Source organism: Carassius carassius, chromosome 42, assembly GCF_963082965.1.
Source record: "Carassius carassius chromosome 42, fCarCar2.1, whole genome shotgun sequence".
Taxonomy (NCBI): Eukaryota; Metazoa; Chordata; class Actinopteri; order Cypriniformes; family Cyprinidae; genus Carassius; species Carassius carassius.
The window spans coordinates 24,834,762-24,906,850 of NC_081796.1; the positions used below are offsets into that span (position 1 = coordinate 24,834,762).

The 72,089-nt window shown below is 37.4% G+C and overlaps 5 protein-coding genes across 11 annotated transcripts in view; 4 read left to right on the forward strand and 1 right to left on the reverse strand.

Moving 5' to 3' along the window:
* The first annotated feature begins 4,852 nt into the window (after nt 1-4,852).
* On the forward strand, nt 4,853-20,930 carry si:ch211-183d21.1 (uncharacterized). The gene is made up of 12 exons (XM_059535330.1): nt 4,853-5,088; nt 10,590-11,453; nt 12,174-12,354; nt 12,437-12,576; nt 12,976-13,223; nt 13,802-14,104; nt 15,097-15,373; nt 16,214-16,654; nt 18,372-18,446; nt 18,534-18,680; nt 18,774-18,870; nt 20,008-20,930. Exons 2-12 carry the CDS (start codon nt 10,640-10,642, stop codon nt 20,069-20,071), a joined length of 2,787 nt encoding a protein of 928 aa, XP_059391313.1. The 5' UTR covers nt 4,853-5,088; nt 10,590-10,639; the 3' UTR covers nt 20,072-20,930.
* A 1,087-nt stretch (nt 20,931-22,017) lies between these two features.
* On the forward strand, nt 22,018-34,056 carry LOC132124335 (NLR family CARD domain-containing protein 3-like). 4 transcript variants are annotated; one of them, XM_059535331.1, is made up of 20 exons: nt 22,018-22,355; nt 24,925-25,002; nt 25,237-25,429; nt 26,114-26,374; nt 26,460-28,248; nt 28,457-28,543; nt 28,813-28,896; nt 29,075-29,158; nt 29,524-29,607; nt 29,703-29,786; nt 29,870-29,953; nt 30,042-30,125; nt 30,219-30,302; nt 31,024-31,107; nt 31,344-31,427; nt 32,208-32,291; nt 32,370-32,453; nt 33,007-33,090; nt 33,525-33,608; nt 33,868-34,056. In XM_059535331.1, the coding sequence occupies exons 3-20, from the start codon at nt 25,327-25,329 to the stop codon at nt 33,956-33,958; spliced, it is 3,423 nt and encodes a 1,140-aa protein (XP_059391314.1). In that variant the 5' UTR covers nt 22,018-22,355; nt 24,925-25,002; nt 25,237-25,326; the 3' UTR covers nt 33,959-34,056. The 4 variants fall into 4 exon arrangements, with proteins under 4 accessions (XP_059391314.1, XP_059391316.1, XP_059391315.1 ...); XM_059535333.1 differs by having other exon boundaries at nt 24,925-24,978; XM_059535332.1 differs by lacking the exon at nt 24,925-25,002.
* Nucleotides 34,057-50,348: 16,292 nt separating this feature from the next.
* On the forward strand, nt 50,349-62,792 carry LOC132124337 (mitochondrial Rho GTPase 2). 4 transcript variants are annotated; one of them, XM_059535335.1, is made up of 19 exons: nt 50,349-50,499; nt 51,962-52,020; nt 52,103-52,184; nt 52,264-52,307; nt 52,805-52,858; nt 52,936-52,988; nt 53,073-53,181; nt 53,444-53,545; nt 53,648-53,746; nt 54,876-54,984; nt 55,088-55,208; nt 55,282-55,366; nt 55,450-55,595; nt 57,557-57,657; nt 58,492-58,622; nt 60,914-60,994; nt 61,069-61,191; nt 61,789-61,988; nt 62,631-62,792. In XM_059535335.1, the coding sequence occupies exons 1-19, from the start codon at nt 50,463-50,465 to the stop codon at nt 62,746-62,748; spliced, it is 1,854 nt and encodes a 617-aa protein (XP_059391318.1). In that variant the 5' UTR covers nt 50,349-50,462; the 3' UTR covers nt 62,749-62,792. The 4 variants fall into 4 exon arrangements, with proteins under 4 accessions (XP_059391318.1, XP_059391319.1, XP_059391321.1 ...); XM_059535336.1 differs by having other exon boundaries at nt 61,792-61,988; XM_059535338.1 differs by having other exon boundaries at nt 55,456-55,595.
* A 2,544-nt stretch (nt 62,793-65,336) lies between these two features.
* On the reverse strand, nt 65,337-66,636 carry LOC132124338 (histone H1.0-like). The gene has a single exon (XM_059535340.1). The coding sequence runs from the start codon at nt 66,441-66,443 to the stop codon at nt 65,841-65,843; it is 603 nt and encodes a 200-aa protein (XP_059391323.1). The 5' UTR covers nt 66,444-66,636; the 3' UTR covers nt 65,337-65,840.
* Nucleotides 66,637-68,689: 2,053 nt separating this feature from the next.
* LOC132123854 (rhomboid-related protein 1-like) overlaps nt 68,690-72,089 on the forward strand; it is an 18,643-nt gene continuing 15,243 nt past the window's right edge. The window contains exons 1-2 of the mRNA XM_059534546.1: nt 68,690-68,764; nt 71,113-71,741. Of these exons, the coding sequence (XP_059390529.1) occupies nt 71,703-71,741 (39 nt within the window). The 5' untranslated portion in view covers nt 68,690-68,764; nt 71,113-71,702. The remainder of the gene's footprint in view (nt 68,765-71,112; nt 71,742-72,089) is intronic.

Below are 72,089 nucleotides of genomic sequence, written 5' to 3' on the forward strand. Positions count from 1 at the left end.
TTTTAAATAGTAATGTTTCCAAACTTTTGGTCTGTACTGTATGTGTGTTTGACACAGTCTTGCATTCTTAGTTCTGACTAAAAATAGACCCATTAAATTTCAAACACATTAAATTTAGCTGTCTGCCCAGACATGTGCCAATTCTGGCACAAAAGCACAGCTTCATGTGTTTTACACAAAGAATGCAACTGTTCGGTTTTATTATATTACCAACACATCTCAAAAAGTATCTCGAGTTTTATTTACAAAGTCTTTTAGTCTGTTATACAAGTTAGCTTTTGTAATATATTATATTATAATTATTAATACATTAATAATTTCCTATTCATATAATTTTTTTAATTTTTATTTAATATGATAATTAATATTCTATAGGTTAGGTTTTTATAATAATGTATTTTAGCTTAGCCTTTCCTATTTAAAATGTAAAATATTTTTAATACTGAAATGACATATTTAAATTATATCATTTATTATTAAAATCATTTTATGATAGATTTATCATAAACAGATAGATTTTATCTATAATTTATTTTTTGTGTAATATGAATATACTTTTAAGTTTGCTTATTTATATATTCTACATTTATTTTAATATTACTATATTTTAATTTAATAATTAAATACAAAATTATATATTACAATTATATTTTTAATATTTGTATAATTAATATATAATGCTAACTTTATAAAATCTATCATTTAAATTTTTTTGTTTAATATTAATATATTTTATTTTAGCTTATATATATATATGTGTGTGTGTGTGTGTGTGTGTGTGTGTGTGTTTATGCTAGCTTTTTATTATTTTTAAGTTAAATAAGATTTGTTATATTTTTGTTTACATTGTCATGAATCTTAATAATTTAAATATTATTGCATTTTATGTTCTCACATCCTCCTTTTCTCTTGAATTCATTTTATGTTTTATTGTCATTCATTTGTCATTTCATTTTTTTTTCTGATCAGAAGCTGCAGAATTAGCATGAAAGGTCTTTTACAAATAAAGTAATATATAGTAAATAAAGTATATATATATATAAAGCAGGTTTTTTCTATTATTTTATGTGCATGCATGTGTAACTAGCAGAGCGTTGCGTGCTCATGTATCACTGCATGAGTCTGTTATGTGTTACAAGTCGATGATTCAAACATCCTGTCAGCCAGAGTGAGTCAACGTCTCATTCACAAATAAATGAACAGATGTTTGCATACGCATACGCTGAGGAATGAGCCAAACACATCCTGAAATACCCTGCTGATGCCTCAAAGCCTCTCCATTCAACATGACAACACTTTCTTATAATCAGCCTGTCAAACACTCCCCAGGTGATCCGAGCTTACCTGCAGAAACCTTATGGAGAAACACTGGAGAAGAGAGAGAGAGAGAGAGAGAGAGAGAGAGAGAGAGAGAGAGAGAGATTCCTCAAACATGGATCAACAGCTCAGAAGAGTCCAGATGCCCTGCAATCAGCTCTCAAACTGCCATCAAAACCTGTGTTAGAGGTAAAGAGAGAGCAAATAAGAGTTAAATGGAGCTCAAACCCATTCCGATAGGATCTGCAATCCGGCAAGGATGACAGGACAGCATGATGATTTAACACAGCAGGATGAATGAAGAGGAAAAATGTATTTATTTATATATTTATTTAGTAATAATTGAATAATAATTAATAGTTAATATAGTAATTAATTCTTCAAATTTTTTTTGAATATTAATATAATTGAATGCTGTGAGTTGTTTTTATAATCAATAAACTATAGCTTTCTAAGTTAAGTTTAGGTTAGCTTTTTCTCTTTAATTGTCAAATATAATTAATGCTAAAATGACATTTACTATGCAGTCATATATATTCAAATATATTATTTAATATTAAAAAAAATTTATGCTAGGGTTAGCTTTTTGTAATTTAGCTTTAAATGTATTATTAGTAATATTTATATATAATTATAGTTCTTTGGCTTTCATATCTGCAAAATGGAAATGCTATAGAAATGCAACTAAGAATAACAATAAATTATATATATATATAGTTGATACTAAAATGCATCCAGAACAAATAAAGATCAGATTTAATGATGGATTTGTCTGGATTTGTTTCTCACAAACACACAGCTTTGGGCTATACAAGATATTAATTGAAGGACTGGAGTGGTGTGGATTATTGTGGTATTTTTATCAGCTGTTTGGACTCTCATTCTGACGGCACCCATTCACTGTAGAGCATCCATTGTTGAGCACGTGATGCAGTGCTACATTTCTCCAAATCTGTTCCAATGAAGAAACAAACTCCTCTGCATCTTGGATGACCTGAGTATGAGCAAATGTTTTCACTTCAATGATTATTCCTTTAATTTGGTCAACAAGATATAAACATATTCAACAGCTCTACTCCACTTCACAATAACAGTTCCAGCGGCAGTGATAATTACAGCTCACGTGTCATGCAAGACCTTAAAAAACCTCTGTGCAATTCACTGTACCACAAAAAACATGTGCAGTATTTACTTGTGGCTATGTGTAGGCTTTTTTGGGTGTGATGTGTCTGGCAAAAACATCTTTGAGGACATGAGGAACTGGCAAGAGTGCAGGAATTATACATAGAACAAGGAAGTGATACAGATACAGAGAGATGCAGACCGAGTCCAGCACACATGAGTCAACTCATCAGCTCATTAGCAGACACTTCAATTTACTGAAAAGGAAGCGTAAGACACCAAAACTGTAGTTTCTAAACTACTAGCAGCTATAACTTATACAATATAAAGTACAGGAAAACCTGGTTGACTGTTATATTTGCTACTATATCCACTGTGCTGATTACTGCAATGCATCCAAGATGATCTTTTATAAAAATGAAAAGAAAACTCCTGTTTTTCATTTTCAGTGTGATGAATGCACCAGAAGTAATATCCAGATATGATTTTTAAACACAATTAGACATACAAAATAACACAACATGAGTCATATGACGACAATTTATCATATAACCTACTGTCTGCAGGTTTGGTTGCATATGTACTGCATACGTCCTGGAAAATTCACAATCTTTGGAGAATATACATATCATATACAGCAATAAATGTATGGTCTATGCTATTTTCAATACAACGTTATCTAATCTTGTGAAGACAGCGACCTCTGGTGTTGCAAGTGAGAATTTATGGATGTAGATTTGACTGTATGAACCCTTGGAGATTTCACTGAAAGAAAATATTTGGGATTTAAATATTTCACCACGAACTGCTGAATGAATGCTGGATCAGTTGTGAAAGACGAACAGGGATTTCTAGCCTGATATCAGTATTCATACAGCGGATTATAATCTCCATACAACACACACAGGTTATAGTTTGAAGTGATACACACTTATTAATAAATCAGAAAACTTCAGGGAACACTTAGCATACAGCAGTTGTGTGGACTCGAGTCTCACGTTTGATGACTTGAGACTAGATTGGACTTGAATATACCTTTTTCTTTCTTTGGTTTTCTTCACACATGACGTTTCTTTTTTCACCTCTTCACTTATGTTTGGTCCTTATTAGAAAGATATACTTTTTATCAAATGTAATAGTGAAAAAACAGTTGTAGGACTCATTAAATGGTTTAATTTTCTCATTTTCTCATAACACGTATTGAATTTATTTGCTCAAAACTGGCCACAAAACTGATGGACACTTCAGCCCCCCATGATCCTTTGCACATTATGCACAGGGTAGTTGTTTGGCGTCACAGAGTTCAACTTCACCGATAAATGTATGCATTGTATTTTTCTGTACTACTGTAATATTTAATCAAGTTAAATTTGGTACATCATTATGGTCAAAACAACATTGTACTTCAACAAAAATACTTTACAGCTACCTTTAATTTGCATTTGCGAGCAAACTCTCACTCAATACAACACTGACCCACTTTTTTTAACTTAAAAGAGATTGGGGGTCGTTAAGGTCACGCAGAAATGCATTCCAAAAATTATTTGTATTTTTGACCCCTACAACATTCATCTCTTCGAAGCTCTCACTCTGGAGGGTGGACCCTTTGAAGTGATTGGGGCAAAAAATTGAAGTGTCTGCTAATGTGCTGATGACTCAATGAATCGCTCAATAATGCAGTGACTTGCTGCCACCTACTGGCAGTTTATAAATAGCTCGCATTTTTTTCCCAACATTTTGTTTTTGCATATTAACAAAAATGATTTACAAAACATAACATTATTTATGCAGTTGTAATTTTGCAGTGTAAATGCATTCATGCTAAAATTCAATCAATGATTGAAATGGTGGTAAAACTAAGGACATTATTAACTGTCTTTACATTTATTTTGAAAGAAGAAGCTAGCGATTATGGAAAGGGGCGTTACATTTCCAACGAGTGCTTGTGGTATTCGGCCAATCACAGTGCAGTGGGTCAGCTGGCCAATCAGAGCAGACTGCGTTTGTCAGAAGGAGGGACTTTGTATAGAGGACCTACTGTAGTGTACAATATTTTGAAAAATAATGTTTTTTGAACATTAAAGCCTGTCAGGATATTCTGTTAGACCAAATACACAAAATAATTATCTTTACAAAAGCATCATATTTCATCAATATAATCTCCAAATGAGGCAAAAGGTCACCAAAATTAAGTATTGATCCTCAGAAAAAAAAAGAAAAAAAAAAGATGAACATGGTCAGAGTTTTCAAAACAGTTTTTAATGTGATATTTATATAATTCAAATATGCATTCTGTTTTAATCAGATGAGTAAACACTCCTTTGTTATTTTGTACCTAAGCAATTACATTCATTTTTAAGTGTAACTGAAATGTCAAAATAGATTTGGGGACTTAATATATGATATGACGCATCTGTGAAGCAATAAGTGTAGGAAAAGTTCGCAGCGTAGCAGTGCACACAAAGGACGGAGGCATCTTTCTGGGAAGCACTGTTTATGTATCCGGGAATGTGCGTGAATTCATCCAGATTCACCGCCCACGCGCGCGTGGAAGAGACTGACTGGAGCAGATCGGTTCCTCCACACACCAAAAGTTACTGAAACTTCACAGAACACTTAAACCCGTTCAACCGGGCGTCGGGCGTCACGGTAAGCAACGCTTCTCCATTAAACCGCACAATGCGAAGATCTCGCTGCGATTCTTCTTCTCGCTCTCTCTCGTCTTCTTTCTCGTTTTCTCACCGACTTGTTTGTAAAGAGACCGAGTCTGCTGGAGTTTTAACTTCTTACTGTTGCGAAATCCACTGTGCATTCTAAGTAGGTTAAATGCAATGCTTTTTCTCAGTAATAAACTATGATTTCTGTAGATCTTATGAGGTTAGATGCATAGAACTGCATAAAGATGTCCAAAAAAACCTCTAAAAAATAACTTAAATACGTGTTGTGACGTCACGACGAGACTGTTGTTTGTATATATTACTACATACTGTGCAGTTTACATTGGCTTAAAAACAATATGCAGTGTGCAAATATGAAGATGTAGTATGTATTGTTATATGACCTGAGTAACATTCTTCATTGTCATAGCAACAAGAAGGGTCTAGTCTGTTATTTGCCAATTTAGACTATAAAGTGTGACATTCAGCTTCTGGAAGTAGAAATCCCATTAATTTTCTCCATTTGGGAATTTATTTTTAACAGTAACTTATGAACTATTAAAGACCGATCTGCTGTATGTTGCGAGGTTGTTAATCGATGGAATATGCTGTTTTTAAAGCCATCTGCCAGCATTATTTCAACTTATTTTTTTAAATAATCATGTTTAATAGTGGAATTCCTGGTGGAAAAACTACTAATTGACGAAAATGCTTTGTGGATTTACCTCTGACCTACTTTCAATACGATCTCGAATTCGATCTCATATTGAATGTTAGAATATTAAACTTGATGTTCCAAATTTCCTCTTCATCTTGAAAACTTTGAAGCTGTATTTTTCAAAACTGGATATTTGCAGTCTTAAAATTTGCTGTTTGAAAATACATGTCTTTAAAACTTTAAAAACTTTATTTGTTTAATATTCAGACGATATTCCACAATAGAGGAATATCAGTAATAATAATTCAAATTTACACACTACAAATTCAATAAGTTTTGTCATATTATAAGCTCCATACACATTTTCTGATTAATGGAGTATGTTGTCAGCTGATGATGCCTCATAGCTATTGTTGCGTAAGTGCTTGTGTGTTTTTGGGTGCCATAGTTCACACTTTACTGATGCTGAAGAACCACACTTCCTCATAGCTGCTAAGAATATGGTATATTTAATAGTTTACACCACAAAAGTATATATTTTCTGTATGACTGAAATCTTATGCCAGCTAGTGATAATTGGATACTTACACTTGCAGACTCATTCAAGGAAACTATTGCAAACTAGTTTTATTTTAGTATTATTTATATAGCATTATAGTATTTAGTAATGTTTTGAATAAGCTTTTTTTATATTATCTTTTAATTTTTTGTTCAAGTTTTAGTCATGTTTAGGCTAGTTATGTATGGAAGTCCTAAGCCTTTAACTATCATTTTGCATTATTGACACACTGTTTTCCTAATGAATGTTGTTCAGTTGCTTTGACGCAATGTATTTTGTTTAAAGCGCTATATAAATAAAGTTGACTTGACTAAGAGGTCATGGATTAATACATTTTTTTCTTCCTTGTTTTGTCGTGATAATGACTTAATTATCTCGCGATCTCGACATAAAAAGTTGTTTTCTCTTGATCACAACTTAATTATCTCATTATCTCATTATATTAAAATTCTGTTTGCACCTATATCTCCATTTGTGCATCTTTTAAGTAGGCCTATGTGATTGTTAGTTAATAAGCAGGGTGTTGTGTTTATCTACAACCCGAATTCCGGAAAAGTTGGGACGTTTTTTAAATTTTAATAAAATGAAAACTAAAGGAATTTCAAATCACATGAGCCAATATTTTATTCACAATAGAACATAGATAACGTAGCAAATGTTTAAACTGAGAAATTTTACACTTTTATCCACGTAATTAGCTCATTTAAAATTTAATGCCTGCTACAGGTCTCAAAGAAGTTGGCACGGGGGCAACAAATGGCTAAAAAAGCAAGCAGTTTTGAAAAGATTCAGCTGGGAGAACATCTAGTGATTAATTAAGTTAATTGATATCAGGTCTGTAACATGAGTAGCTATAAAAGCTTTGTCTTAGAGAAGCAGAGTCTCTCAGAAGTAAAGATGGGCAGAGGCTCTCCAATCTGTGAAAGACTGCGTAAAAAAATTGTGGAAAACTTTAAAAACAATGTTCCTCAACGTCAAATTGTAAAGGCTTTGCAAATCTCATCATCTACAGTGCATAACTTCATCAAAAGATTCAGAGAAACTGGAGAAATCTCTGTGCGTAAGGGACAAGGCCGGAGACCTTTATTGGATGCCCGTGGTCTTCGGGCTCTCAGACGACACTGCATCACTCATCGGCATGATTGTGTCAATGACATTACTAAATGGGCCCAGGAATACTTTCAGAAACCACTGTCGGTAAACACAATCCGCCGTGCCATCAGCAGATGCCAACTAAAGCTCTATCATGCAAAAAGGAAGCCATATGTGAACATGGTCTAGAAGCGCCGTCGTGTCCTGTGGGCCAAGGCTCATTTAAAATGGACTATTTCAAAGTGGAATAGTGTTTTATGGTCAGACGAGTCCAAATTTGACATTCTTGTTGGAAATCACGGACGCCGTGTCCTCCGGGCTAAAGAGGAGGGAGACCTTCCAGCATGTTATCAGCGTTCAGTTCAAAAGCCAGCATCTCTGATGGTATGGGGTGCATAAGTGCATACGGTATGGGCAGCTTGCATGTTTTGGAAGGCTCTGTGAATGCTGAAAGGTATATAAAGTTTTTAGAGCAACATATGCTTCCCTCCAAACAACGTCTATTTCAGGGAAGGCCTTGTTTATTTCAGCAGGACAATGCAAAACCACATACTGCAGCTATAACAACAGCATGGCTTCGTCGTAGAAGAGTCCGGGTGCTAACCTGACCTGCCTGCAGTCCAGATCTTTCACCTATAGAGAACATTTGGCGCATCATTAAACGAAAAATACGTCAAAGACGACCACGAACTCTTCATCAGCCGGAAATCTATATAAGGCAAGAATGGGACCAAATTCCAACAGCAAAACTCCAGCAACTCATAGCCTCAATGCCCAGACGTCGTCAAACTGTTTTGAAAAGAAAAGGAGATGCTACACCATGGTAAACATGCCCCGTCCCAACTATTTTGAGACCTGTAGCAGAAATCAAAATTGAAATGAGCTCATTTTGTGCATAAAATTGTAAACTTTCTCAGTTTAAACATTTGCTATGTTATCTATGTTCTATTGTGAATAAAATATTGGCTCATGTGATTTGAAAGTCTTTTAGTTTTCATTTTATTAAAATTTAAAAAACGTCCCAACTTTTCCGGAATTCGGGTTGTAGGACGTGCTCCAACAATGTATTTGTAATGTGCATCTTTTCCTTATTTTATCTTTACTGTTAATCATTAAATGTATATCGGTAAGAAATTTGATCTATATATGTAAAGTGTAGCCTTTAGGCTAATTTATTCAAGTAATGTTCTATTGTGTTGTAATCTTTTATATTTCCTACACACCCACAATTTTTTGCCCATACACACACACACACACACACACACACACACGCACACTTTTCAAACAGCATTCCAAGCTTGTAACACACATGATATCAGTCACAGCATGTCCTTTATGACTACTAAAAATGACATATATATATTATTTCAAATAAAAGGAAAATAAAGTGAGTTGAATCCAAGCAGCTATAAAAGATTTTAGAATAGTTCTCTGCATCCTTCTGAAGGCGCTACGCCTGTGTTTTGTGGTGTTGCTTTATGAATTAATTAATTGTGATTAATAATACTGCAAAAAAATTATAGCAATCAGGAAGAAGGTCCTGATTCTGTCCCAATTGTGTACAGTAAAGTGGATATACAGTATACAACACCCCATCAGTTATATTCAGGTCTATAGTGCCACCTGCTGGTGTTGTTGTGTAACTTTTGTTATGTTGAGATAGGGCTGGGCAAAAAATCGAATGCGTTTTTCATGCGCATCTCATCAGTAAAGCCTGTAACAACTATCCTGAAACAACTATCGTTATGTCGCGATAATGAGAAAACAACTTGCGTTATGTCGAGAGCATTAGAAAATTACTTTGCAATAACGAGAAAACAACTTTCATTACGTCAAGATCATGAGAAAGTTAAGTTGCGATAACAAGAAAACAACTATCGTTATGTCGCGATAATGAGAAAACAACTTTTCGTTGTGTGGAGGTCATGAGAAAATTAAGTTGTGATAACGAGAAAACAACTTTCGTTATGTCGAAATCATGAGAAAATTAAGTCGCGATAATGAGAAAGCAACTTTCATTATATCGCGATCATGAGAAAATTAAGTTGCAATAACAAGAAAACAACTATCGTTATGTCGAGATCATGAAAAAATTAAGTTGCGATAACGAGAAAACAACTTTCATTATATAGCGATAACGAGAAAACAACTTTCATTCTATCGCGATAACAAGAAAACAACTATCGTTATGTCGAGATCATGAGAAAATTAAGTCGCGATAATGAAAAAACAACTATCGTTATGTCGAGAGCATTAGAAAATTAAGTCGCATTAATGAGAAAACAACTTTCGTTATGTCGAGAGCATTAGAAAATTACTTTGCAATAACGAAAAAACAACTTTCATCGAAATCATGAGAAAGTTAAGTTGCGATAAGAAAACAACTATCGTTATGTGGAGATCATGAGAAAATAAAGTCGCGATAACGAGAAAACAACTTTCATTATGTCAAGATCATGAGATAATTAAGTTGTTATCACGACAAAACAAGAAAAAGAAAAATGTATAATCCATTGCCTCTAAGGACTTACGTAGTTATGTGCTTTTGTCTTTATATTAGTTTATTTTTATTAATTTTTTTTTATTAAGTTAATGGGTGCCATAAAGAAAAACCGAGGCGAGGGGGAAATTTTAATTGAAACAAGGGAACGAATCCAGTCGGAGTTATATTGAAAATATATAATTGTATAAATATATGTATATATGTATATAAAAATATACATTTATCAGACCAAAAGAAGTTAAATAAAAAGCACCCATCCATAAAAAGCACGGCTCCGGGGGCTGAACAAAGGCGTCCTGTGGGGAATCAATGCTTTTCTGTAAGAAAAATATCCATATTCAAAACATAATAATCACTTTAATCTAGCTTGCGCTCCCTGTTGTAAACAGAAGCAGTTCCGGGCAGATGACATATGAGTTCAGTTTTGGCTATTTTCCTAGTGCTTGCCCTGGTTTTGAGTGGAATGTACTTTGTTATGATTCCTAGCGTAGTGTCAAATGAATGTGAAGAGTGAAATATCTTGGAATTGTTTTGATACCTTCCAGCTCATAGATAGTCCTTGAGATTCCCAACATCTCAACTGCTAGAGAAGCAATGTCTAGATTTTGTGGAAATGAAACTTAGTATGTTTTGAAAGTGATTGCATTCATGTGGAATGAACCTTCTATTTTCCTTCCACAGGTCCTTTTCCCATCAGTCCTTGGTTATTATTGTATGCACAGTTTTTAGCCATGCGTGTGGAGCTGAGCTTATTGTGTGTGGTGTTAATGTGCGTTTTCAAACAGACAAGCTCCTGTTTAATGATCAGCGAGGTCAACTGTGACAATCCCAAACTTGACACTCAGGAATTTGTGGAGCTGTACTATGAAGGTACGAATCCTACATCTCTTGATGGATACAGACTTGTGTTCTATAATGGCAAAGTAGACACCGCCTACCGGGTCATTGATCTGAGTGGACACCACACGGATCAGCGAGGTTTTTTCGTGGTTGGCTCTTCCGAACTGAATCCCCGTCCCGCCATCTCTCTTCCACCCAACTCCGTTCAGAACGGGCCCGACGCCATCGCGCTGTACGGCTCAAACTGGGCACCAGTTGTCGAAGGGGGACCTGTATCAGCAGTGGGGTTGCTGGACGCCGTTGTGTACACTTCACGTAAATCTGTAGATGGCGCAGACGGCCTCGCATCTGTTCTGACTCCCGGGTCGGTCCCGTACGTGGAGGATGAGGCGGCTCTTGAGGGGGACGAGTCCATTCAGCGCTGCTGGCAGTCAGAAAACCTGTGGACGTTCTACACTGGCCCACCGACCCCTGCGTGGGTCAATCACTGCCCGCCACCGACCCCTGCAGGGGTTTGGATCAATGAAGTCGACCTAAGTGGGCCGGACCAACGGGGCAATGTGGAACTCAGTGTTGGGATGGCGACCGGAACATATTCTTTGGTGCTTTATGATGTTACTACGGATCTGATTAGCACGAGTGTGGAGTTCATTGCAAAAGAGCCTGGAATATTCGCTGTACCTGTGAACACTGTGACTTTGTCAGGTAGAGTTGATTGGATACTTGTTGATAAACTCATTTAAGCAGACAATTCCAATTTTTTTATTTTTTTATTTAGTATAGTATTTTTTTTATATTTTGAATTTATATTTATATTTAGTTTTAATTGTAATTTTAGTTAAATTTGAGTAAATGTGTTTTAGTCATTTTGTCATATTAGTTATTTTAAACTTTTCTAATTAAGGTTAATTTATTTAATTTAGCTTCAATTCTGTATTAGTTTTAGTAATTTAACATTTCTAAATTTTTCTAAGTTTTTAGGGTAATAATATATATATATATATATATATATATATATATATATATATATACATATTCATCTAAAATTGATATTGTATTTTATTTTATTTCAGCTTTATTACAATTAATAACTTTTTTTTATAGTTTTAGTTTTGATAAACAATAGATACACTGTTCCATAACTATTTCGTTTTTTTTCCCCTCAGATGTTGTTGAATTAAATCTTAGAAATGTCCAGGTCATGTATCACTTCCAAATCAAAGGAAAAAAAATATATAAATTATATTTTGCATAAAGTGAATGAAGCTCATTTTAATACCATGCTTTTTTTCTCTAATGTCATAATATAAGTGGTCTTAAATATGTTTTTCTTAAAATAGAATTTACTTTTTATCTTTTGCTTTAGTGGTGAAATACGAATTGTACTTGTACAACAGTTTTTCTATGTAATATTTGATCTCTCAGTGCAACTAAGTGCAGCATTGGCGTTGTATAAAGGCCTGGCATCAGACTTCCCTAAGGACGGCCCCCTCAGCCACGAACAGCCAATCGATGCCTTTGTTTACGGTGACTCTGTGCACATGCCAAGTGACAACCTAACAGAGACACTCATACCCGGGAGGAAATCCTTCATCCTCACACACAGGTGCGATACAGTGCAGAATGCTTTATTGTGGCCTTTGTGTCTTATAGTATTTGCTGTAATAATCCATGTCTGCATGCTGCAGTCTTCTCACAGCAGGTCTTCATGCCAGCCGCTGTGGTGTTGCTGAATGGACGAGAGATCCAGGACTGTTTGTAGCAAGGCCCCAGAGTCCCGGAAAACCCAATGACTGCGTTTGGTTTCAGTCCTGCCCGCTTAACATGAGTAGGTTTATCGATTCATGTAACAGATACTACTTTTTCTACTAAGTTACAGCGAGAATTCATGCCTAAATTTAAATTCTATCATCTTTTGCTCATTCTAATGTTGTTTCAATCCTGTATGAGTTTCCTGCAGCTGTTGAACACAAAAGATGATGTTGTAAAGAATGTAAGTAACCAAATTGTTGACGGCACCCATTGACTTCCATAATATTTTTTCCGATACATGGAAGTCAGTGGCTACTAGCAAGTGTTTGGTTACCAACATTCTTCAAACAGGTTGGGAACAACTCGAGGGTGAGTAAATAATGACAGAATTTTCATTTTTGGGTGAACTATACCTTTAAAGACACGTTTTAGATGGCCTTTCATGCTTTTAATTTAATCTGGCTTGTCGTTTCAGCCTCTTTCACAGAGTCAGGACGGATCCAGCCCCCGATTCATAGAGATGTTGATTTCCTGCTTAATGAGATCAACACTGACTCGCCAGGAGCAGCCGAGGACGAGGAGTTCATAGAGTTGTGGCATCCGTCTGGCTTCCGTATGTCGCTGGATTTCATCTGGCTGGTGATGATCAATGGACAGACTGGAATAGTGTACTATGAGTTGGAGCTAAACGGATATTACACAGATGATGAGGGATACTTCCTGGTGAGCTTATGCGTATTTGGACACTTGTGGCACAGATGAGTCATACGATTGATTTCCGATTAGAAGTATGTGTCAGCTGTAAAAGAAAAGGCTGTAAGCACTTTATGTACTGTACACTAGTGTTTAAAAGTTTGGGGTTGGGATGATTTTTGAAAGTAGTCTTTTATGCTTACTAAGGTTGTATTTATTTTATTAAAAATACAGTAAAAACAGGAATATTATGAAATATTATTCCCATTTCAAATATTAGTTTTCTATTTGAATATTTTTTGAAATGGAATTTATTCCTGTGATCAAAGCTGTATTTTTTACTCCAGTCTTCAGTGTCACATGATTCCTCCGAAATCATTCTAATACGCTGATCTGCTTCTAAGAAGCGTTTGTTATTATTTTCAATGCTGTGTAATGATTCTTTGATAAATAGAAAGTTTAAAAAACAGCGAAATAGATATATTTTGCAACATTATAAATGCGCTTTTTTTTTTTTTTTGTAATGCATCATTGCTTAATCAGACTGAAAGGTTGAATTAATAAACTTAATGTTAGATCTGTTCATCTTTCTGAATCTGTTCTTCCAGATTGGTAGTTCAAAGGTCGGCCCTGACATTAGAATCCCATCGAACACTATTCAGAACGGACCGGACGCCATAGTGCTATATCGCAGCAAGTCTCCACCCTCTGAAGAGGGTCCGAATATCCCCAGAAAGGGTTGGCTGGATGCAGTGGTTTATCGCTCTCGTGGGTCTGATAAAAAGGTTTCCGCGTTAACGGAAGTGCTGACTCCAGGACAGCTTCCTCTGCTGGAGGACATAAACGCGTTACCCGTCGACGAGACCCTCAGTCGCTGTGGAACTGAAAGACTCAACCTCAACGCTTTCAGGGTGAGATCTAGAGTTTCTGCTCATGGGAGCTTCAGACAGAATCCTCACTGAAACCTACTTCATCTCATTGTGCCACTGCTTTAAGGAGACTTCAGGCAACATTTTAACTTCAAGTGTAAAATGTTTAGGAGAATTCATAATTCCTTTGAGATCTTATTTTATTATGGAGATATTTATTTTATTTTGTTTTGTTTTGTTTTGTTTTATTTTAGTAGAATTCGTGAATTCATAATTGCTCTGTGGTCTTTTGCTGTTTTTATTTATTTATTTATCTGTGTGTGTGTGTGTGTGTGTGTGTGTGTGTAATTTTATTTTATATTATTTATTTATAATGACTACGGTTTTATTTAAAATAATTTTTATTATTTTTTTAAACTGTATACAGAATACATTTATCTAGCATTATTGCAGCAAATTATTATTAAACATTATTAATTTTTTTTATTATTTTTCTAAAAATTTTAAATTAAGTTTTATGAAAGAAAGTAAGAAGAAACAAAAATGACAGTACTTTACAGAATGATTGTAAACATATAGTCAAAATCAAGAGCAAAACAATTGCCAGGAATTAATTTTTTTATTATAATGTAATTGAGAAAAAAAAATTGGCAGTCTAATTTTATAAGAAATATAAAAAAAATGTATTCCAGTTTAGTAAAAAAAGAAATAAATTTTTGGCAGTCTAATTATGTAATAATCAAGTTAAAGATGTTCAAAATCAGCAGTAACAGAGGTAGAGCAAATTGCATCGTGTACAATCCTCCACCCACTGTGCGCTGGTTACAAACCACACATTTGACCAAGGAATTGGGTCGTCTGTGTAATTAATGTATGCGTAACATTAACTTCCTGTGCAGATTACACGTACTGCAAAAATAGTACATGACATTTCAAACATGGTAAGAAGCCAGTCACAGGGTTTATTTTGCAATCCTACTTTCTTAGAATTGAATGTCCATCACATGTCACATTAACCCTCCATGTGTCCACAGGTCACTTCTCCCACACCAAGGAAGAAGAATAACTGTCCCCCAAAACCCACTCTACCCTCGCCTCCTGAGGGTCTCATCATCAATGAATGGGGCGAGATGTCCGGGGTAAACCAATCACAGAAGAGTATATTTATGGAGCTGACTGGCCCGCCGTCGACTCCACTGAATGGACTTGTTTTGGTGTTTTTTGGGGAAGATGCTACAGAATTGAGCGTCCCGATCACTGGAAGAACAGGAAGTGACGGGTTTTTTCTGATCTCCAACGATTCTCGCGCAGGTTCGTGTATTTGATCTGGAAATGTCTTCTTTGTAAGGCACAGCTTGATTTGTTCGGATAGAAAGAGGATGATGAGTCTTGATATACAGATCATCTTTAGACACTTTTTGAAAATTCTTCAGTGAAGTCCAACCGGCTTTGAGACAAATCACAATTTAAATTGATACATTGATTTAAAGCAAAATGAAATTTTATTAGTGAATAAACTACTTCTCACATGAAATATAATTAATGTCATATGAAATCATGTTGATTGCTGGTCTTAAATATAAAAACTATATATATATATATATATATATATATATATATATATATACTATTTTAATATATTGTTAAATATTCAATTAGATAAAAAATAGTAGTTTGGGAATATAAAAGTGTTTCTTTGTCTTTAGGATTGTTGAAACTCTATCAAGGTTGACATTTTATTTTTATTTTTATTAAAATTAAAATAAATTTTAAGAGTTTTTATTATTTTAATTGTTTTATGTATTTATTTTTATTATTTTTGTTGATTTAATTTTTTATTATTTGTGAGTATTTTTATTACTTATTGTATTTGATAAATTATAGATTTTTAATTACTTATTGTATTTGATAAATTATAGATTTTTAATTTTTTTTTTTTTACTGCTCAAAATTTGACTGATAACCATGATTTTTCTAAAATTAAATGAACGCATAAACTGTCAAACTCAAATAAAATAAAATGCATATATGCAACATTTCTCTATGACTTGGATTATTCCTTTGGACTGTTGTTCTCTAAGGCAATCAATGATTTCAGTTAAATAGCAGAGAACTGAATTAGTTTGCTCTTTCATCTTTGTGTTTGTGCAGATCAGGGTTTGCCAGCTCTGGGTCATTTGGGTGCAATGCTGTTGTGTTTTGAGCCGTCAGGATCAGGATTGTGTGGAATCGATTCGCTTCATTTGGACTGGCTAGTTATTTCCAATGACCCGAAGTTAAAGAGAGTTCTCCAGCACAACATGACGCGCTCCGTGTACAAACTCTTCAGGTTTGTTGGGGAGCTTTTTGAATGTGAATCCAGTGTGTTGTTGCTGGTGTCAGCAGTTTTGTACACCATGCATGTAACTGTCTTGTGTTTTTCTGTGATTAGTGGGGATTCTATATCTCGATGTGCATCAGATGGGCCTGTTCTCTGGATCTCATCCCCACCGACTCCACGAATGCCGAACCACTGCCCGAACCCCGCCTTTTCCAGCTCCGCGGATCTATGTCTGCAGCCGGAAAACAATAACTGGCAGAGCGGATCAGGAAGTAAGTGTTTTTTAAAGGGATGGTTGATGAATATTGGCATTTACTCACACTCATGTCCAAGTGCTGCAGTTGCTGCAGTTTTTTCCATCTAACACAAATTATTTTGGAAAATCCTTGCACAGCGGAAAATAACACAGTCCTACTTGTTAGGAAAAAATGATGCTGGTTTCCAAACAAGGTCTATTACTTAATTTGATGATGCTGATTTCAAAAATGTCAATGAAAATTTTCCAACATGTACAATTTATAAAAAAGTTTCTTTACAAAGTAAGATTGAAGATTATTAAAAATTATCTCTCTCTCTTCATTGAAATCATCATTGACCAACACACACACACCTATATATATATATATATATATATATATATATATATATATATATATATATATATATATATATATATATATTATTAAGTAAAGATCATGTTCCATTAAGATATTTAGTAAATTTCTTACCGTAATTATATCAAAACTTAATTCACTTAAGACTGGTTTTGTGGTCCAGGGTCACAAATATGAGTCAGATTTAAGAACATGAATTAAAGAATTAAGAATTCATCTATATTTAATCTAGAATTTAGTGTTTGATTTCTGTATATTCCCTACTTGCTGACAATATGACATTTTTATAATGAGTTTGTGAATTTGTTGATTTTTTTTTAAGTCAAATAGATATTAAAATTAATAGCCCTCAAGTATACTGTAATGCGGAATGACTATAGTCAGTGGTTAAATACAAGTCATATAATAATGTCATGCACGCATATTATTAAGTGTGCTTATTAATACCTAAATTACATATTAGTAACTTTTGAAAGGTTACTTCCCGAGCGACTGCTTTTTTCTTCAAGTGTAATTAGATCATAGATCATAACCTAGAAAATATAGTATCTACAAAAACCCAGTTCATGAAGAACACTTAAAGAATTCTGTTTATGGAAACCCATGATGCATGCACAAACATGAGGAACACACCCGGAGAATGAAATCTGCTGGAATGACAGATGACTCATGGTAGAGCTTAGATGATTCATGTTTTTAACACTTTTCACTGGGTGTGAGATGACAGGGTTCCCACAGTCCTGAATGTTGATTTTTATGCCATTACAGTAATCAAAATTTTTTATAAAGTCAGAAAAGAATCCCGTATAAGTGGAAATATATGCTTGAATTCAAAGGTTTTGGGTCAGTATGATTTTTCTTTTATTTCTTAAATCAAGGATACATTAAATTGCGACTCTAAAGACATTTATGATGTAACAAAAAATTTAAATTTCAAATAAATCCTGCTCTTTTGAACATTCCGTTCATCCAAGAATCATGAAAAAAAAAATGTAACATGGTCACACACAAAAATATGAAGCAGCACAACAGTTTTCAACATTGATAATAATCAGAAATGTTTCTTGAGCAGTATATTAAAATGATTTCTGAAAAATCATGTGACACTGAGGACTGGAGTAATGATGCTGAAAATACAGCTGCACATCGCAGAAATAAATTACTTTTAAAAACATATAGAATAGAATTTAGTTATTTGAAAATATAATAATGCTTCACAATATTACTATTTCTATTGCATAGAAGCTCTTAGTTTTGAAGTCATGTAACCTGCTTTAACATGATCTCACGTTCTGCCTTTTTCTCTTTTTAAAAAGCACTGATGTAAGATGCATCCAAAATTCAAATCAACAATAAGAGAATTTCTCACCCTCAGATTGCACCCAGGAGGAGTTTGCTGTTTTATTAGAGCAGTTGTGTAACTGTGGGATCTCAAGCTTGCATGTTAAAGGTAAGACAGCTTAAAACACACATTAATGGTGATAAAATGAAATTGTCGGGTAATGACAGTTTTTTTCTGGTCTTTTCCCCCTGTGAGGTGTGAAAGTGTCCTGCGAGGCGGGTCGGTTGTACACGCAGGGGTCTGTTCTTGCTGTTTCTGACCAACAGAGGGAGCGAATCACTGAGATACTGAACCACAACAAGCTCTCATGTCCAGCTGAACACGGCCAACAGGTTCATGGAGGTACAGCACACACGTTTATGTAATGCTATGCTCTTATGGAAGCTCAGGGTATATTTTGTTCTGAAAGAAGTAAGCGTGTGTTTGTATGTGCAGCGGGGTCATCGGTCGCGCTGCAGGTCGGGCTTGTGTTCGCAGCGCTCCTGCTGTTTGCACTGGGTGCTGCACTGTTTGTCTATTTGTACAAAAAAAGGTGAGGACAGATCAGTTTGTGCGTGTGTTTTGCATGAAACTCTCTGTAGTGATTCCTGTAGGTTTGGGCTGTCAGTAGATTCATTAAAAAAAATCCAATAAAATATATTATGTGCCAGTTAATAAATAATTTAATAGCAAGATGCAGATTTACTTTTAAGTATCAAATGTTTTCATTTTATTTAATAAATTTAATTAATGTTTAAAAGCAGTTCAGCTTTCTCATTTTATTTTGAAAATAAAAATATTACATTGAATTTTTAAATATTAAGCCATTTTTTATTTAGGTAAACTAAAACATTTAATTGACATCAGTATGAAGTTTAAAAATAGTTAAACTTGTATTTTATTTTTTTAATATTAATTAATTTTAATTTATTCCAAATAATAAATTGAATTAACATCAAGTTACAGTAAAAAAAATATATATCTTATTTTATTTTTAAATATTAAAATGTTCATTTATGCAAATTGATGAATTGATATCAATATACTGTTAATGTTTTTCAACTTAAAAATAATAATAATTTGTATTCATCCCAATGAATGAATTTAATTAACATCAAAATATGATCTAATTTTGTTTATGCCAATTAATGCATAATAATATCAATATAGTTTACTAAATAGTTTAACTTATTTTATATTAAAATATTAAATCAGTTTTATTCATGCCAATGAATTAATTGAATTTATATCAGTATGCTGTTTAAAAGTAGTTAAATGTAAAAAAAAAAAAAAAAAAATTATGAATTGACCATTCTCCTCTTAACACAAAATACTTGAAAAATTGCACATTTGAGAACTTTTTACACTTTTAAGACAAAATACAGCTGTAGTCTTTCAAATGATTAATGCAGTAAAACCACAGCATTCTTTGGAGTAATATTGTAAATACTGTGCTACCATGAATATGGACATCATTCTGTACCATGGTATATATCAAAGAACCATCTCATATGGCATGCTATTACACTTTTCTAAGAGTAATTTATAATGCATTTACAGTCTCTGTTTTGGGATCAGCCCATTTGTAGGATGAACGTGCCCTTGTGCATCTTTAGCATTTGAAAAAAACCCAAAACTCATTAAATTAAAACATGTTTGGACTCATTATGTGTACGTGCTCTTTTGGCAGGCGTCCTGCTGACTACCTCTCCATGCAGCTGAGCGAACAGGCCGAGACGCCGCTCGAAATCTAGTGTGTTTGTATGAGCGTGCATGTGAGTGTGGATGAATTTCACTTGTTAGTTTATTATAAATCTGAATGTGTTTTTACTTTAGATGAATGCAGGCTCACAGTTTTATCAAAAACCTCTTTAATTATACAATGTTGATAGTCCGAAGATTTTATTTTATGTTTCATTTTTTTAGTGTGTATCAAATTTTCCAAAAAACATTTTTTTTATTGAATTCAAGTGTATTTTTGATTCATAATGTGTCTTTTTATGTACATACCCATCAATGAGCAGTAAAGACTGTATAAACACAATAATAGAAATCAGCGAATATTACAAATGCGTCACATGTATCACATCATGTCACTCAAGGTACAAATTGTTGTTGATTTTGATAATTTAAAATCATAATTTTCCAAAATAACGATTCATTTCACAATAAAGTTCAAGAGATTTTAAATCTTCGCATAGCAGCTTCATCAGCTGTGCAGAATCTTTCCTCCTTCATGAGTCTTTCTGCAGGTGTTGTGTTTACAGATTTTCTTTTATGCGTCTGCACAGTATTATCAGTTGTTCTCAGGGTCATCACATCAGTGTTTGTCTGCAGTAAAGAGCTTTTCTGTGTGTAAAACTAGTGTGCCATTACGGTAATACAGAGCAAAACACATTACTTAAAGTTCACTGTTCGTGCAATTCATTTCCATTCTCAGTTGGTAATTGATCTTAACAGCCTGTTAATTAGATATTAGAGTGTTCTGTCACTTAATTGTCATCCTAGGATTGCTCTTGACTCTGAATTTTAAGGACCAGTCAGACAGTCCTCTTGGCTTTTTAAATATGTAGAGCAGGAAATACCCTCACAGAAAATAAAGGGTCGATAAGATGAATTTTAGTTTTAGTTTTTTTTGTTGGTTTTTTTTTTTATGTATATTTAGCGAGTTTGCTAAACTAAAATACAATTTGGAAATTTTGCAAATTCTGGTTATTGATTGAGTCTTTCATCATGGATTTTGTTGATTTTATGTACATTTGGCAGAGGAAAATTTCTCAAATAATACAATCACAATAAATGATTCTTTGTTAATATTGAATATATATGTGTGTTTATTTAATTTGATGTATTTATGTATTTATTTATTTATAACATATGCATTACCATTCAAATGTTGGGGTTTAAATGGTTTTTTTAATGATTGTGCAAGTCTTTATTGCTCACCAGGGATGCATTTATTTGAACAAAAATACAGTAAAAACTTTTTTGAAATTATATGAAGTATTATTACAATGTTTTCTATTTGAATGTATTGTAAAATGTAATTTATTTCTATGATGCAAAGCTGAATTTTTAGCATCATTACTCCAGTCTTCAGTGTCACATGATCTTCAGAAATCATTCTAATATCTTTATTCTTATTATTATCAGTGTCGAAAACTGTTGTGCTGCTTCATATTTTTGTGGAATCCATGAAACATTTAGTTTTTTCAGGATTCTTTGATGAATAGAAAGTTCAAAAGAACAGCATTTATTTGAAATAGAAATCTTTTGTAACCTTAAAAACGTCTTTACTGTCACTTTTGTTCAAATTAATGCATCCTTGGCCACAAACTAACCCCATATTTACGTATTTATTTATTTTTAGAGGTCTGTATCATTGTGTCTCATTTGTTCAGTCAGATTCTCTCTTTTCTCTTCCTGTTTTTTAATCAGCACTTCCTGTCCTGTCTGTATCAGATGCATCTTCTTAAGGCAAAGGCACACATATAACAGCCTAAATTGACTTTTATTGTTTAGTTTTTCCTGTATTGCATATACTTATTTTTTTTTGCACACATGCGTGACCTTAAGCTGTCTGTTTTGTTAATTTCACACAGCTGTACTCATGTGTGAAAATATGTGTTTTTGTGTTGTGAGTATTTGCACAGTCCAGTGCTCTGTGTGAAGCGAGCGTGTGGAAGCGTGTGCTTGTGTATAGATGTGGTTTTGTGCACATAAAGACAGCATGTCAGATGATTCTACACGTCAAAAGTGCATCTGTGGCCTGCTGCACAGGAAGAGAAGGAGGTGCGACAGGAAGGATAGAAAGAGAGGGAAAGAAAAAGACAGACGTGCGTGACAGAGACACTCAAACAGAGAAAGCGCCGAATGGAGGATGACGATGAGTTCTGAGAGAAGTAGAGTAGTGAGAGCGAAGGTTAACAGATGCTAGTGAGACTTCCTGTGCTCAGAAACACACATGATGCTCCTGTGTTTGTGTGTTTGGAGACTCCAAATCTGAAGACCAACGAGATCAGCGTGACTCCGTTAACAGTGAGTATCGTTTTCATCATCAAGGGTTTAGCTATAGTTTTATATTATATATATTATAAGGTGTTTGTCTTTAAACATTAACCGTATGGGGTTCATTGCTGAAGAAAGTCTATTTTTTGAAAAAAATATTCATATATATAAAAATTTTACCATGGTAAACATTGTTACATTTACTAATAATATTACTGCTGTAAAATCATAATATAATTTGTGCATTGTTTTTGAAGACGTTTTTTTAGGTGCTGCGTCTGCTGCATATATCTCGGTGTTCTGTTATGTGGTGTTCTGAGTGGTTACTATGGTATTTAGGATGATTGCTAGTGTACTCTGAGTGGTTACTAGGATAGAGGACGGTTACTAGGGTATTCTGAGTGGTTACTAGGATAGAGGACGGTTGCTAGGGTATACTGAGTGGTTACTAAGATAGATGACGGTTGCTAGTGTTTTCTGATTGGATACTAAGATAAAGGACGGTTGCTAGGGTATACTGAGTGGTTACTAGGATAGAGGACGGTTGCTAGCGTATACTGAGTGGCTACTAAGATAGAGGACGGTTGCTAGGGTATTCTGAGTGGTTACTATGGTATTTAGGATGGTTGCTAGGGTATACTGAGTGGTTACTATGGTATTTAGGATGGTTGCTAGGGTATACTGAGTGGTTACTATGGTATTTAGGATGGTTGCTATTGTATTCTGAGTGGTAACTAGGATAAAGGATGGTTTCTAGGGTATACTGAATGGTTACTATGGTATTTATGATGGTTTCTAGTGTATTCTGAGTGGTTACTAGGATAGAGGACGGTTGCTAGGGTATTCTGAGTGGTTACTAGGATAGAGGACGTTGCTAGTGTATTCTAAATGGTTACTAAGATAAAGAATGGTTGCTAGTGTATTCTGAGTGGTTACTAAGTTAAAGAATGGTTGCTAGTGTATTCTGAGTGGTTACTAAGTTAAAGAATGGTTGCTAGTGTATTCTGAGTGGTTACTAAGTTAAAGAATGGTTGCTAGTGTATTCTGAGTGGTTACTAAGATAAAGAATGGTTGCTAGTGTATTCTGAGTGGTTACTAAGTTAAAGAATGGTTGCTAATGTATTCTGAGTGGTTACTAAGTTAAAGAATGGTTGCTAGTGTATTCTGAGTGGTTACTAAGTTAAAGAATGGTTGCTAGTGTATTCTGAGTGGTTACTAAGTTAAAGAATGGTTGCTAATGTATTCTGAGTGGTTACTAAGTTAAAGAATGGTTGCTAATGTATTCTGAGTGGTTACTAAGTTAAAGAATGGTTGCTAGTGTATTCTGACGGTATCCTGGTTCTCTATATTTAAAAGTAACGGATTCTTTGGAATTGTCTATTATTCTCATGGAAGCTATTTGTAAGGCTGCAGTAAATCAGTTTAGATCCTCTTGTATAGAGACATACTGTATCATATCTACTCTAACCCAACCATGGGAAATATTTTTATATTTGTTATTAAAATAGCACGAAGGAAGTGACATACTGTAGTTAGATGAGGTTTTAAGTGTAACATGATATTGACTGCTGTTTTTTTTTTTGCGGGTCTGTTACTTTCTGAACTTGCAGTATGTGAAAATGTACATCTTACATTGATTATGATCGTTAAAAATTTTGAGGACAGTTTGATTTAAAAAAAAAAAAAAAAAAAAAAAATATATATATATATATATATATATATATATATATATATATATATATATATATATATATATATATATATACATACTCTTTTTTTATTCAGGAGGGATGCATGAAATTGATCAAAAGTGCCTTTACCGTAAAGCCGTCTTTGGAACTTTTTATTCATCAAAGAATCCTGAAAAACTGTATCACAGTTTCCACAAACACAAGAAGCACTGTTTTCAACATTTATAATATTCAGAAATGTTTCTTGAGCAGCAAATCAGCATTTGAAATCAGAATGATTTGTGAAGGATCATGTGACACTGAGTAAAGATGCTTAAAATTCAGCTTTTGAACGTACATTTTAAAATACATTCACATAGATTATATTAAATTGAAATAATATTTTACAATATTACTGTTTTCATTGTATTTTTGATCGAATAAATGCAACCTTGGTGAGACCTTAAAAAACGAAATATATATTTTTAAGTAATTTATTAATAATTTATAATAATAATCTTTATATACACACACAAAAAAAACTTTTCCATGAATTAATTTATTCAATGACTATAGCCTCCTTTTCAAATTAGCTGACAGCTATATTTGATTATTACATTCTTATGAATATGAATGCATATATACTGCTAGCTCTTCTTAGTCTATAGGCTACTCTGGCTCAAGCATAAGGTTTTCACTGGCTTCTGCGTTAACCTCAGCATTAACTTCATGCAGAATCAAACACTTAAACGTTCTACTCTTTCTTTCTGTCATATGGGACCCAAGAGAAGGTCAATGCTGCAGTTTCTACCCCCCCTGATGACTTTTTTTATTTTATATATATATAGATATTTATATAATATCTCTTTATTGTTATGCAGGTTGTTTTGTCAATAGAAATAAGGGTTATTGTGTCTTGTTTGCCACAGGCTTGTAAACTGTACCTCACATCTGTTTGGGACGGCTGTCATGCTGTAACGATGGTAACACAGTGTTTATTGATGCATGTGGGTAATGAGGTTCAGACTTGGTTTCCAGAGAACTGACATGTGCTCCTCTGGCCCTTTCTCTACATATCTTAAATCACTCTGTGATAAGTGTTAGAAAGCATGTCCACATTTCATAAAGTGCAAAATATACATCTAGAAAAAAAAAAGTAACAATGTCTGTGCGTTATGATGGTGAACGTATCTGTTTGATCGATATATGCTGCTGATGCTAGCGTTGTCTGTCTGTTACAGGCATATGGATCCTACTGAATGGCACTGAGGGTCTGACACACACACATACACACACACACACAGCTGGACACGGTTTCTTAGTGCTCTGGGATGGATAGACATTCCCATATCCCATGGCAGGAGGAGTACTGCTACCTGGATCTGAAGTCCAATACTCAAAAACAAGAGACTAGCAAAAAGATGGAAGGTACAGGTACAAAGCCCAAACACATCACATTTAATTTATATTTTAATTTATATTTTTTATATAGTGAAGCAGTATAGATTTATTATTATTATTTTAGCAATAATTCATTATTATTGTAATAATACACACATTTTTGTTTATTATGATGTATATTTATTTATTATTATTATCAGCCGTATCAGTCATTAATATTAAATATTAAAGTATATATGCAACCGATACTTGTGACAGTGCATACAAATTACAAATAAACTTAAATGTTTAATGTTTAAAATTTGTATATGTTTATTTTTATAAATATATCTGGTGTTTAATATATTTACATGACAAAGAAATATTGATTTGTAATACTAATAATTTTTGGTTATCAGCTATTAATATTAAATGTTAAACTATGCATGCAACCTCAGCAAATCTATGTGTCTGTGCATAAAAATGCCATTAAAGCATGTACTTTAGTTTTTAGTGTTTTAATTTTTTATGTATATTTGTATTTAAAATTATTGAATTTTTAAATATAAATCGTATTATATATTTATAATACTGTCCTTTTTTTCTCGGTTATCATCTATTAATATCACTGTAAATATGAAAATGCATAAATATAAAAGTATCTGTGTATCCCTTATTTTAAAACCGTATGCATTTCTTACAATAAATGATATGTTTGTGTATGTGTTTGTTCCTCAGATCCCGGGTGGTTATGCAGACACCAGACATTGTTGCAACGGTTCTTATCCTCCTCCATTTTGGTAAATGTGGTCTGTCACATGAGAAAGGCAGACTTGCTTAGTGCACAGGAGGCGGGGCTTATCCAGGAAACGGGGTCTTTGAAGGATAAAGTGCAATTATTGGTTGAGTGTCTGTCTGTCACTGATCCACATGGCGCCTCCCTTCAGGCTTATCTTCAAGGTTCACACCTGACTGAGTTCAACCTTATCACTGTACATGGTAAGTGTATGTGATTAATTTATTATTATTTTCTGCTTCTTTTTTTTTATTCCAGAGTTGGTTACTTCTCTCTTTCCCTCCGCAGACTCTGTGGTTCGACCTTATAAAGATGCTCTCCTTCAGCGACTAAAAGAACATGAAAATTCATCATTGCAAATTGCTGATAACTCCAATTCCACTTTACTCCTCATAGAGTGCGTATCTGACCTTCAGCAGCGAGAACACGACCTAGTACAGGTGTCAGTCAACAGAGGGGCGGGGCCTCTTCATGGTCGAGCGCTGGGATTGGATCAGCTGATCACTCCTTTGACAAGAGTTAGCACCACCCCTCGCGTGACCCTGACGATTGGTGTGGCCGGCAGCGGGAAGAGCCAAATTGTCCGTCGTTTTATCCAGCTATGGAGCGCCAGTCAGATCTATCCAGAGCTGAGTCTCGCAATCCCCATTGCATGCTGGGAATTGAGCAGTTTCGATCGGCTATCGGTCGAGCGCTTGCTGCGATTGTATGTTCCGTATGATAATGTGGACGTAATTATATTTAACGAATCCTGCAAAGTGTTGCTCATTTTGGACGGATTGGAAGAATTTCGCCAGTCGCTGGATTTCGCAGATGCCCCGCCCACTAGCGACCCTCGTCGCGAAATTCCTGTGTCGGACCTTATTGCAAACATTGTACGAGGTAACCTATTGCCAGGGGCGACACTCTGGCTTTTGTCAAAGCCTGGCACTGGGGCAAAAGTTCCGGCGGGATTGCTCGATCGCGTGACGGAAGCTCCGCCTCTTTCCAGAACGCACATAAAGAATTATATTAATCACTGTATTACAAACAAACTAGATGTGTATTCTTTATCGCAAGAGAGCTCACCGTCTCAAACAAACACAACCGAGGACATCTCATCCAAAGTATGGACTTACCTGAATTCCCAGAAACCATTGCTCATTTTGTCTTCTGTGCCGGCGGTTTGCCACATTATCATATCTACGCTGTTGCGCCTTCTAAAGTTAGAGTCAGATGCCACACCCCTTCCTAGAATATTAACAGAAGTCTACGCCCACTACTGTTGGCCACACCTCTCAGGATCAGAAGCACCCAGTGGCGGCATCAGAAAGCCACTTGGCACTCTGGGTCGTCTTGCTTTTTATAGCCTCTTGCGTCGACGGTATACATTCAGCGAGGCTGAATTACGAACTTACGGCGTCGATGTACCACTTCAAGGCGGGACTCTCGGATGTCGCATACTCCAACGCAGGCAAAGCTGGTTGTCCGATAGCATTGCATGGCAGTTCACGCACACATCCGTGCAGGAGTTCATGGGGGCGCTCTTTTACTACGTTTCGTTGAGGCGCGGGATGTTCGATCTGTTCTCTGAAAGTGCTGTTTCCTGGCCCCGCATTGGATTCCACAGTCACTACCGTGCTGCGCTGCAGAAAACCAACCAATCGGACACCGCGCCTCAAGGCAACCTCGACCTCTTCATGCGCTTCCTGTCAGGGCTGATGTCTCCGGCAGCTAGCACTTTGCTAGGAAGTTCGTTGGGCGTTGGGCACGAGGAGCAGGTGACACAGCGCACAACAGCGACAACTTTGCTTCAGAACACAGTGACCGGGACAGCAGGCGACGCCGTTAGCATGCGCAGCGTCACGATGGTAACGTGTCTAGCGGAGCTGCAGCAGGGGGAGTGGCTACGATCCGTAGAGGACGATCTCATTACCTGCAGTCTGCGGGGGAAGCTAAAGGGTGGAGTTTGTGCTGTGCTCGCCTACTTGTTGCAAGTATCAGACGCATGTACTGAAGAGACTCAACTGTCCAACTGCCTAGACTCCTCCTCCTTGAAGAGGCTCCTCCCACAGCTGCTCTACTGCAGTAAGCTGAGGTAAAACATGCATGATTATACTAAAAAAGACAAAACTCTATAGCATAAAGTTAGTATATACAGTTTGAGTGCTATATTTAAAGACTTCTAAAGCCATTCTACAGAATTTAAACTTTAATTTTTTTTTATTTTTTATTTTTTATTTAAATTATTTTGTTAATCTCTTGTGTATACTGTTAACTGTTACATATGTATGTGTGTTATGCAGAATGGAAAACAATGAATTTAAGGAAGGCACCATGGAGCTGTTGGGAAGTCTGCTGAGTGCGAAAGAGTGCCATATTCAGATGCTCAGGTACAGACACACATTAATGTTTCTTGAGCTGAAAATCTGCATATTAGAAAATACTGCTTTGATCATAAGAATAAATTACATTTTAAAATATATAACAGTTATTTAAAATTGTAATAATATTTCACAACATTTTAGTTTTTACTGTAATTTTGGTGAAATAAATGCAGCCTTGGTTAGCAGAAGAGACTTGCAGACACTACACTTTTGATTGGTAGTATGTTTTATTGCAGCCTTTAACTTGTTTCTTTCTCTTTCTTTCTCTTTTGTAGTCTGGCTGATAACTCCATAAGCAGTAAAGGCATTAAACCGCTCAGTCGGGCTCTACTCGTCAACCGAACTCTCACAACCCTGGAGTCAGTGACTTTTTTTATTAATACAATAACTGTTTTGTATTTTCACTTGCAGTTACAAGGTCATTGAATAATATAATGCAAACTAATCTGATGTGTTTTTCTGTGCCTTTAATCCTTATAATCCGAATCGACAAGAGAAATTAAGGATGTTAAATAAAATTTATCTCTTTCATCTTAGTCTTCGTGGCAACAACATTGGCGCCAAGGGAGCAAAGACATTGTGCGAGGCCCTTAAAATGAACCAGGTCCTTGTGTCAGTCAAGTAGGTTTTGATAAACCATTTAAGAATTGTTACACTTAACAATTTTTTTATATTATAATATTTATAATGCATAACATTTTATTTATAAAATTAAAAATATATATTTTTTTCTAACTAATACTTTTTCTAATGTAAGACTATTTATAATAATAATAAAGTGAATGCATGATAATAAATATAACATAATAAAATTGTTACATCTGAAATTTAAAAATATATATATTTTAATTTATAAAATGTATGTATTCATTTTATTTACTTATAAAATAAAATGTTTTTTATATATTTCAAATTGAATACATAAATGTTTAAGCAATACATGCTTGTGCACATATAAATGAGCATATATGTGTTTATTTATGTAGTCTGCAGAATAACCACATAGAGGATGAAGGAGCACGTGCGCTGGCAGAGGTGCTTCAATCAAACCGAAAACTCACCACACTGAAGTGAGTCTGTGTTTTACTGTGTGTGTGTGTGTGTGTGTGTGTGTGTGTGCGTGCTTCAACAAAACATCATAAACACTAATCTCCATGCATTGCAGCATTCAGAAAAATGGCATTGGGCCAGAAGGAGTGAAAAAAATCGGAGAAGCCCTTAAAAAGAATCAAACTCTACAAGATCTCAAGTAAGTATCTAAAGTGTCAGCTCAAAATCGAATCACATTCAACAATACTGAAAATAATTCTGTCCGTGTGAATGTTAATGCAGTGTCTCCAGCAATCATTTGGGTGATTTGGGAACAGTAGCTCTGGCTCAGGCTCTTATGGTCAACGACATACTCCGCAGGCTCAGGTAAAACATATTAAATCAGTGATTTAATTACAAATATCCAGTCGATGAAGGTGAACGAACGTCTGATCTGACTCCATCTTTTGTTCAGTCTTCAGAGTAACTCAGTGAGTGACAGAGGCATTAAAGCTCTCTCACACGCTCTTCAGTCAAACCACGGTCTCAGCTGTCTGAAGTATGTCAATGCCAAACACCACAGTATTAAACTATTCAAACGTATGTTCTGGCTAAGAAATATTGCTGACTTTGTGTGTCTATTTGATGGCAGTCTAAGGGAGAATTCGATAGGAGTCACTGGAGCCAAAGACATCGCCAAAGCCTTAAAAGTCAACACTTGTCTTAGAGAACTCGAGTAAGTACACACAACATACATGCTTAATTGGTCAAAATCAGCACATACCGTTGTCATTTACTGTTTTTGTATAAAGCTAATTAAAACTTAAAATAATGTACGTACATGTATTTTTTCACATATATATATTATAAATATTATAAATATTTTACTATTATAAATATTGTAAATTATTCTAAATATTTATTTTATATATATATATATATATGTATATATATATATAATGAAGCTAATTATATTTATTATATATATATATAAACATGATATATATATATTTATTTATATATATATATATATATATATATATATATATATATATATATATATATATATATATATATATATATATATATATATATATCATGTTTATATATATTTATTTATTTATTATTAAATAATTTTTAGAATATATTATTATTATTATTATTATTATTATTACTACCTCACAAATGTATATTCATTATATAATAATTTTTAGTTTTGAAGCGATATAATCAGATTTATTATATTTTTGAGAGTTTAGTAAAACAGAAGTTTATGTGCTGTTCATCTATCAAATTAAAATATGATATATACAAAACTAAAGCATTTTGATTCACAAAGTCATGTAAAAATGTATGTAGCACTCTGTGCGTCACAATGTATTGAGCTTGTGTTATCCTCACAACCTGAATGTATTACAAATCATTTATTTGTGTGTGTGTGTGTGTGTGTGTTCAAGTCTGACCGCTAATCTTCTTCATGATGAGGGAGTGACGGCCATCGCTGAAGCCATGAGGGTCAACCGAGCCATCACCTCCTTACAGTGAGAGAACACACACATTCTCACATACACACTCATGGAACCTTCAGGAACATCAAACACTTTTAAATGAACCTACAAATACATTTAAGACAAAAGAGATGAACTAATGAGATGACTCTTGGTCAGGTAATGACATCACTGATGTCATCCAAGGTCATGCAGGTGTTGACTTTAGAAATCTGTTTGACATTTAAATGACTTATGTAGTCATAAATGCGCCTCTGTGTTTGTTTCAGTCTCCAGTGGAACTTCATAAAGACTGGAGCCGCTAAAGCTTTAGCACAGTCTCTCAAGAGCAACACCTGCATTCAGCTGCTGGAGTAAGAACATCTCCATCCTCATGCATCAAACTCCATCAGTGCTCTCCACAGATCACTGCCATGTTGTTGATTTCTCACTGACACCATACTGAAAAAAAACAAACTAAAGCTGTTCTTTAAAGCTGCTTTGAAGCACTTCTTGTTCTGGATCGTTCCTTCCACTCTTAAAAATAAAGGTCCAAAAGGGGTTTTAACAATGTAACAGCAAAAAGTCTAAAGAACTTTTTTTTACACAATAAAGAACCTTTTGTGGAATGGAAAGGTTCCATGGATGTTAAATGTTCTTTCTGGAAGCATAGATGCCAGTAAAGAACCTTTTCTTTTAAGAGTGTGTTTTATTGATATCCATTGTTACATGAAGAATTTTTTACATCCATGGAACCTTTCCATTCCACAAAAGGTTCTTTAAAGTATAAAAAAAAAGTCTTTACATTTTTAAAATACTCTTCACATTAAGATTTTTTTTTTCTTTTAGGAATTGTTCACTTAAATATTATTTGGGGAACCTAAAATGGTTATTATTGCTGTGAAAAAATTCAAACCTTTATTTTAAGGAATGTACAGGTTCTTCAGATCTGCCTTTTGGTTTATGGGTGCTTTAAAGCTCTACAACATAGAAGGTTTACTAAAGAACTAGAGAATGAAAAGCTCTTGGTGTAACATTTTGGCTCTCTACTGCACCCGAATGACAGGTTCTTATTGGAATGAACATTTAGTTTGAAAAAGTGCATGTCTCAGGTTCATTGTAGGATCGTGATATGTGTAGTGTTTCTCTGTCAGTCTGCAGGAGAACGCTCTCGGTGATAGCGGCGTCATTGCTCTGGCCTGTGCTCTGAGGTCAAACTCTTCTCTCAGTGTGCTCTAGTGAGTCTCACTCAGTTTTCTTCATTATCTCATGACTGTTTGCTAAAGTGTCTGACCTTGCACATGTGCGTTGTTAAGTCTTCAGGGTGTATCAGCGGGGAAATCCGGGGCCGTTGCACTGGCGGATGCTCTGGTGGTCAACGAAAGCCTTCATACACTAGAGTAAGTCTCTTCTGCTCACCCAGGCTGTAATTATATGGTCAAAAATCTTGAAATATTGTTACAATGTTAAATACCTGTTTTCTTTTGTAATATATTTTTAAATGTAATTTATTTCTGTGATGCACAGCTGAATTTTCAGCATCATTACTCCAGTCTGCAGTGTCACGTGATCTTCAGAAATCATTCTAATGATTTAAGAAACATTTCGGATCATAATCAATGTTGAAAACAGTCGAGCTGCTTCATATTGTTATGCAAACCATGATACATCTACAGTATTTTCCATGATTCTTTGATGAATAAAATGTTAAAAAGAACAGCATTTATTTGAAATCGAAATCTTCTGTAAATCACTTTTGGTCAATTTAATGCATCTTCTCTAAATAAAATTATTAATCGCTTTCAAAAAACAAATTTCTTACTGACCCTAAACCTTTGAACGGAAACATAGTTTTTGCATACAACTAGAAAGAAAGATAAGAAAAAAAACCATACTTGACACAGTGTATGATAAACTCTCTTTGAAAACTCAATATTGATCATTTTTGTTTAGTCTGCGTGGAAACTCCATTGGGATGGAAGGAGCGAAGGCGTTTTCCAGCGCTCTGAAGAACAACAGGAGCTTGAGAAGTCTGAAGTATGTCTACAGACCACATTATTTTCACTAAACCTTTCTATAACCTATCAAAGCATATTTGAGAGATGTTTTTGAAGCTGTTTTCACCACAAAATGAGCTGGGATCCAGAATAGTAATCAGTTTTGAACATTTGCAAAATGTACAATGTAAAAAAAAAAAAAAAAAAAAGAAGGAATTTTCTGTTTGAATATATTGTAAAATGTAATTTATTTCTGTGAAGTGCAGCCTTATTTTCAGCATCATTCCTCCAGTCTTCAGTGTCACATGATCTTCAGAAATCATGATAATATGCTGATCTGCTGCTCAAGAAACATTTCTGATTATTATCAATGTTGAAAACAGCCGTGCAGTTAATATGTTTCTGGAAACTGAAACTAAGAGCATTTCTGTATTCAAAACAGAACATAAATGTTGAAACAGTGTGTGTTTGTAGTTTACAGGAGAATGCTCTGGGGATGGACGGAGCGATCTTCATCGCTACTGCGCTGAGAGGAAACCATCAGCTCACCTACATCAAGTCAGTGTGTGTGTGTGTGTGTGTGTGTGTGGGTCTATGTGTGAACCGCCGTCTGTCTGTGAGAGGTTCAATCACAGTGTGTCACGGTTGCTTGGCACATGTGGTGAATTTTTTTGCACTGACTGTGGGTGTGATTCTGAACATTGATTATATTAAATTTACAGTCACTGTCACTTTTCACCTCAGCATGATTAATCCTGTGTGAGATTCATCTGCGATGTGTGTCAAAGTGTGCTATGATTTCCTATTTCTGCTTCAGTCTGCAGGGTAACGGCATCGGGGAGTCAGGGGCAAAGGTCGTCTCAGACGCCATCAAAGCTGGTGCACCAGATTGTGTGGTGGATATCTAGCACACGCACAAACTCTCCACAACACCTTTATTTAGATCCTTATTCATGTAAATATTCCTAAAGTTGTGTAATAATAAACTATATTTTATAAAACAGAACTGACAAAGATGTTGTCTTTATAAAACACATCATACAACAATTTTGCTGAAAATTCATTCAGATGAATTCAAATAACTGTAAAGGCAATTAAACCGGCATCTACACTTAAAAACATGTGAGAAAGTATAATCATATATAAACTGGAAATTACATTTTGTTATCTACAGATATATCCATGTCATGAAAATAAAAACATTGTCACATTCAGTTCGATGCAGCTACTGTATTTACATATGAACTGAAGTCTATTAACCTTTCTTGAAAGCAAATGCATGATTATTTAAAGGAATAGTTCACCCAAAATTGAAACGTAGATTAAAATTTACTCATCCTCTGGCTATAAAGATGTAGATGAGTTTGTTTCTTCATCCGCTCAGATTTGGAGGAATGCAGGATTACACCACTTGATCAGCAATGGATCCTCTGCAGTGAATGGGTGCCGTCAGAATGAGAGTCCAAACAGCTGATAAAAACATCACAATAATCCACAAGTAATCCACACCACTCCAGTCCTCGTTCCTTTACTCTGGGCTTGAAGAACGAGGGCAGAGGAAGAGAAAGAGAGATGGAGGGAAAGAAATGAGAACTGGCAGCATATATACTGAGAAAAGAAAACGAAAGCACAGTCACTGTAGATAAAGTTAGACACGGTCCTGGAGAAAAAACATGAAGAAAGGAAGCCTAGGAATCCAAGACAGGCTTAATAATATGAGCACTCTAAAGAATATCACTGAAGAAATTAAGAAAATATGTTGATGTGTTAGCTGAGTGTTGAACTAATTCTAAAACTAATTTCACTGTAATTGAAATAAAGCTGAAATACAAAAACAAAAATGCCTGGGCAACCAACTGAGACACGTTTAAATTGAAGTTTTAAAATTACTAAAACCAAAATATATATATATTTTTTTATAAATGCAATAAAAATGCTTAATTAAAAAAAAAAATTCTAAATAAAAAACGCAAAAACAATTTCTAAAGCTTTATCTAAAATTAAAATGAACTGAAAATATACAAATATATATATAAAGCTGAATATTATATGCATAATAACAAAATGACATTGATTTGGTTGAATCGGTGTTTTTACCTCTTCACTGTCTTCACCCCTCATGCTCGAGCACCACCAGAGGAAACAATCAGATACAATCAGATCGTCTCAATTTCATTGTCATCTCTGCTTCCTGGAAGACAAAAGCAGGTGAAGACAGAAAACATGCTCTTGACAGCTTTCATGAGATTAATTTGTTGTTGTCGTTTGTTTTTTGGTATTTTAAGCTAGATGAATGAATGATATGGTTTAGGTATAGTACCTGATAGAAGATTGCAGCTCGAAGCGTTCCTGCTCGGCTCTGTGATAGTCATCTAGCTGACTATTTCTCCATGTACCTGGAACTGCTTCTGCAAGTCATCTTCAATTTTCTCGTATCCATCCATAAACACTGGACTACATTATCAAGCAGTATCAAGGAGCATCGAAATAGTTTATGCATTATTTAGATTTTTATTTTGCATTTTAAGCCTATTATAGTTAACTGAAAATAAAACAAAAGCCATGAAAAAAACTTTAACCTTAATTCAAATACAATAATATATTTAAATATATATATATTTACATTTTTTAAAGTACTTTAATTTTAATAAAAACTATATTAACATATTTAAAACCTATTTTAAATGATTAGAACACAACCGGAAAACATACAAATAGTATCTAATAAAATATTTGAACAAAAGCTGTAGTAGTATATCAGTGTTACTAGCTCACAGCAAGCTCTGTAGAGTTTGTAAGCGTTTCTGGTTTCTCTCCAGGTCCTGTTTCTTCTTCTCAATTTTGGCCTCTAGGCTAGCCTCATCGGATGATACGTTATTGAGCTGATCTTTTGTCATTTGGATGCCCTCCTGAACACAGACAAGCAAACATACATTCAGATGCTCTTCAAAGCCCAGAATAACATCACAGTCCTACAAAGACAGTCCTCCATCTCCTCCTGTTAATAATTCAAGCACACCGCTTGCTGAATGCACTAAAGTCATCCTTCTCCAGAACTGACCTGAAACAGAACGCAACTTTAAGTTCTTGTAGCCCTCCAGAGACTCTCATAACAAACCTTCAAGAACATTTCTGCTGCATTTAGGGCTGAATTTCCTCAGGATATTTCTCAGAGGCGGTTCTTTCAGTTTTAGGGGGCCTCGAGGTGAGTTATGTATAAAACAAAACAAGCATTAAAATCAGCATAAACATACACATCAAGATAATAAAATGGACATCATATTTATTATGTAATTCATTTCCTCAACAACTGTGATTTTTGTATTTAAGGAGAAGCATTTGCATGTTCTTGGGAAACCTTGATATGTTGTTCCCGTGGCTCAGTGGTAGAGCATTGTGTTAGCTGTGCAAAAGGTAGTGGGTTTGATTCCCAGAGAACACATGTTAGATGAAAAAAAATGTATGGCCTGAATGCAATATAAGTTGCTTTGGATAAAATAAATGCGTACATCTGGTTATTTAAAATTTATTTATTTGAGGGGATTTAAAAAATTGTGATTTCTAGACCTGGAAATGTCATGGAAATTAAGAAAATCCTATAAAATCAAGGCATTATTATAATGTGCCCAGTTATTCAGTATTAATAACAATGATGTCAACATTTATCTAATGGAATGTATGAATGTAACTTTTTTTATTCCAGATATTTATAGAATATTTATAAAATATTCAAACAACATCTAGAATGTACAATAAACTCATTTTATTTGTATTTTTTTTTTTTTTTTACGAGACCTATTAAAACTACAGCAAAAATTATCTTTGCATTACTGTTGTGGACTTTTGGGAAAATGTACACGATTTCACATATCATATGTCTATTTATGTTTATGTACGATACATTAAATTTCCCCATAATGATTAAAACGTGCATAATAAAATATCAATTCATTCCTGTTAGTTTCAGAGAGCTGCAGTCCGTTAGCTGTCAACAAGTGAATCAGATTTGTCAAGTAACGTTAAACGATGTCATCCAGAGGTAAGATTACACAAGTGGTATGAAAACGCTTCGCTAAATGAGTAATATCATCTGAAATGGACCTGGACTGAGTTAATCTGTTCATTAAAAGGTGGAATATACAGTAAAGCCCAATATAAGTACAATACAGTGTAATACAATTTGCAGTCCAGTACACATTTATACCATAAACATGAGGTTTAGATGTCATGGACCCCCTAATATTTAATTGCAGCTATGTGTTGTCATGTAGTAAGTCTCCATTTATACCTTTTAAAATTAATAGAAATATTATTATTTTATAAATATGTGCAAAATATTATTTGGAAAATATTTAGTTTCTGTTATGTTACATTTAATACTATTTTTTTATTTATTTAATATATTATTAATATTAATTATTTTTTTCCTACTCACTGTTACTGTACGGTTTGGTGTTATTTATTTGTTTTAATATTTAATTTAGCTTAAATGTATTTTTTTGCTATTTATTATTTAGTTATTTTGACATTTTTCGAATCTCACAGTGCGTTTAACTATATAACAGCACACATGCAGAGTGGGGTGTATCTAAAATCAACATACAGCAGTGATTTGTTGTGCCTTGAGCTCTGCATCAGCTCTACATGAACATCTTCAAACACATTCCTTTCTCATAAAATTACAATTAAGTGTGCTCCCTCAGGATTTTTGGAGCAGATCACTGATTTTCGATCACAGGAAGGATGCAGATATTTTTGAAGCCTACTTTTTATAATGTAGAATTATTTATAGTGATGCTCCAATCAGGATTTCTACAGACATTCATTCAGGGCCTGAATTTAATTTAAAAAAATGGGAGGAATCCCCCTCTTAGGTGACACTTGTGTGTGTGTGTGTGTGTGTGTGTGTGTGGGGGGGGGTTAATTGAATTTAGCATTTTTTAAAAACAGAATTATCCCACTTAAATATTTGATCATGCAGTGCATTTTTGTTTTTACAAAGGGGCAATAGTTGCACAATAGCTTACTCTCAGCACAAGCCTGATTTGGCCTTATGTGTGTGCGCTTATGTCTACATGAACCGTCTCTAGGAGAGCTTGCTTTAAACACTGGCAAGACTTAAAAGGAAATGCAAGTTATAAACTTCCGTGACGATGTGACACTGTCTCGATTGTGCAAGTGACAATTCCTGTCAACTGTGCAGCATGCAGCTCGCTTACAGTTCAGACAGAATGTGTTGATTTGAAGCCATTTCTACATTTTGAGAGTTTGTAAATTTCACACTGTTTGTGAAATTGCATCTCACAGAAAGTTTTCAAACTACTTAGTAAGTTATTTAATAAAGAAATATTAATTGTACCTCACCTTCAGTATTTTATATATATATATATATATATATATATATATATATATATATATATATATATATATATATATATATTATATATATATATATATATTTTTTGAGATGATGTCATTGCATGTCATGCCAAACATCTCACGGCAGGTGCATCGTCAACTTGAAATTGGTTAAAGAGATCTGTCTTTAAAGTGACAGCCAGTCACTTCCCAAAACTTCCCAAAGCAATTATCGGCCGATAGCAATCAGTAGCTGATCAATAGGAGCATGCTTAAATAATTACAAAATTATGTTATTCATTAGCATTCAGTTTTTGTATGCATGTATTTTTGATGTTGATTTGTTTATTGTTAGGATAAGACCCTGAAATGTTCTGTGTTCCGGATCTGCGTCTCTATACCCAGCATCCAGTCTCTGGGTCTCACCGGACGATACCTTTATCTGCTGTTCAGACCCAGCCCAAACAAACACTTCATTGTGCACCTGGACATCGTTGAATTCTTTGAATTTTTTTTTATGCATAGCTTTGTAATGATACAGACTTTCATGTACATGTCACACCCAGGGGCTGGCTATGCTTTAACTAAGCCACACCCCTTCTCAACTTCCACCTCGAGGAGGTCCCCAAACCCGACCCAATGGCCAAACAACGCGAGAACAAGTAAGTGATAAAACAATCTTTATTTAAATATTTAAAAATAGCTTAGGGAATAGGGAAAGGGCAATTAAAACTAAACTCTGACTCGGCCCTCCAGATGGGCTATGGCCGGGAAGAGGTCAGGGAGCAAGGGGGCCACGGGGATCCGGGGCGTGGGGCTCGGGCCCCGGCCTGAGTCTTAGGTATCCGTAGCGCCCTCCTTCTTCCTCCTCTTCGCTGAATACAGCTCACGGTAAGTACTGGTTCACACAGTTCGTTCTCGAGGTGCCCACTCTCTTTCTCTTCCTCCACAGGCAACGGCTCTTCGCTGATTACAGCTCACAGTAAGTACTGATTCACCCAGTTCGTTCCTTGGGTGCTCACGCTCTTTCTCTTTCTCCACAGGCAACGGCTGGGACACACAGGCACAGTTAGTTCAGCTTGGTTTTGCTCTCACCTCTTCGCTGATTACAGCTCACAGTAAGTACTGGTTCACACAGTTCGTTCCTTGGGTGCTCACTCGCTTTCTCTTTCTCCACAGGCAGCGGCTTAAGTACAGGTTTCCTCAGTCTCTCCTCGTGTTACCCACTCTCTCTCCTTTTCTCTCCACAGGTATCAACTTGGGCACAATAGCACAGTTAGTTTGCTTCGAATGGCTCTCACCTCTGGGCTGGACACAGCGTACTGTAAGTACAGGGTTCGCTCTATTCCTCCTCGTGTTATTCACTCTCTCTCTCCTTTTCTCTCCACAGGTATCAACTTGGGCACAATAGCACAGTTAGTTTGCTTTGAATGGCTCTCACCTCTGGGCTGGACACAGCGTACTGTAAGTACAGGGTTCGCTCTATTCCTCCTCGTGTTATTCACTCTCTCTCTCCTTTTCTCTCCACAGGTATCAACTTGGGCACAATAGCACAGTTAGTTTGCTTTGAATGGCTCTCACCTCTGGGCTGGACACAGCGTACTGTAAGTACAGGGTTCGCTCTATTCCTCCTCGTGTTATTCACTCTCTCTCTCCTTTTCTCTCCACAGGTATCAACTTGGGCACAATAGCACAGTTAGTTTGCTTTGAATGGCTCTCACCTCTGGGCTGGACACAGCGTACTGTAAGTACAGGGTTCGCTCTATTCCTCCTCGTGTTATTCACCTCTCTCTCCTTTTCTCTCCACAGATATCAACTTGGGCACAATAGCACCGTTAGTTTGCTTTGAATGGCTCTCACCTCTGGGCTGGACACAGCGTACTGTAAGTACAGGGTTCGCTCTATTCCTCCTCGTATTATTCCCTCTCTCTCCTTTTCTCTCCACAGATATCAACTTGGGCACAATAGCACCGTTAGTTTGCTTTGAATGGCTCTCACCTCTGGGCTGAACACAGCGTACTGTAAGTACAGGGTTCGCTCTATTCCTCCTCGTGTTATTCACCTCTCTCTCCTTTTCTCTCCACAGATATCAACTTGGGCACAATAGCACCGTTAGTTTGCTTTGAATGGCTCTCACCTCTGGGCTGAACACAGCGTACTGTAAGTACAGGTTTCCTCTGTTTCTCCTTGTGTTACTCACTCTCTTTCCTTTCCTCTCCACAGGTATCAACTTGGACACAAAACACAGTTACTCTGCTTTGGATGGCTTTCACCTCTGGGCTGGACACAGCGTACCGTGCTATCTCCGGAGATCTGAAGCACGCTCACAACATATACTGTACTGAACTAGGCTAGGGCCAGCAATCTCCTTGTCCTCCCACGCCGAAGTGCGTGAAGGCGGGGGTTTATCTGACAGGACACACGGCAATACACAGCAGCCCACAGCAATATACAACACCACGTCAAAATTATAGGTTTTCACAGCACGAAGACTCACCCACCACACTCAGTGTACGGAAAGGACACCCGTCTTCCTTCACTTCGCTTGGTTCGGATCTGGCGATGGAATATGCGGCCTAGCTAGTGATGTCGTCGTTGCGACTACTTCAATAAGTATTCCTTCGGCTCTCCCACCACACTATATTAGGGGTAGGGCCGCCCTCCTCCTCCTGGAGAGATCTACACAACGCCAGGCCAATATACAGGGCACTTTCGACTGGCTCTTAGTACTCACATCAATGCCACTTCCAATCCCCTTTTTCACGTCGTCTCAGTTCGCCGTATAATCTGTTCACTTCTCAACCTTTAAGGTTCGCGATGTCTTCACAATCATACAATTCCAGCCTGAGGGAGAGAGAGAGTTAGACAGCTACCAGCAGCGTACCAAGACGGGCACAACCCAGTGCTTCACACACACCAAAGAGAGCTTCCCAGACTGTGAAATAACTTGGCCTTAAGTACTGCCTTGTCCAGCGTATCCTCCAATCACCAACCGCTGTCCCTAACTAGGCACAGGTGCATCGAATTCCCTGATTTTCCTTCTTACGGCGCTACCGGAAGTTCCGGTGTTCTGTTTTTCCGGTCCGGGCGGAAACACTTCCGGGCGGAACCAAACTTCCCGAATTTTGGTTCCGCCCCTAAAGATCGTCACCTTGTGACATCCTCCCCCGCCAATCCGTTCTAGTCCCTAGAACGTCCTCGGGCTGTCCACTCCCCATAGCGGGCAGGGGGTCGGCCTCGGTTCTCTCGCTGGGATCGTCTCACTGGTGAATCGGGCTCAGCTTGTTCAGGGGCTGCTTCTGGTTCTCTCGGGGCGATCGGGGGTGGTGCCACCACGGGTCTCCCTGGTACCACAGCCCAACCTTCAATCCAGGGGGCCGCTGGTACAGGTTCCGTGGGGACTTCTTCCACGGCTTCAGGGTAGTTAGGGCATGGGCGAATCATGTTCCGGTGCACCACACGGTCGGGGCCTGACTTCCCTTCTGGCCGGATGGTATAGACCGGCTGCCCCGGCCTCTGCTGCCGGCAGACTACATAAGGGGTGGCCTCCCAACGGTCACTCAGTTTCCCCTTCCCCTGCCGCCGATTATCTCTCACCAACACCCTCTCTCCTGGCAGTAGAGGGGCTTCTCTAGCAGTCCGATCATACAACCGCTTACTTTTCTCTCCTGCCGTCTGTATCCTTTTCGACACCTGCTCGTAGGCGAAATGCAAGCGCTGGTGATGGCGCCCCACCCACTCCGTTACACTTGCTTCCTCTTGGTCGGCTATCACTCCTAGGACCAGGTCAGTAGGCATTCGTATGTGTCTGCCAAACATCAGGTAAGTGGGAGCGTAACCCGTAGTACTATGTATACTGTTGTTATAGGCCTGTAGGAGGTTTGGCAAGGCACTCACCCAATCGTCCTGCCGTTGTTGGTCCAAGGTCCCCAGCAGCCCCAATAGGGTCTGATTGAATCTCTCACAGCCGCCGTTCCCCTGAGGATGATACGAAGTGGTGTGAGTTTTCGTGCAACCGTACAACTGGCATAGTTCTCTAATTACCCTGGACTCAAAGTTGGCTCCTTGATCGGAGTGCAGAAACTCCGGGCATCCGAACGTCTGGAAGACGGCCCGCCATAAAACTGTAGCGGTGGTGGTTGCAGTCTGGTCGAGGGTGGGGATAGCCCAAGCGTACTTTGTGAACAAATCCGTTATTACCAAGATGTTCTGGTAGCGATCTCGTGGTCGGCCCAGTGTCAAGAAGTCCATAGCCATGATATGAAGGGGGGCCTTCGCATGGATGGGTACCATTGGCGCTCGGACCTCCCGTCTGGACTTAAACAATATGCATCTCGGGCAAGCTTGAATTAGGGCGTGCACCGATGCCTCTAGCCCGGGCCAAAAGAAGAATCTCCTAAGCAGGGACACGGTCCTCTCCTGTCCCTGATGCCCCAACTGGTTGTGGTACGCCGAAACTAAAGCCGTTACCTCATCTGCGGGTACCACGATCTGGCGTACTTCTTCGCCCAACTTCGGGTCACTGACCCTTCTGCACAAAACGCCATCTCTCAGCTCCAGCCTGTCCCATTGCCCCAGCAGCCTCCTCCCAGTATCCGTCTGGGCTAACCTCTCCGCTGGCGTCAGCCGTCGGCCCTGTTCCAGCCATTCTCTTACCAGCCGCACATCTTGATCCCTGGCCTGTCTCTCCCTCCACCGACGGGGATCCCATCCCCAGTTCTCAGGCACGGCCTCTTGTCTGCTGCCTGGTGCCTCTACTGCTCCTACCATATAGCCCTCCTCCGGGCTGGCCCCTCCGGGGCTTTCCGCTTCGGGCAGCCTTGAGAGGGCGTCCGCGTTCGTGTGTTCACGCCCTGGTCGGTACTGTAGTTGATAGTCAAAGTTGGCCAGTTGGGCCACCCACCGCTGCTCCACGGCTCCCAGCTTCGCCGTCTGCAAGTGTACTAAGGGGTTATTGTCTGTAATGATCGTCACCTTGGCACCCCAGAGGTAGTCTTTAAATTTCTCACTTAGGGCCCACTTCAACGCCAGCAGCTCCAATTTGAAAGAACTATAGTTCGCATCGTTCCTCTCGGCTGGGTGGAGGCTCCGGCTGGCGTACGCGATGACCCTCTCAACTCCGTCCTGCCGTTGAGCCAACACCGCTCCCAGCCCGAGATTGCTGGCATCTGTATACAAAAGGAATGGTTTTGTGAAATCTGCGTATGCCAAGATAGGGGCCTGTAGCAGCTCCTGCTTCAATGTCTGGAACGCCGACTCACAATTTGCATCCCAGTCTACGTTGGGCGACCCCCGGCCCCGGTTACGACCTGTGCCAACCAGCAACTGATTAAGGGGTTTAGCAATTTTTGAAAAGTCCTTTATGAAACGCCTATAGTATCCCACAAATCCTAAAAAGGATCGCACTTGCCTCACTGTCCTCGGGGCCTTCCAGTCCTTCGCGGCCGATACCTTTCCAGGATCTACGGACACTCCAGCCGCACTGACCACGTGGCCCAGAAAGTTGACTTCTCTCCGTAGTAAGTGACACTTATTGGGCTGTAGTTTCAATCCGTACTTCTCCATGGCCCGAAAGACTTCCTCGAGGTGCCTCAGGTGTGAATCAAAATCTGGGGAGTAGACAATCACATCATCCAGGTAAACTAATACTGACTCCATTAACTGACCTCCCAAGCACCGCTGCATCAGCCGCTGGAAGGTGGCCGGAGCGTTACAGAGCCCGAAAGGCATCCGGTCCCATTCAAATAGTCCAAACGGGGTTGTAAAGGCAGTCTTCTCCCGGTCTGCTTCGGCCACCTGCACCTGCCAGTAGCCACTGGCCAAATCTAGGGTAGAGTACCATGCCGACTGCGTGAGGCTGGCAAGCGAATCTTCGATCCGTGGCAAAGGGAAAGCGTCTTTCTTAGTCACGAGGTTCAGCTTACGGTAGTCCACGCAGAATCTCCAAGCCCCCGTCTTCTTTTGCACCAGCACTATGGGGGCCGCCCACGGGCTGCTGCTTTCCCTAACAACTCCTTGCTTCAGCATGCCTTGCAGGAGTGTACGTACCTCGGTATACAAAGTGGGCGGAATTGGGCGATACCTCTCCCGGCTGGGCCCTGCATCCCCGGTAGGTATATGATGTTGTACCACCTGGGTGCATCCGTAGTCTTCATCGTGGGTGGCGAACACATGCTGCCATCTCCGAAGGAGGGCCTGTAACTTCTGTGTCTGTGCTTGCTCTAAATCCTCCCCTTGTAACGACTCACCCGCCAGGTGGCTCGGCACACTCCTCTCCATACCACCCCATGGGGTGTCTACTTGTGTCAGGGCCACCTCGATGACAGTGGGGCACACCTGACGAAAACTAATATCCCTCTCTTCCCTTACTTGGTGGGATGTAACCGTTGTCAGACGGGCTAATCGTTGGTGCCGATGTAGTTGCACCGCGTATGGATGTACATTCCGTATCCTCACGGGGACTCTCCCCCGCCGGACCGTCGATAGTCCTCGTGCCACTTCCACTTGTGGACAATCCACATGGGGCTCCACCAGCACCCACTCTTCTGGGCCCGCTCTTCGGGGCGGTACTCGCGCCCACACAACAGCCTCACTTTTTGCGGGGACAGACAAAGCAAAACGACACATCACTCTTCCTACCTCTTCCTGTTCCCTGCGGACTTGGCTCATTTGCACCCTTCGACAGTCAGCTACCACACACTCCCACTTGGGCCTCTCTGCAGGTGGTATCTTCGATACGGGCCTAGCCCGAAATAGCTCTTCCCAGCAATCAGCGAGGACATTCATGCCCAACAGGGCTCGATGTGCACCCAGACAATGGTCTTGCACGATAATCACACCTTTCTGGGGGACCATCACTCCGTGAACCTCTAGGTCCGTCAATCGGTAGCCAATATATGGGATGTCGAGGCCGTTTGCGCCCTTCAGAGTAAGCCAGGGGGCCTCCGCCCCTGGTGCCCCTTGTTTCCCAAACACTTCTTCGGATAAACTCTCAGCAAACAACGTCACTTGGGAGCCTGTGTCTACCAGGCATTGAATCTCCTTGCCGCACACTCTCACCTTCGCCACGGGGCTACGCCCAATCATCTGGCTCCTAGAGCCATATCCTCTTCCAGGGTCTTCTCGAGGGGTCCCGGCCACACGACCCACAGTGGCCGGCCGACCTAAAAACCCCCTTCTGACGCCCTGCGGGGCCCACACTGGCGGCTATAGTGACCTGGTTTGCCACAGCGGTTGCAGATGGGTCGCCCTTGCTCGTCCCATTCGAAACGGGGCCGGTTAAAGTGGTTCGGGCGCCTGAACGGCTCTCGGCCTCCCTCTGAGTACACTCGGTCTCGGGGCGCCGGCCGTGGTTCCTCCCGCGCCCGTCCTTGGCGCAATTCTCCTACGAGGGCTTTAGACAGTTCAGACATCTGATCGCGGACATCTTTCAAAAGTTCAGCCTTCAGTGCTTGCTTCCAGTCAGGGCCTCCGGGTTGTGCTGGTGCTACTTCACTGACAACCGCACACACTGGGGAACCACTCACCTCAGTCTCATCACCTTCCAGGGCCAGTGCCTCTTTCTTCAGATCTTCAAACGTAAGACCCGGGTCCCTTCGAAACTGGATACGTAGGCTCTGTCTCACCGGACCCTCCTTCAACCCCAGAAGAAACTGGTCCCGCAATAGAGTCTCTCCATCTCCCAACCCGTGGTCCCGACGGGTCTGTAGTCGGGCGAATTGCTCTCGCAACCTCAGGGCGAAAGCTCTAATCGGTTGGCGGGGGCCCTGCTTACAATTGAAGAACTGGGAGCGAAGGGCAGCTACGGGGGTGTGGTCACCATACTGTTCAGTGAGGAACTGGAACACGGTTCGGGCGTTGGCTCTAACGGCTTCGGGGGCGGCATGCACCTCTCGCCGCGCTTCTCCATCCAGGGAGTTTAACACAAATTGAAGCCGCTGGGCTGCACTAAGGCCCTGTAGGTCGGCCAAGTACTCTAGTTGAGCCTTCCATTCAGACAATCGTACCTCGGATTCTGTCCCCCCATATTTTTGAATCCAGGGGCTCCCCATAAAAACGGGCATGGCACGGGGTTGGGCTGAAAGCCCCGCGTTGTCGGTCATTGGACGACCTTGGTTACTCAACTCGAGGTGGAAACCCTGCCGACTACGCCAAATCTGTCACACCCAGGGGCTGGCTATGCTTTAACTAAGCCACACCCCTTCTCAACTTCCACCTCGAGGAGGTCCCCAAACCCGACCCAATGGCCAAACAACGCGAGAACAAGTAAGTGATAAAACAATCTTTATTTAAATATTTAAAAATAGCTTAGGGAATAGGGAAAGGGCAATTAAAACTAAACTCTGACTCGGCCCTCCAGATGGGCTATGGCCGGGAAGAGGTCAGGGAGCAAGGGGGCCACGGGGATCCGGGGCGTGGGGCTCGGGCCCCGGCCTGAGTCTTAGGTATCCGTAGCGCCCTCCTTCTTCCTCCTCTTCGCTGAATACAGCTCACGGTAAGTACTGGTTCACACAGTTCGTTCTCGAGGTGCCCACTCTCTTTCTCTTCCTCCACAGGCAACGGCTCTTCGCTGATTACAGCTCACAGTAAGTACTGATTCACCCAGTTCGTTCCTTGGGTGCTCACGCTCTTTCTCTTTCTCCACAGGCAACGGCTGGGACACACAGGCACAGTTAGTTCAGCTTGGTTTTGCTCTCACCTCTTCGCTGATTACAGCTCACAGTAAGTACTGGTTCACACAGTTCGTTCCTTGGGTGCTCACTCGCTTTCTCTTTCTCCACAGGCAGCGGCTTAAGTACAGGTTTCCTCAGTCTCTCCTCGTGTTACCCACTCTCTCTCCTTTTCTCTCCACAGGTATCAACTTGGGCACAATAGCACAGTTAGTTTGCTTCGAATGGCTCTCACCTCTGGGCTGGACACAGCGTACTGTAAGTACAGGGTTCGCTCTATTCCTCCTCGTGTTATTCACTCTCTCTCTCCTTTTCTCTCCACAGGTATCAACTTGGGCACAATAGCACAGTTAGTTTGCTTTGAATGGCTCTCACCTCTGGGCTGGACACAGCGTACTGTAAGTACAGGGTTCGCTCTATTCCTCCTCGTGTTATTCACTCTCTCTCTCCTTTTCTCTCCACAGGTATCAACTTGGGCACAATAGCACAGTTAGTTTGCTTTGAATGGCTCTCACCTCTGGGCTGGACACAGCGTACTGTAAGTACAGGGTTCGCTCTATTCCTCCTCGTGTTATTCACCTCTCTCTCCTTTTCTCTCCACAGATATCAACTTGGGCACAATAGCACCGTTAGTTTGCTTTGAATGGCTCTCACCTCTGGGCTGGACACAGCGTACTGTAAGTACAGGGTTCGCTCTATTCCTCCTCGTATTATTCCCTCTCTCTCCTTTTCTCTCCACAGATATCAACTTGGGCACAATAGCACCGTTAGTTTGCTTTGAATGGCTCTCACCTCTGGGCTGAACACAGCGTACTGTAAGTACAGGGTTCGCTCTATTCCTCCTCGTGTTATTCACCTCTCTCTCCTTTTCTCTCCACAGATATCAACTTGGGCACAATAGCACCGTTAGTTTGCTTTGAATGGCTCTCACCTCTGGGCTGAACACAGCGTACTGTAAGTACAGGTTTCCTCTGTTTCTCCTTGTGTTACTCACTCTCTTTCCTTTCCTCTCCACAGGTATCAACTTGGACACAAAACACAGTTACTCTGCTTTGGATGGCTTTCACCTCTGGGCTGGACACAGCGTACCGTGCTATCTCCGGAGATCTGAAGCACGCTCACAACATATACTGTACTGAACTAGGCTAGGGCCAGCAATCTCCTTGTCCTCCCACGCCGAAGTGCGTGAAGGCGGGGGTTTATCTGACAGGACACACGGCAATACACAGCAGCCCACAGCAATATACAACACCACGTCAAAATTATAGGTTTTCACAGCACGAAGACTCACCCACCACACTCAGGGTACGGAAAGGACACCCGTCTTCCTTCACTTCGCTTGGTTCGGATCTGGCGATGGAATATGCGGCCTAGCTAGTGATGTCGTCGTTGCGACTACTTCAATAAGTATTCCTTCGGCTCTCCCACCACACTATATTAGGGGTAGGGCCGCCCTCCTCCTCCTGGAGAGATCTACACAACGCCAGGCCAATATACAGGGCACTTTCGACTGGCTCTTAGTACTCACATCAATGCCACTTCCAATCCCCTTTTTCACGTCGTCTCAGTTCGCCGTATAATCTGTTCACTTCTCAACCTTTAAGGTTCGCGATGTCTTCACAATCATACAATTCCAGCCTGAGGGAGAGAGAGAGTTAGACAGCTACCAGCAGCGTACCAAGACGGGCACAACCCAGTGCTTCACACACACCAAAGAGAGCTTCCCAGACTGTGAAATAACTTGGCCTTAAGTACTGCCTTGTCCAGCGTATCCTCCAATCACCAACCGCTGTCCCTAACTAGGCACAGGTGCATCGAATTCCCTGATTTTCCTTCTTACGGCGCTACCGGAAGTTCCGGTGTTCTGTTTTTCCGGTCCGGGCGGAAACACTTCCGGGCGGAACCAAACTTCCCGAATTTTGGTTCCGCCCCTAAAGATCGTCACCTTGTGACATACATCTCTGTTTTGCAAATATTGTCTTGTGATTTATCCCTCTTTGTTGCTTCGTTCAGGTGATCCATATGTCGTTCTCTAACACTTTCAGAAAGTTCAAGTCCACAGCAACATGGCTGCAGTTCCCTTTTCTGTGGAGCTGCACATGGTTTGGTGCATGAGAATGCAGCCAGTACTGCTGAACAAGGCATCTCACTCTTGCCATTTTTATGTTTTCTATATGCAGGAAGCGTTTGTCATTCTCTGAATTCAGAGAATGTAATACTTCTTATTTTATTATTTATTATTAAATTTTATAATTGTATTTATTTTATTATTTCTAATTTTATTATTTAGTAATAACAGCAATAATAGTAATTTTTTTATTGTTATTAATTATAGTCATTTTTGTTGGCCAATTTTTATTTAGTAATAATATGTATATATTATTATATCTATATATAATTAATAAATAATAATACATTTTTATTGTTATTATTATTAATAATAAATATAACAACAACAATTATAATAATAAATTTAGTCATATTGATGTAAATAGTCATTTTTGGCCAGTTTGTGCAGCCCTACAAACAAGCCCAGCAATCCTGGAGCATATTTTTATTGCATTTAAAATTTTATCTGAAAAATCACAATTTGAACCCTCCCCCATTGCATTGGCATTGCCTCTCAGTTTGGCAGCATTCAGCCCCATCAAGAGAGGAATGGTTGTTTATAGGAGTTTTAGTCATCTTTTTATTTGTTTTTAATAGTTTTGATGCACTTTAAAAAGTTGGTGCTTTCAGCTTTGGACTTTTGTTTAAATATATTTTCCTACTAAAAATTCCCTGAAATTGTTTGTAATTGTTTGTTTGTAATGTAATTAAAAAGCAATATATAATGCCTAAAAGACCTTTAGCTTATACAAATTAAATATATGAATGCAATATCACCTATATATCTTTTTAAATCATTTTATTAAAAAACATAATTATTGTATTACAATGCTTTAAATATATTATCATTTTTAATTATTCGTGTTTTAATGCTTTTAGTGGTAAAGTATTTTCTGTAAATTACTGGAAACAGTACTGTCCAATAAACTCAAGGTAATTATATTATTTAATCCCCAGTTATTTATTAATTCAGGCAAAAAACTTTTTTAGCATAATTATTAATGTATAATGTACTTATAATAGAAAAAGTACACATTCAAGTAGTATACACGAACAGCAAACAAACAAATACATAACATATTGAAACGAACATAAAAACGACGGAAATGCACGGTAGAGGGCGCTCCATTTGGGCTCCAACCGGAAGTCTGCATCGGTGACAGTTTCTTTGGATGGAATAGGGATAGCCAGAAACTAGCACTGTGCTTTGATTTGAATTTGAAGTTTTTGGAAAAGATAGCCGCTTGTCGGAGCGATCTGTAGAGAGCGTAGTGAAATGAAACGCGATGTCCGGATACTGTTGTTGGGGGAACGTAAGATATTATTAATTTTAAATATCAAGGGAATTAAATGTGAGAGTTTGATGGAAGTTAGCTTGATTAGAGAGCGCTAACCTCAACCTTGAGCTCCTGCAGAAATGATCTGCAGTTAACGCACTGCATTCTTGAATTTGTTTAATTAGTTTTTGTGCAATCATGCAAAATCAAAACACACAAAAATGAACTTTTTTTCATTCAATATCAGTTTATTAAAAACCTGCATTATTAAGTAGATATAATTTGTATATGATAGATATCCAGATTTGGCATTTTGACTTATTACACACTTTCTTGTGATTTGTATTTGTTAGATAGTAATATATGTTTGTTTATTTGTTTATGTTGATTTGTTTTGACACTTTGATTTTTGTTTTGCATGCAGGTTTTAAGGAGAGTAGTTTTGCTCATCCTGACAGTTTTATATATATATACATATATATATATATGTGTGTGTGTGTGTATGTGTATGTATGTATTTATTTATTTATTTGTAATTTTTATTAAAAACATTTTATTGTTACACTGTACGTATACATAGAGAAATGTCAACCTGTCTGATAATGCTGTGGATGTAGATATATTCTTCAGAAATAATTTTAATATGCTGATTTGCTGCTCAAGAAACTTTTCTTCTTATTATTGTTGTAAATATTTGTGCTGCTTCATGTTTTTGTGGAAACTATGATTTTTTTTTCTCGAGAAACATTTAAGCAATATTTATTATGCAGAAATCTTTTGATACAATATTATAAATTTCTTTTAATGTCATTTTTGATCAATAAATGCAACCATGCTGAATAAAAGTATTGATTTCTTTAGAAGAAAAAAAAGAAAAGATCACATTACAAAGAATACTGGAGTAATGATGCTGAAAATTCAGCTTTGCATCACAGAAATAAATTAAATTTTAAAATATATTAACATAGAATATAGTTATTTTAAATTGTGATATTTCACAATATTACTGTTTTTGCTGTATTTTTAATTCAATAAATACAGCCATGGTGAGCATATCAGTGTCTTGAATTAGATATAGCGCATAAATATCTGAAATGTTAGGCAGCGCACACGTTTTATTTCGGCATTAGTGTTAAATTTATTCCATATCCACTGAACTCCAGTCATGTCGTACTAGTTTTATCTCTTTACAGACCTTATAAACTGTAAGGAGTGTCCAGTTCTTTTGAAGTGTGCTTTTTTTAATATAAAGTTATAGAAGAACAGCTACAGTTTTACCCCAACACATATAAGATTCAACACTGATGATGAAGGAGTGGAAACATTGTAATAAAGCTGGAAATCAAACTGACTCCACACTGATTAGCAAAGGAAATCACAGAAGAAGCGTTTGTGATTGCGGTGCAACAGTTGATCATGTGTCCTTTCACAAATCAAATGAACTGTGGGAATTTGTTTATTGGTATTCAGTGTTATTCTGTCCTTTGTTTTCCTGCAGCCAAAGTGGGAAAGACCTCTCTCATCATGTCTCTGGTCGGAGAGGAGTTTCCCGAGCGGGTGAGTTTACCCATGAGCCTCTCTGGTGTGGTGTGTGTTTGACTGATGCAGTAAGAGGAAGCTCATGTGTTTGTGCCGTCAGGTTCCTCTGCGGGCGGAGGAGATCACCATACCAGCCGACGTCACGCCTGAGAAAGTGCCTACACATATAGTCGACTATTCAGGTGTGTGTCTATGTGTGTGTGTTTAATGACATAATATTTGCCCTGTAGTGTTTTATTAATATTTAGTGTATCTCTACAGAAAGTGAACAGTCTGATGAAGTGTTGAGGGAGGAAATCGTAAAGGTGAGAATCTTCCTGAGCACATAAATCGCATCAAGTTTAGTTTTTGTCCTAATCTGCTGCAATCACAACTGCATTCATTTGATAAAAAACACAAAAAAAAAGAAAATTTTTTGTATAATTCAAAATCACTGCTTTCTATTCGAATATATTTAAAAAAGTAATTTATTCCTGTGATGCGCAGCTGTATTTTCAGCATCCTTCCTCCAGTCTTCAGTGTCACCTGATCTCCAGAAATCATTCTGATATGATGATTTGCTGCTCAAGAAACATTTCTGATTATCAATGTTGGAAAGAACAGCATTTATTTGAAATGGAAATCTCTTGTAACATTATAAATGTCTTTACTGTCACATTTGATCAATTTAATGCATCATTGCTGAGTAAAATGTATTATTAGTTAATTTATATATATATATGTGTGTGTGTGTGTGTACATGTGTGTGTAAAATGTATGTGCTTATTAAATGAATTTTCTATTGTTGTTTCCTTATTTGTAGGCCAATGTTGTGTGTGTGGTTTATGATGTCACACAAGAGGAAACCATTGACAAGGTATCAATTAAACATCATCATAATATTTCTGTCTTCTTTTTTCCCTGAACTGATTTTATCCGTGTTTTTTCTCCCAGATCAGGACTAAATGGATTCCTCTGGTGAACGGTGGAGCTGAAAAAGGAAGCAAGTATGTTTAAGGAATCCGTTCTCATGTATGTGCATCAACATTTTTTAGTTGTTCCTTAAAAAATGGCTCTCTTTGTCACCGTAGGATTCCCATCATCCTTGTGGGCAACAAGTCTGACCTGCGCTCTGGCAGCTCCATGGAAAGCATCCTGCCAATCATGAACCAGTTTTCAGAGATTGAGACCTGTGTAGAGGTTCGAACCGCTGACCACACACACACTCAAGTGAATCTTCAGCATATAGAAACTCGATTTCAATTGAGCAAAAAAAAGAGCTGTTTTGTTAACAATTTAAAGTGTTTTTGATTACTGATGAAGTACTGAATATTGAAAATGCAATGGATCTTTCTTAAAACCTAGTGAGCATTCTACCTAGATGGTGAGCATTTTAGCCTAGGTGGCTGTTGATTATGAATGTATTATATATGATTATATGATGATGCATTTGTGTCTGCAGTGCTCAGCTAAGAATCTGAAGAATATTTCAGAGCTCTTTTATTATGCCCAGAAGGCCGTTCTACACCCGACTGCTCCGCTCTACGACCCTGAAGACAAACAGGTACACACATACACACACACACACACACACACACACACTGCTACATCTCTGCCCGGCTTCATCTTCTGAATGTTTGTGTGTGTTATGCGTTTTTTTGTGTAGCTGAAACTGCAGTGTGTTCGAGCTCTGAGTCGGATCTTCAGCATCTCTGATCAGGATAATGATCACATCCTCAGTGACGATGAACTCAACTGCTTTCAGGTGAGAAATGACATTTTTGACTTATTTAATTCACTTCCTTAATGAGCCCGATTTGGGACTGAAAAGGATTATACAGCAGAAAAATAATGTAAGGAGAGATTTTCATCATAATATGATCGTATCAACCATTTAAAGCTTATTCAACATATTTTCGCCGTCTATCTGTCAGCCAAAGAGATGATGTTTAAAAGGTACATATTCAAGTTAGGTGAAAGTTTATTAAAAATTATATTTCTAATTAATATTTTATATTTTTCTTTAGATCAATTTTGTGCGGTTGCTTTGATGCCTTTATTAAGGATTTTGAATGGGTTAAATAAATGAAATATTTTTTTTGTCTTTAAAGGGTTAGTTCACCCAAAAATCAAAATTATGTCATTAATAACTCACCCTCATGTCGTTCCAAACCAGTAAGACCTCCGTTTATCTTAGGAACACAGTTTAAGATATTTTAGATTTAGTCCGAGAGCTCTCAGTCCCTCCATTGAAGCTGTTTGTACGGTATACTGTCCATGTCCAGAAAGGTAAGAAAAACATCATCAAAGTAGTCCATGTGACATCAGAGGGTCAGTTAGAATATTTTGAAGCATCGAAAATACATTTTTGTTTTATTTATGTACAATTTTAGTAATTATCAATATTTTGAATTAGCTTTTATTTTTAGATTCATTTTAAGTAGTTCACTTTTTTTTTCATTTGTATTGCTTTTTTGTAATATTTCTATTTAGCTTAGATTTTTTGTTTTGTTTTATTGTTTCAATCTAAACTTATTTTATTTCAATTAATCGATAAGGTAACATTTGTAATTTGTTTTTATATACACGTGTGTGTGTGTGTATGTATGTATATGTAAATTGTTAATATATATATATATATATATATATATATATATATATATATATATATATATATATATAAACCAACTTAAATCTGCCCCCCCACCCGTAATTACCAAATGCATAAATTGTAGTTAATTTATTTCATTCATTCTCTAAACCAATTGTCCTCTGTAGCGTGGCTAATTACTTTTAAGTAGTAAATATTAACTAAACATTTACACTAAAAATATTTTTTGAAATAATATACCAAAATATCCTGTTGATTTGAATGGGAATTTGTGTGTGTGTAGAAACTGTGTTTCGGGAATCCACTGGCTCCTCAGGCTCTAGAGGACCTGAAGACAGTCGTGTGGAAGAACACCAGTGATGGAGTCCAGGACAACGGACTCACTCTCAACGGTAACACAGCTTACACATATATTTATATTCCTTAGACCCACTCTCGTTAGTACAGTAATTATAATTACACACTATTACATGTGTGTTTGTGTGTTTTCCCTAGGTTTCTTGTTCTTGAACACTCTCTTTATCCAGAGGGGACGTCATGAGACCACCTGGACCATCCTGCGTAAATTCGGCTACGATGACACGCTCGAGTTGACTGATGACTACCTCTACCCACCGTACGTCTGTGCATGAGAGAAGTTGTGATTGCATGAACAAAAACCAGTATTGAGTGACTGTGTGTGTTAATAGATTACGAGTATCGGTGGGTTGCACGACAGAGCTGAATCATCTGGGTCATCAGTTCCTCCAGAAGCTGTTTGATAAGTACGACGAGGTGAGCTCTCACATCTGATCCTCTAATCAACTTTGCGTGATAAGAGGTTCGTCGGGCTGTTGATTGCGTCTCTCCTCTTGCAGGATAAGGATTCAGCTCTCTCTCCCGCAGAGCTGAAGAATCTGTTTAGCATTTTACCCTACATGCCCTGGGGCCTGGAGGTGTACAGTAACGTCCCCTTATCAGACGACAACTACATCTCACAGCACGGGTTCTTCTGCCAGTGGATGTGAGTCAACGTTTGAACAGTGCATTGCACATTTAAATCGATTATTTTCTGGTAGGTTATGCATGATAAAACCAAAAGTTAGCGTATTCTTTATAAGCTTTCAAATGAATCTATATATGGGCTGATACCATATAAGGAAGGCTATGTAAATGAAGCATAAACTTTTTAACGCGATTTTGGACCCGTATACGGGTCCACAGAGTTTTAGTGGTTTTAATAGAAATTTTCTCATTTTGATTCAGTTCTGATTTGATTTGTTTAAAATTTTACATCACTTGAAGTACTGCTCTGGCCAATTAATTCAGTAAATCATCAGATTAAATCATACTGCAACTCTTGTTTTTGTGGGAATTTTAAAATGATTCGTTAAAAGGACCTGATCAAAAGAGTCATTTGTTTGAGAATCAGACACTCAAAAAAAAAAAAAAACCTTCATAAGTTATCTTATTGGGAATCAGACTATAGTGGTTGCAATGTTATTTATGATTCACTTAAAACCTGTTAATAAGAGTGAATCAGACCATGCTGTTTGTGATTATGATTGGCTTAAAAGAACCAGTTCATAAGAGTCATTTGTTTGGGATTCAGGCTACAGTGGTTGCACAGTATGTTTTTGATTCACTAAAAAGCACTGGATCATAAGAGTCATTTTTTCATGAATCAGACTACACTGGCTGTGCTGAATGTTTATGAATCACTAAAAAGAGACTTTTGTTTATGAATCATGTTGCAGTCAGTGAATGCACAATGTTTAGGATTCACTTAAAATAACTTATTCTCAACACAGGTTGCACGATATGTTATGATTCTCTAGAACGTATTGATTCGTAACAGTAATTTTTTCGTGAATCAGACTTCACTTGTTGTGCCGTATGTTAATGGTTCACTAAAAAACAGCTCATAAGCAAATTCTACATATATTTGAGCTGTATAATTCTGAAAGTGAAAGTTAAAGTGACGTGACATTCAGCCAAGTATGGTGACCCATACTCAGAATTCGTGCTCTGCATTTAACCCATCCGAAGTGCACACACACAGAGCAGTGAACACACACACACACTGTGAACACACACCCGGCAGCCATTTATGCTGCGGCGCCCGGGGAGCAGTTGGGGGTTCAATGCCTTGCTCAACGGCACCTAAGTCGTGGTATTTAGGGTGGAGAGAGCACTGTACATGCACTCTCCCCACTTACAATTCCTGCCGGCCCGAGACTCGAACTCACAACCCTTTGATTGGGAGTCCGACTCTCTAACCATTAGGCCACGACTTCCCCATTCCCCATTCTGATTGACTAAAGAAAAGAAACAGTATATGATTCATTTGTGAATCATGCTACACGTGATTCACTTAAAAGCACAGTATAAACTCGACAGTAAGTGCACAACTGGTTGTTAAGTGATGACGTAAGAAGCGCTGTTTCCGGGTCCAAGCCTCAACTCGCTTCACTTGAGAATACGACCTCAGCAGCCGTTTATGAGCACTGTTTATTCATATTAATAATTCAAGCTAAACGCTTTCAAACTTACGGTATACACTACAGTCTCCGTGCTCACAGCGTCCCAAACACAAATAATTTATATATTTTTTTTTTTATATTTATATTTTCATTTTCTGGCTATCTGGGACTTCAGTATGGAGTTAAAGGTTAAGATTATAACTTTTTCGCTAGTATTCTATCACATTGTGAGTTTATATTAGCACCTTTTGTTGTTTTCTCGTGGTAACTGATAGAGCGTTTGGACACGGAAGCGTTGCTATGTGACGTCAGACTTAACAAGCGAATAACAATGTGCAAGTGGTTTTTGGATATTTTATTTACGAAAATCTTACAAATTGTGCCTTTAAAAGAACTAGTTCGTGAGAGTCATTTATTTGTGCAGGAAACTAGCATAGCGTAAAGGATTTGGGGGTTTTAAGAAGAATTTGAATATTATTGATAGTTATTGAATAAACCGCAGGTTGTCTGCTTATCTGGACGTCCACCGGTGTTTGGAGCATCTTGGTTACCTCGGCTATCCCATTCTAATGGAGCAAGAGTCCCAGACCTCCGCTATCACAGGTAGGGATGCACCAATACCGTCCTTTCAGAACCAATTTGATAAGGCAGTTTTTTTAATTTTTAAAATCAGTGTAGAATTTCTATTCTTCAGTGTGTGTGTGTTGAACGGATCATCACTCTTTTGTGTGTTAAACACAATCTACTACATATAGAAAACTTCATTTTAAAGAAAAATAACAAATGAAAAACATATAATCATAATCATAGACGAAAATACTATTAAAAACTAGGTCAGTGGATAATTCAGCAGTTCCTCTAGAAAAATCACGCGTGCACAGTAATCTGATAAAATGTAAAAACAATTTAATGGGGAACAAATAAAAGTGAATAAGGGTAGGACTAAATCTGGAAAAATGTTACACATTGCTCTTTGTATTGTAAAATACATTCATGAAATCAAGTAAATATTTGTATATATATATATATATATATATATACATATATATACTGTAAAATTATTCTTTTAAATGAATAACAAGCTAATGAGGCAACATATGATAGATAGGACAGAACAAGAAAAGATATTAATAATCTTTCACCGTGCAAAAGTATTCTAATATGAAGGGCTCTAATACACAGCAGCACTTCTGATGCACTTGAAGCAACGCAGAGTCACGGTGTACTGTGCTCCGCATAGAAATGTTCAAGAAATATCGATGCGTAGTGTATTATATCTGTGTGATAAATATCTTTGTTAAATTTCAGTTACTGTGCATGTGAAGAACAATTCGTAGTGCTCTCCTCTCTACTTCAGTGTATTGATCTAATAGACACCGAACCTGATCTAACGGACACTTAAGAGTATTTCTTTCTTTTTCTGTGTGTGTGTGTTAGTAACAAGAGAAAAGGCCTTAGACCTGGAGAAGAGACAAACCCAGCGCACTGTGTTCCTCTGCAAAGTGATCGGTCCACGTGGAACGGGAAAGACCGACTTCCTCCAAGCTTTTCTGCAGCGAAGCACTGAGGTCAGAGAATGACTTGAAGGGCAAAACTTTTGTTTGTAATCTTATTTTACAAAATACTGAATGAAGCCAATCAGAACAAACTGCATTCAAATCAGAGCCAATCAGAACATATGAAATGTTTGATATATATGTATACCCAAGAGATTACTGTGAACCCAATAAATGAAATTGTTTTAAGCTGCAGTCAAAACAGAACCGTTCAGAACATATTTAATGTGTAATATATTTCTATATATTTTTAGTATATATATTGTTATATACCAATGAGATTTTTATAACCACAATAATAATAAAAAACTTTAGTTATATTATATTTAGTATATTATTTACCAATTAGATTTTAATGAACATAATAAAATATTTAATATCTTAATATATATTTGTATATATATTAGTATATATTTTTATACTCCAATGAGATTTTTATGACAACTATAAATAAATAATATATTAAAATATTCTATATAACGAGATTTTTGTGAAAAAAACTGCAGTCACTCAGAACATATTTAATGTTTTTAATATATTTCTATTAGTGCTGTCAATCGATTAAAAACTTTAACTAGATTAATCACACATTTTTTCTGTGATTAATCGCAATTGATCGCAATAAAAAAAGAAATGTTTTTGTACGTTTTTAATATATTTTTTCATGTAATAATTTCACAGTTAATCAAATTAATGTAGAAACAACATAAAGACAGTATATTTTAAATACTTGTTTAAATGGCATCTTTTTATGAATGAAGGCCAGTATTACTGATATTAATACAGCTACTGATTTTTTTATTTTTATTTTTTTTTTACATTTATTATTAGGCTTCAAAAATATAACAGTTTTTAATTTAAGTAAACTTAAAACAATGCTAACATAAACCCATAATAAATGTCATGTTTACTCCTGCCCTTCCTGTCTTAACAGTTAGGAAATATACAGAAATTTAATAAAGTTATCAAAGTTATATGCAGTCTGCACTGCATAAACTATAAATTAAATAGTTAATCCTTATTAAAGCTACAAAAGTTATTTAGTCAAGAGCAGCGAGTCATTTTCTCTGTTCCCTTTGTTCTGTAACTTTACTGACAGGAAGCTTTATTGGCTGCTGTCCCTTTAAGAGCAGACAGACACGCGGATCTCACCGTTTATATACTGTCTATGGATCTCGCCTCATTCTCTCACAACTCTTTTTGTTCATTTTAGACTTTATATAAATCATTTAAGATTGCTCTTATGAGGATAATCGACAAAACTGGCACTTTGGGATGTTTATTGTTAGTTTAAGCGCTTAAGAGAACTGAATTCTGGCGCCCTGTCTATGCATTGTGTGCGTGTGTGTGTGTGTGTGTGTGTGTGTGTGCGTGTGTGTGTGCGTGTGTGTGTGTGTGTACGTGTGTATGTGTCACATAAGGGCAATCACAGACAGCGCATTCTCTTTTGTCTTGCCGTGCTTGAAATGTTTAAAAGCATTTAAATGAATAAGAGCGCGATCATATAATGTAAAGCTAGCCAACGGATGGCAGAAAATACGGATGCTGCGTTAATTGCGTTAAATATTTTGACACGTTAAACCAGACAAAGATTAATCACATGCGTTAACGCGTTAACGTTGACAGCACTAATTTCTATATATTTTTAGTATATATTTCTATATACCAATGAGATTTTTATGAACACAATAAATAAAAAAATTAAAACTTTAGTCATATTTAGTATATTATAAATCAGTGAATTTTTAAAAATTGCAGTCAATCATAACATATTTAATGTTTAATATTTTTTATTTTTATTTTGTATTTATTTCGTAAAGTCGTATTTTATACACCAATTAGATTTTTAGAAACACAATAAAATAAAAGAAAAATCAAACCTGCAGTTAAATCAGAGCCAATCAGAACATATTTAATGTTGATAGTTTTTTTTATAATTAATTTTTTTTTTATGAATAAAGAAAAAAAATTTACGTTCAAGGATTTTCTATTTTTTTATTAAGCAAATGGTTTCTCTTTTGATGCTTATTTTTTCCCCATTGTACAATGAAAATACATGCTACGATCAAGTTTTTTTTTACACTAAAACAATAGCATTAATAGATGGTTACAAAATAGTACTTGTTGCTTCTTAAAGCAGTTTTACTCTAGAAAGAGGTTTTCATGCTTTACTTCTGGTATCTAACCACAGTTTATAGTCTGTCTAGGAAATATTCAAGGTTTTTGTGACTCCCAATAGTCTTGGTTAGATCTACCAAATATTTGCATAGTTGATGATGAAGGTATATTTGGTGTATTTTCAGAGAAACGAGCGTGAGCCCGGTCCTCCCTCAGTATACGCCATCAACACCGTCTCAGTAGCCAATCAGGACAAGTACCTCATCGTAAGTACCGTCTCATGCTGTACACGCTCTGTAGTTCATTGGCACGTAGCTGACGCACGTGTTATTTCTCACAGCTGGAGGAGGTGGATGTGGAAACAGAGTTTCTAAAAGCAGCAGACGCAGCGTGTGATGTGGCGTGTCTCATGTATGATGTCAGCGACCCAGACTCGTTTAACTACTGCGCTAGCATTTATAAGGTACAGACGACCACACGTGCATGAGATGCTTTAGTTCTGGAGTAATGTGGGACACACGCCTCACTCGTTTTAATTAACCACATTAAAATCACATCATCCACATGATTTAATAACCCATAATGATGTTGCACAACCTGATATTTATTTCTCATGAAGCCTGTCTGCATGTTTTAACATGCACTTCTATTTACACTATTAATATACCCCAAGGAAATCAATTTATATCAATTGTGCTTTTACTGAATTTTGTAAAAAAAAAAATGACATGCACTACTGTTCAAGAGTTTCTTTTTAATGATATTACTGATTTTATTCAACAAGGATCCATTAAATTAATCAAATGCATCACACATGAAATTTGTGAAAGATCATGTGACACTGCACACTGAAGTAATGGCAGCTGAAAATTCAGCTTTGCCATCATTGGGATAAATTACATTTATGTCATTTAAATTGTAATCATATTTAACAATGTTACTGTATATTTTAATCAAATAAACTCAGCCACTTCAGTAGCAAAACTAGTAGATTTGTCAAGACATACTATCTGTTTCACTGGCTTTTGCAGTATATGTGTGTATTATATTATGTATTTAGCAGCACTACATGGACAGTGGCATCCCGTGTGTGGTTGTGGGCTCCAAAGCTGATCTGATAGAAGTCAAACAGCATCATGGGATGAGCCCGTCTGAGTTTTGTTATAAACATCGGCTGCCTTCACCTCTCCGTTTCTCCACGCTGCTCACACACACTCACACACACATTTACAGCAAGCTCACCTGGGCTGCCATGTACCCGTAAGTACATTTCTTTTATACTTAATTAAATTATTTTTGTATTAATAAATTATTTTAATAATATATAATACTAATATATAATTTTAATTTATACTTAAATTATTTTAATATTAATAAATTATTTTAATAAAATATAATTCAATTAGAAATTTTACATTTTAATTCAATTTTAATTTATATTTAATAATATATATATTTTTTGCCATTTCATTTAAGCTTGTTTAAATTAACCCACGTCAAAGAACTAAAAAATATTAAATTGTATATTTAATAATTAAATCAAGACAAGTTTAAGTATTAAACTGCTAAATTTAAATTAAGCCACTTTTAAAGAACTCAAATAAAAAAACAGTAAAAAAAACTCTTTCATGAAAATCATAAAGTAATGCTCACGTCTTTGTTTTTCGGGTTGATGTCGCCAAGCCCTCTTATTCTTACACTCACTTTTCACAATCCAGTCAATTCTTGTTTAATAAAATTGCCTACTTTTTTCATTGAATACATATTTATGTTGAATAAATGGGGTTCCAAACATTGCCTGTTGACTTCAAAGATTTGCAGATGCAATATAAAAATGATCCTGCTTGGCTGGATGCATGTGTATTTAAATCTCTCTGTATCTATGTCACTTCCTGTCGGCAGGCACCTGAACGGATCAGACATGAGCAGCACGTCTTTCTGGCTGCGTGTGACTCTGGGCGCCACAATAGCCGCCATGCTGGGCTTCGCTCTGTACAGAGCTGTTAGCCGACACAAATGATGAAAAAACTGATCGTTCTCACACAATACATGCAGATAAACACACACTCCCTCATATCTTGCACTCTGTCTCTGCCTTACTGTGACAACAACACAATGAAGCAAAAGTTTGTTTGTTTTTTCAGCTGGACTAAAATATTGTACACATACTTTGCTTTTATTACGAAAAGTTCCCGATCTTACTGTTTGACTGACACCGGTCGGCCCCAAGAGACGTTTTTTCATCATGTTTTGAGAGGAATGATATCAAGATATGATTGAAAAGGTTATGTTTTGAATTGTACAGAGTTTGTAATGTATTTAATAGCTTGGCAAATCAATATGGATCATGAAAATACTTAAATTCACTTTAGCAAAAGCACTTAAATTCATAATTCACACTCTCATAATGTTTGAGAAGCTAAAGGAAGTTCTGGGTTAAGTAGAGGTTAAAGAAATAGTTCATTACCTGAAAATGTACTCACCTTCAAGATTTGGCGAGATTTAGCATCAGTGTCTCACCAATGGATCCTCTGCAGTAAAAGGGTGCCGTCAGAATGAGAGTCCAAACAGCTGATAAAAGCATCACAATAATTCACACCACTCCAGTCCATCAAATAACATATAATTGTTTAAACATCCCTTCTGGCTAAAATATGAGTCAATAATTCATAATAACACAAAAGTCAAAAAGTCTCTCACATGTCCTCCCACACAATTGGCTTGTAACAATGCTTGATCTGTACAGATTTCACCCCTGATTCAGACCAGATGACTTTTTTTTTCTTATTGAAGCAATATTATGGAAAGAGGACTCTTATTTTAGCTGAAAACAGTGGTTTGAAGGATTAGTTTATTACAGATATACAGCTAGTGGATTACTTGCATCACTGGTGGATTATTGTGATGTTTTTATCAGATGTTTGGACTCTCATTCTGACGGCACCCATTCACTGCAAAGCATGCGTTAGTGAGCAACTGATGCAATGCTACATTTCTATAAATCTAGTTTCTGATAAGAAAGTTATCCATATATGACATGAGGGTAAGTACATTTTCAGCATTTTGGGTGAACTATTCCTTTAAACTTTATTTAAATGCTACAGATTTGAGCAGAGAATAAGCTTAATTTACAGATTTTTAAAGTTGTATTTAACCAATCTAAGTGTAATCTTCTAAACTGGCCAAATTAAAGGGAAATAAATAACAGTCCCCATTCATTTCCATTACATATTCCTCAGATGTATGGACCATGACTGACAAATGTAGGGATGTAGTATTTTTTAAGACAGCCGAGGCAAAATCCAATGATGGTTTTGAGAATATAAACTGGGCTGAAAAACCTTGCTTTTCTGTTTGCCATTGTAGGGGTGGATGATTTCTGATAATGTTAAAAATTGCAGTATGGATGCATGGTGTTAATAAGTGTATTTTAAAAGATATTTTAGGAAGATTAAATGCTCTGATCCTTTGTAGAGTCGTGCTGTATTTACAAAAACCTGATAACCAGTTCGAATGCAGTTACTTCAACCATTATAATGGATGGAAATTGTCAGGATGTCCAAACTGGATTTATCTTGAAACCATTGTTACCATTTATTGGGTCTCATTCAGCCTAAAAACAGTCTCCCAGCAACTCAAAAGCCAGTTTGGGTCAGCTGAAGGTTCTTCTGGTTCATTCATATGAATTTGCATGTGAAGTTATTTCTTCAAATAGAAAGAACTGTGGCAGGCCTGCTTTATTGGTTTAATTTTACTAGTTTAAATATTTAGTTCCCCCAGACTTGTGTCTCATCGGCATTGGTCTTTCAGCTTCAACATCAGATGAGATGCTTGGAATGAAGCCAGTATGTTCTAATAGAAATAATTTGCAATAAACAATTTTTATTTATTTTTCTGGTGATATCCTTTACTGTGCTCTATGACATCAGCATGCTGAAAAAGTAGTGCAATTGGTATGATCACATGACTTTAGCAGCTCATCGTCTATTGAGAGATCATACAATACACATTGTGCTTCGGGTTATTCTGTTAGATTATTATTCAGCCAATTCATATATTTCTGTAATATAAACAGAGTTTTAACACATGAATGTGTCTGGGAGGTTTGTATCAGTGAACCTGTATCCCCTTACTGTTCAGACTGGATACAGCATCACATTTCAAGAACATTATGCAATATACATAGAGCAGATCAGAGGTGCTTGAGGTGAGTTTTGAAAAGTTCACAAATAATGTCTGTACTTGTTTTCAACATAAGTGATAAAATAAGTACAGTGGGGTCTGAAAGTCTGAGACTGCTGGTGAAAATGCTTGCATTCTTTTTAATTTAATACATTTTATTTATAATCATCAGTCTAATTTTTTTTATTATTGTTACTGTATGGATTGTATAATTCTGTGCAATAAAAAAAGACGGGCATGAGACTGACAGCTGCAGTTCTCAGATCATACACCGGGGGCAGCAGTGAGTCAAAACGCCCTTTAAATCCAAAGATGCGCTTCACCTTTTGCTCTCCAAGACCCCCACCTCACACGGGACCTCTGCTATAACTCGTGTTATCTATCTGAGCTCTCCATGGTGCTGCAGTAAAACACTAGACAAAGTAATGTTTGGAATTAGAAAAGTTTATTGATGCACAATAATGCGAATAACGCGCAATGACAGTATTATATGGACAGCAGTGGAACTAGACAACAACTATCCACGTCACAAGATGATTCTGGACACCGTTCTTCATAAAATTACATTTTATTATTGTTCTTCACATTCCTAGAATGACCTATAAGAGGAATATATCTTCTAGAGACATATCTAATTGGCAAATTAATTAGAATGTCTGAATGATGATAAAAGTGTGCAATACAGTTCAGCTTAAAGAAAGAAGTGAAGAAAAAAAAACGTCCAGAAATAAATCATATAAATAAATACAAATAAATGCATGGGATATTCTTTATAGAATCGCAAATGCGCACACAAAAAAAGTTTCTGGAGAAACACGCTTGTAGAAATGTGGGATTAAAGTCCACGCACATACAAAAATAGCAATATACCAAAAACATCTGCTTCGAAAAAAAGTGTATTTACACTGAATCAGTTCGATCGATTTGATTTCACTTCTTTTTGCCCGTCCTCCTGGCCGCTGTTTTGGGTTTGGGTTTCGCCGTTTTCACCTTCTTGGCTTTGCTCGTCTTGGCAGGTTTGGCCGCCTTCGCCTTCTTCACAACTTTCTTAGCTTTGACAGGCGATTTCTTCTTCTTCTCCGCAGCCTTCTTCACTTTCTTCTCGGCGGCTTTCTTAGGTTTCGCGGGAGATTTCGCCACTTTCTTGGGCTTGGGGGCTTTCTTGGGCTTGGCTGCGGCTTTGGCAGGCTTCTTGGCTTTCACGGGTGCTGGTTTGGGTTTCTCTGGCTTCTTGGCGTCCTCGGCTTTGGCCAGTTTGAAGGAGCCCGAGGCTCCGATGCCCTTGGTGTGACGCAGAAGCCCGCTGACCACCAGGCGCTTCAGGGCGAGTTTGATCTGGGAGTCGGCGTTGTCTCCCACCTTGTAGTGGTTCTTCACGTACTTCTGGATGGACTGACGCGACGCGCCGCCGCGGCTCCGGTCGCCTGCGATCGCCGCTTTGATCATCTCGGAGTATTTGGGATGCGACGTCGCTTTCTTTGAGCCTTTCGTCTTCTTGGGCTTGGATGCGGGGGTAGCAGCAGTCTCAGCCATGCTCGGTCCTGAAGGATGTCAAACAAAAACTCTCAAAAAAAGTTAACGTTACTTGAAAAATAAATTAATTCTTGAACCGCTCTTGAAAATGATCGACACCTTCGTCTTTATTCGCACCTTCGTCTTTGTTCAGGTTCCAATTAAAATATGTATTAAGCAATGAGATCCGGAAAGTGCGTATTATTATTCGCCAAAGTGCGCCTGTACGCTATATGAAGCCTCCACGCGGACGTGATTGAGAACACCAACTGCCAGCAGCTGATCAAGCGGGCTTCCATGAAACCTGCGCGGGCTGGTTTGTGTTTCTTCCTCCTCGAACTGAGGCCGAATTTAACTAGACTCGTTCGTTAGCGATCCTCCCAACGCCACGGTCCGAGAGGGGAGGCTTTGGGCTTGGCGTGCGTGTGTCGTTTTCTCCTGAATTCATTGCGCCATGAACTTTTTTTCCCCGAAAATCATCCCAAACCGACGAGCGCGGTGATGTATTTTGCAGAATTCGCCTAAAATTAGCACAAAACAACGACAACGAGCTGGAAAACACCGAATGTTTATGAAAGCCCCATCAACACACTCGAGGACACCACGGGTTTGATTCATGCAAAACGTCGTTTTCGTTTTTAATAAGCTGAAGTAGCTGACGAACTAACACACTCCGGCCACCGAGTCCGCGTGACGTTTCTCCGATTATTTATTGTTAAACCTTCTATAAACTAAATGTGCACGAAATTAAGTGGCTTTTATGTTGCGGGTCATATTCTCACATTTCAAGACGTGTTGGTGTCATGCATGAGCTATAGATCTAAACGAGTAAAACGTTAGAGTAATTAACCAGCAGCTCCTATGCTGAGAGAAGAGCTAGGATATTAGGAAAGTTGCCAACGACCCAAAGTCCAGTTTTACCGACCAGAACCCACCGGTACCGTGGTGAGGTTCAACATATCGATCAGTGCATGCATTCCCCGTGGTTTGTGCGTTATGGATGCGATTGAGATATTAAGACTGGGCTGATGCTTTAAACGCTCGTGCGTTCTTTTGTTATCTCTCCGTTGGCAGGGAAACTCGTATAAGGGTGGCTCATTTTCCCCTAATTTTTGCACCGTTTGCACTTAATAAATTCATCAGTTTAGTTCAGGCTGGTATCCGACTGATGCACAGTTATTTCTATCGCTCTGGCTTGTTCTGTTATTCACATTTTCAGGCTTGATGGTGTTTCAGTCAGAACGCCATCTTGAATCTCTTCACTATTCACATACACTGCAAGCTCCCTTTACAGAACTTTTAATTAGCCTACTGGATATTTGCAATTAAGATGAAGTTGATAAAGCAGATTATTAACCTTTTTTATTTAAGTTAGCAGTGCATGTAAGCACAATGCACATCTCACACTCTTTCTGTGATGACAGTCTCACACTGTGTGTGTGTGTGTGTGTGTGTGTGTGTGTGTATCTGTGTGTTTGCATGCATCTAGTACATACAGCTCCTCTCTTTGTGAAGTCATGTAAAGTGTCTGCAGGTGTCTAGTGCTCTCTCCATGTTAATAAGATACATAGTTCTAGTTCAATTCCAATCAGGCATCATGCACTCTACAAAAAAAAAAAGGGTACAAAAGCTGTCACTGGGGCAGTACCCTTTCAGAAGGAACTAATGTATACCAATGTACACTTTAGGTATTAGCATGCACTTTAAGGTACTAAAATGTACCCTTTAGAGGTAAACAAGGTAAAAAGGTGCTGCCCTAGTGACAGGTTTTGTACCTTTCTTTCTGAAAGTGGGGTTCGGAAATATTTCTAACTATATTAACACTATAGAAAGTAGTTTGTGGGCACACAATGCAATGCATTATTTCAATGCAATAATTTCACAAATGTAGAGACCAAGAAAGTTACATAAGGTTTGTATTTTTAACTGAAAATAACTTACTTTATAACATATTCCATTCTAGGCTGCTGCTGAGATGCGAAAAATACAGAATAACAGATTGATTGTCCTGGACATTGTGAGTAATGTCCATGTTGCACATACATTGTCATAATTGCAGTAGGGCTGAAAATAACAATGTAAACTGCTCAAGGAAATAATTACATGCATGTGTTTCATTAGTAAGTTTATTACTCATGTAACAGCACTAATCCAGTGTACTGAACAGTAAAAACGTCCACATAAAGTCAGTATCATTTATTTTGCTATTTAATATGCAGGAATTAACGTTTTTCTCATGTTTGTGGTTTTTCTGTCTAGAGTACTGGTTTTTTTTTTTTACACCTATGCATGACGTCAGACTTTAAGGTGGAGTCGCTCTTACATGCTACCTGTTAAATACGGTATGTGTTATGCATATTTACTTGACTAAAGATAAAGATATATGGTTGTGTGCTTTCTTTGTCATTTGCATTATATGCAATGCTACTGCACATAAAGCACAAAATACTATCTATATAGGTTTGTTAAAGGGATAGTTTACCCAAAATGAAAATTAGCTGACATTGAATCCAGGATATAGGTGAGTTTGTTTCTTTATAAGAATAGAGATATGTAGCATTGCATCAGTGTCTCAGCAATAGATCCTCTGCAGGAAATGGGTGCCGTCAGAATGAGAGTCTAAAACAGATGATAAAAACATCACAATAATCCACACCACTCCAGTCCATCAGTTAACATCTTGTAAAGCAAAAAACTGTGTGTTTTTAAGAAACAAGTCAAGGCATTTTAACTTTAAACCAACTAATTTGGATGGCCTGAGGGTGAATACATTTTCAGCAGATTTTTATTTTTGGGTGCACTGTTTCTTTAAGCCTAATTATAAATGTAAATGTTTTTATATCATTAACTTAATACTTGTAAGTCTTCAAAATGTCAAATGAGAGATGTGTGTGCATGCAAGTGTGGATTAAGAGTCATATACTGTAGTGTGTAAGTGTGTAGAGAATGACTTACATATGTTTGCCCAGTAGAGAGCAGCACTGCTCTGTTCTGCAGCGTTTATTGTGCATAAACTAGACTGTAGTCATTATATAGGATATTTAAAAAAAATCATAAATGCATTCTTTCTCTTTAATAAGTGTACTTACGAAATAATTAATAAATATCCACATAGATACCTTATTAATGTAACACCTGGTTATTTTGCACACATATGATTGCACACATAACTGAATAATGATATTGATTGCTGACTGGGAAAAACTGATTTCTTGGGTTTTCAGCTCATTGATCAATGTCAGTACTGTCTTATATTATGCTAACCAGAGTAGAAAGGTCATGGAGTTCATAAGCATGAGGGCAGTGATGATGGATTGTTTTTATATCCATGATGTGAACTGTAAATTCATCACCACTTATAGCATGTTATCATAAACACTTTCGTTCAAGAAGAAAATCTGCACAATCCATGTATCTTGATCTTTCACGAATGTTAGTGGAGTTTGCTAAGGCTTGCATCACAGCATTGCTCGTAATTAGGGTTTAGAGATTTGAACAAACCCCGAAGCTAAGCATTAAACATCTCTACTCCATGAAAGTAGAGTCTAAGTATTAAAACAGTATTTTCTGAAATATATATATACTATATACAGACTATATATATTTAAAAACATATTTTAAATGTATGTTGTAAACAGTGTGGTTTAAGGAAATATTTTTTTTAAAATGGAAAGATTGTTCATTTAATCCTTAAAATATTAAATATAGCATGCAAAAAAATAAATTTGCTAAATGTGCAAGATAACAAGTTTCCAAATTTATAATACATTTTTGGTAAATGCAAATTCTTTTTAAAAAATATCTTTGAAACAATATAAATAAAGATATAAATAAAGTAATTTGCATATGTACAAAAAAGCCAGAATGTATGAATAAATGTAAATAAGATGTAAATATGTTTTAAGAATCTATTAGAAATTTACTAAAAATAAATATTGGTTTTGAAACAGTTTTCACTCAGAAAATGCTAGTAAATTTCACAAACAATTAGGAAAAAAACAGTATTTTATTGTAAAACATGCTCCTATAATCTTTGTTAATCTTCAAAAAATAATAGTAACAGTGTAGATTATTATTTGTATGTTTTGATTATTGTATTTTTCGTGGGAATGAATGATATCTAAAATCAAAATCAATGTGAGCAACAACAATTAGAGTGAATTGTCATACAGTCTCGTGTCTGAGAACATCTGCACAGCCTGTTTAGCCTCAGGTGAAAATCTGTTGAGATTTTTTCTTTCACTTTTCTTTTTTTACACAAACATTTTTATCACCTTTATCATAAAAATGATTCTTGAAAGGTTCCAGAAAACATTGCTTCCATTAACATCAACTATATTACTTTTATTTATTAATATCGTGAATAACACAGAGAAATGTTGTACTTCAGAGATTCGTCTTTACATTTATTGCCACAGTTAACCAGTCCTCAGAAACAATAACTAAGCCAAATGACTCCATTAATTAGTCATTTCCAGGATATACGTGATTATCAGCATATTCCAAGCACAACCAGTGATTAAACAACCCGAGAATGTGTTTTAGGGTCCGTAGTATCCACTGCGTGTGATAAATGTCTGATTTATGAAACCCAAGTGCGCCTGTGTACTGTGTGTGTGTGTGTGTGTGTGTGTGTGTGTGTGTGTGCACTGCAGTGAATGTGTGGTTGTGTGTTTATTCTCTCTTTAAGACTCCTGCAGGGTAGATGGAGAGCTGCAGCTCTTTGGACACGCCCCCCTCGCTTCTTATTGGCTGCAGACTGCTGCCTCCTTCCCCTCTTTCATTGGTATTCAGGTAGTACAGTCTTTGTGGAGGACAGAGGGGCGAGAGAGGGCGAGAGGGAGAGATTTGCAGTGGTAAAGGCGATACAAGCTTAACAAGACGGGCGAGCGGAGAGGGACAGACGGGGTGAGGGAAAAAGAGACAGAAAGTGGACCGACTGCAAGCTAAGGGTGATTTTGAGTTGGACAGAAGCGGGTGTGAAAGTGCCATAAGGGTCTGTGGATTCTGGACGGCAAGTGGGACTTTTGATTTTTACCCAGCTGGAATCATCCAAATCCTGGACTGAAGGCTCTGCTGTCTTCCCTCGCTGGAGGACGTCCTGCGGATACACTTCTGGCCTTCACTAGCGCGCCTGCGAGGGGTCCCTCTCCCCGTTGGGGAGGTGTGCCACGCAGACGGACGGACGGACCGCTGGCGTGTGTGTGTGTGCGTGTCTCTGCGTGCCATTTCCCCCTATGTCCTTCTTTTTGTGGCTGTGTGCGCACCAGGGGCCAGTATATGGATAGAAGCTCTCTGTTTCAGCTCATACAAGAGCAGGTAAGCAGCAGCAGCAGGTTGCTATCGTTACTGCATCCTCCTGTGCATCGACTAGTGTGTGTGTGTGTGTGTGTGTCAGGGCTGATATAGAGCAAGATGGACAGTCAGAGTGAATGAGTACTGGTGTGTGTGTGTGTGTGTGTTTGAGAGGTGCTGATGTTCAGCCTGTGGCTGTAGTAGTTGTGCACTCTGCACTGGTGCTCAACACATGCCTGGTAGTGTATGCTAATATATGGAAATATGTGGATATATACACTTACATGCATTTTATTACCATACATCATATTTAAACAGGCAGCAATGTTTAAAAGGTTGTTTTTGAACAAAGTATTTTTTTGCTTAGCAAGG

Bases quoted from the DNA above. Each gene is read 5' to 3' on its own strand.
- LOC132124338 (XM_059535340.1), bottom strand. From the start codon at position 66,443: ATGGCTGAGACTGCTGCTACCCCCGCATCCAAGCCCAAGAAGACGAAA.
- si:ch211-183d21.1 (XM_059535330.1), top strand. From the start codon at position 10,640: ATGCGTGTGGAGCTGAGCTTATTGTGTGTGGTGTTAATGTGCGTTTTC. The intron at 14,105-15,096 runs GTGAGATCTAGA...ATGTGTCCACAG, and splicing joins TCAACCTCAACGCTTTCAGG to GTCACTTCTCCCACACCAAG. The intron at 15,374-16,213 runs GTTCGTGTATTT...GTGTTTGTGCAG, and splicing joins CTCCAACGATTCTCGCGCAG to ATCAGGGTTTGCCAGCTCTG.
- LOC132124335 (XM_059535331.1), top strand. From the start codon at position 25,327: ATGGATAGACATTCCCATATCCCATGGCAGGAGGAGTACTGCTACCTG. The intron at 25,430-26,113 runs GTACAAAGCCCA...TTTGTTCCTCAG, and splicing joins CAAAAAGATGGAAGGTACAG to ATCCCGGGTGGTTATGCAGA. The intron at 28,249-28,456 runs GTAAAACATGCA...TGTGTTATGCAG, and splicing joins CTCTACTGCAGTAAGCTGAG to AATGGAAAACAATGAATTTA.
- LOC132124337 (XM_059535335.1), top strand. From the start codon at position 50,463: ATGAAACGCGATGTCCGGATACTGTTGTTGGGGGAAC. The intron at 58,623-60,913 runs GTCAGAGAATGA...GTGTATTTTCAG, and splicing joins TTCTGCAGCGAAGCACTGAG to AGAAACGAGCGTGAGCCCGG. The intron at 60,995-61,068 runs GTAAGTACCGTC...TATTTCTCACAG, and splicing joins ATCAGGACAAGTACCTCATC to CTGGAGGAGGTGGATGTGGA.